Source organism: Neovison vison, chromosome 3 (genome assembly GCF_020171115.1).
Source record: "Neovison vison isolate M4711 chromosome 3, ASM_NN_V1, whole genome shotgun sequence".
NCBI lineage: Eukaryota > Metazoa > Chordata > Mammalia > Carnivora > Mustelidae > Neogale > Neogale vison.
Window position 1 is genome coordinate 45507289 of NC_058093.1, and position 70859 is coordinate 45578147.

General features: G+C 52.6%; 1 protein-coding gene and 1 pseudogene across 2 annotated transcripts; one reads left to right on the forward strand and one right to left on the reverse strand.

The window, feature by feature from the left end:
* Positions 1-8087: 8087 nt before the first annotated feature.
* Positions 8088-9538, reverse strand: LOC122903492 (annotated as a pseudogene).
* Positions 9360-59653, forward strand: TWIST2 (twist family bHLH transcription factor 2). 2 transcript variants are annotated; one of them, XR_006383809.1, is made up of 3 exons: positions 9360-10054; positions 25673-25846; positions 58946-59653. XR_006383809.1 is itself a non-coding variant. In XM_044241963.1 (2 exons), exon 1 carries the CDS (start codon positions 9537-9539, stop codon positions 10017-10019), a length of 483 nt encoding a protein of 160 aa, XP_044097898.1. In that variant the 5' UTR covers positions 9360-9536; the 3' UTR covers positions 10020-10054; positions 58946-59653. The 2 variants fall into 2 exon arrangements, 1 of the variants encoding a protein (XP_044097898.1); XM_044241963.1 differs by lacking the exon at positions 25673-25846.
* The last annotated feature ends 11206 nt before the right edge of the window (positions 59654-70859 follow it).

Consider the following 70859-nt stretch of genomic DNA (forward strand, 5'->3'; position numbering starts at 1 on the left):
TTGTCTCACCTCATATCCCCACGTAAACACACACACACACACACACACACACACATACACACACACACACAAGCATTTTCTTCTTTAAACAAGGACATCCCGTTGCTATCTGCCCTGATCACTTGGGAGAGCTCTGCACCCCAGCTCCCCACTGCTCTGGTGACCGCCACAAAAGAGAAACTTGCCACACATCCAGAAGTGATTTCCCCACAGGACTTCTTCGAGGTGTTTTAATATTTAAGATATCATCTGAGCTTTAACACAAAATTTTGATTCCAGGTTTATTCCTTCAAATATTGAAGGTCAAACCTATGTGTTTATTTTAGGTAAGCATTCAGGAACCCAAGTTGAAATTTCAACCAAGGAGTTGAAAGTCTTCTGACGAACATTTTAAAACATTTATATAGTCTTAATTTAAGATCTGCTAGAGCTCAAAAGTGTCATGTGGCAGACAGACCATAATTTCTAATTATAAAGTATTGGGAACGATAAATTCACATGACCTTTGCAAGAAAGTTTATGACCAGGTCACAACGGGGCAGGGACTTTATGAGGGGTTGGGGCCTGTGTGGTCACCAAAGGCTCCCCTGCACATTACTTAGACAGATTAAAGAGAATCACACTCCCCATGCCTTGGCAGCATCCCCCACCCTTTCTAAAACGCCACTGAACGTCGAAGTGTGACATGAAGCTTAAGTGCCCAGACAGGGATTTTAGTTGCAGAAAAGAGAACCTAGACATTGTTACATTAAGGAAACCTTAGGGGTCATTCACCCAACTCATTTTTTTCACAAGAGGGGAAAGTGAGTCCCACAGAGGGAAAGGGGTGTCATCCCCTAATCATTGACAGAACACAGAATCCTAACTCATCACCACCCTGCCCTGTTTCTGTCCTTCTGCACAGCCTGGTTGGGGTTGGCTTATAACTTTTTTTTCCTTATATGATAAAGCAGTATTTAAATGGCATGGGTTCCCATTCTCAGCTAGTCTATCTCAAAGTGGAAACATAATTATATACGGCAAGAGGAGAAATGGGTGTATGTCACCTCCCTAGTTAATTCCAAGCCTAACTTTGGGGGATTCACTGTCACACTGAGAAAAATAAAATCCTGCATCTTCTCCCTCTTAAATCCCCCCTGTCCCGTCTCCACCTCATCTCAGTACTGACATTCCTTGGTTCCCTGGTTCCATAGTTCCATAGTTCTCTAGTTCTGTGATTTCCTAGTTCCATGGTTCCCTGGTTCTGTGGTTCCTTAGTACCCTGGTCCCACGGTTCTGTGGCTCCTTGGTTCTATGTTTCCATTATTCTTTATTTCCCTGATTCCTTGGTTCCTTAGTTCCCTGGTTCCCTAGTACAGTGGTTCCTTGGTTCTGTGATTCCCTGGTTCTGTAGATCCCTAGTTCTGTGGTTCCTTGTTTCCCTAGTTCTCTGGTTTCTTGGTTCTATGGTTCCTTTGTTCCTTGGTTCCCTGGTTCTGTGGTTGCTTAGTTCTGTGGGTCCTTGGTTCTCCCTTGTTCCCCAGTTCCCTAGTTCCCTGATTTCCTAGTTCCATGGTTCCCTGGTTCTAAGGCTCCTTGGTTCCAAGGCTCTGTGTCTCCTTGGTTCCCTAGTTCCCTAGTTCTGTGGTTCCCTAGTTCCATGGTTCTGTGTTTCCTTGGTTCCTCAGTTCCCTGGTAGGTTTTTGCAACAGGCTCCTAGTTGGCTGTCCTTTTCAAACTGCTCTCAAAGCCAGAGTCAGCCGTCACCTCTTTCCTCAGAACTCTGCTTTGGTTCCCATTGCCTCCTTGAGGACATCTGAACTCAGTAACTTGTCCTATAAGACCCTTGAGAGTCTGGCCTCAACCTTCCTCTGTGGTACCTCCACACATCACAGCAGGCACTCCTTGCTCATCTGGCATATCTTCCAGTGGGAACTCCCCCACCTCCAGGGCCCGAGCTTGCCCTTCCGGTCACACCCATCGTGAGAGCAACCATATAACCCGGCTGGTTAAATAGGGTTCTCGGGCCCCAGGACACATAGAAAAGTCTAGCCAGTCAGGGTCCTATGCCTGATGTCTCTGCTGGAGCTGGAGGAGAGTACTCCATTTAATCAGCATTGCTGTCCCTGGTGGATACGACCCTGCAGTGCCTGTCACCTTCAGGCACAAAGGGCGTCCTTATACAGAGAGAGCAAGCTTCACACACAGAGGGAAGCAGAGCTGAAGGATGGAGAAGGAGAAAAGAGACACAACAACATTGAAACTCTTGGATCCAACTAAGCCTGAAGCTAGCCTAAGCCTGAGCTTCCTAAGTAGTGAACAAACAGATTCCTTTTTTTTTAATTTTCTTTTCTTTTTTTGGGGGGGGGGTCAAGCAGGTTTGGGTGTATTTTTGTCACCTGCAGCTCAGAGAGTGCTGGCCACTGAGCTCTGGAGCTCCCAGCCACAGGGATGTCCCTGCTGCAGGGACACCATTGCATGTCACCCTTGTGGGTCTTGACACATTTTCCTCTCTTTGTCTGAATGCTCTTCTCTCTCTGATGGTAAATTTACTCCTCTTTGCCGATGTGTTTCCTAACACCTCACACCCACCAGCCTCTGTCCCCAGGCTTCTCCGCAGTCTGGCTTATACTCTTCCATATCCCTCGAGTGGCCCCACTATGGACTATCTGTTGATGTGTCTCCTACTCTACTCCACTCCCTAGCCCTGTATTAGACACACAGGGATAATTAATTAAAAAGCTCTGTATTACTAATCTCCCATCTTCAGTTACTTTCTCCCCACAGTGCACAATGTGCGCCCTTACTAGGGTCGACCCAGACTAGGAGACCAGGCCAGGAGAGACAACCACCAAGAGCCCCGTTCCCTTTCCTGCCATCAGCCAACAGCATCTGCTGCTCTCCATTTGAACATGTGACGTTTGACAAGCAGAGGCTGGAGGTGGGGGGTGGGAGAGGAGAGGAGAGGGCAGAAGATGTGAGCAACAAATTTGAAGATTAGAAACGAACAGGGTGGGGCAGCAAGAACTTAAACTATTTGAGCGAACTTCTATTCAAAATATATTAAACAATGGAAATGAGGTTTCCATTTGGGAGATCAGGACTTGCATATATGTGTTGAATTTCTTGCAGGGGCCTTGGGGGGCGGGGGCAAAAGCATGCCTTTCTGACTTGTGAATTGAAGTTAAGGTCAATTAAATCCAGCCACCGCGAGGGCAGCGTCGGATGATAACCTTGCAATTCGGGCAGCTGTGAGGTTCCTGGTGGAGGAGGACAGGAAGACACGGTTGTGGGGACCCAGCACCCCTGGGCACACGAGTGCCTGTCAGTGAACTAGAAGCTTCCTAGGTCACTAGGTGGGGTTTTACTTCTGGCCCTAGCCCTCTGTGGGCCACTGGGTGTCCTACCCTGAGGGATCAGCAGAGAACACTTACCCACCAGAGCTGCAGAGACGGAGGGGGGCACAGGGCTTCCCAGCCACTGAATCTCCCTGGAGCCCTGTGAGGTACGCAGGAAGAGGGCTGAGCTGCCTCCCGCTCTCTGTACTTGCATTCAGCTTCTAAACACTGTTCTCCAGCAATTTCCAACTGAAAATGATGGCTGGCACATATGCGTTTATTTCTGCTCTCTCTTAAATCCACTGAAACTGGGCTAAAAGAATGGGAAAGGCGGGGGTGCCTGGGTGGCTCAGTGGGTTAAAGCCTCTGCCTTTGGCTCGGGTCATGATCTCAGGGTCCTGGGATCGAACCCCGCGTCGGGCTCTCTGCTCGGTGGGGAGCCTGCTTCTTCCCTCTCTCTTTGCCTGCCTCTCTGCCTACTTGTGATCTCTCTCTATCAAATAAATAAATAAAATATTAAAAAAAAGAATGGGAAAGGCAAAAACCCAGATCTCAGAGGAAACAGGAGAGCAGTTCATAGCGGCATACTTGGGCAGGTGGAAGGAGGCTGAAGGCGTGGTGTCTGACTCAGTGCACAGTGGAGGACTGGAGGCGGGAGCACAGGTCAGGGACATGGCCATGACAGCAAGCTGGCGGAGTCCCATGCAGAAGTACCCCACCTCTTAGCCAATGTCAAGAGCAGATGTATGCCTGGATCCCCTCCCCCATTGCTAAGAGGCCTGGTGCAACCCTGGAGGGAGCTGGGTGTTCCCTTGGAGAATTTGAGCCAGAGAAGCTTCAGATGGGGGTACCAGGCAGTGCTGAGACAAGAGGAAATGGGAAAGCCTGTATTGAAAACAGGGAATGTGTGGAAATCCACATTCTGAATGGTGAGAGCTCCTTTTAGGCCTCTTCCCTCCCTGGGTTCCAGGACTCTGGAACCCAGGCTGATGTTCCAGAGCAGGAGGTCAAAAACTCCTCTCTGGAGATAGGGCCAGTCACAAAGAAAACACTAGCAAACAGTGGGGGTCCCCCCAAATATGACCGGGGCCCCAACTGATCATCCTAAAGTAAGTCTACGAGCAACAAGAGGTCCTCTTACCAGCGTACACACACACATGCACACACATACACACAACTACGCAGATCTTACCTACATGCACATACACGCAAACACACACACACACACACATCCACAATACTGGTATGTGCACACACACACACATCTCTGCACACACAGAGCTGCCAATCCACTTTTTAATGTCAAACTCTTGAATCTGGGCTTGGCCTTGTGATTTGCATTAGCTCAGGGGAGATCAGCAAATTCCCTCCAGGCAAAGGCTTGAGAGCACTGTGGTCAGAGTCCTGAGTCCACAGCGAGAAGGAGCCTTCTGGATGGAGAAGTCACATGGAAGAGGGCTGAGGCGTGCTCCCTGAGAGCCTCCCTACCAGATCTGTTACTGAGACCGTCTTAAGCTAGAGCTGCATGGGAGGAGTGACAGAAACCCACCCAGCCCAACACCGCACAATCTGTCAGCCTGCTTGATTGGGAGAAGACGAAAACGGAAGGTGTTTTACATTGCTAAGACTGTGAGCCGTTAGGGGACAACAGAAATGAAACCAATGTGCAGCCTTCGAGAAGGTCAACCCTGTGGTTGTCCCAGGACAATTTCAGGTAGGCTCCTGCATGAGTCCCTGCACCGTGGCGGGAGGGACTACCAGCAGCCCGAGGGATGCGGGGATGGTGGGGAGAGTGAGCCCAAGCCCCAGGACAGGGGGTCAGATCAGTGACAGGGCATTCTGATTGCCAGCCTGGACAGCCTTCCAGAACATGGTTAAGACAAGCTTTTACAAAAAATGAAATGAGCCCTTTGGGGGTTCTGAGAACAGGAGAGCCAGACTTGATTGCACCCGCATGGCACCATTTAACTTGTCCGAGTACTATGTGCTGGATTTCCTGGGACTGGCTGCCAAGCCCAGCGGCCGGTGATGTGGTCGGAATCCCTCATGTTAGTTAGCACGGATGAGGTCTGCAGAATGGTGACGTAATCCCACCAGTCCGCCCTCATTTCTATCTGGAGTCCATCTGGGGAGCAGGACATTTCCTCAACTCTTCTGTTACTTTGAAGTATAATTTGGTAAGAAAGACTGGTTCTGTGCTTGACTCTTTCCCTTTACTTACCAATTTTCAGAATCAAGACTCAATTTCCCGTCCGCAGCCTAAGACGACCAGGAAGTTTTTATTCAATTAACGTTAGAAACTCACGAATTTTTACCATCTGATGTGTTCCCATCCATTGTAGTTTTGTTCTGGTTGATGCTTACCTGGCACCCTCTCTGGCCCATGGAGGCATCTTTTAGAACATTCTAGAGTCTGGCTATGACTCATCAGGCTGCCGGCTGTTTTCTTGCTTTCTGACCCAGGAAGACACTCCAGGCTTCTCGTGTACATGTTTTCCCCGGACCTGAAGTCGGCCATTCCTTCCAGGAGAGAACACAATCCGAACCCTGGTGGTTCTCCTTGCCACTGCATCCATCAACATTTCTAGATCTTTCCAGGGGCCAGGGCCAGGAAATAACACTGCTTGAGAGAAAACACATCACGAGTTTAGACTGATATTTCCAACAACTTTAGAATGACCCAGCCCTGCCTAATTTCTTTTCTTTCATATTTGTATCTCTTTTCTTTGGGGCTAGAAATCTTGATTCTTGAAGACAGCGACATAATAACTGACTGGCCTTAGCTCACAGTTTCAGAATGACAACAGCAACATTGTTACTAGAAACATGAATGTTGAGAACCTCTAAATTTTTTTTTTCAGTTCCCTTTGCCTTCCCAGTATGCAGAGTCCAATTACAGTGTTTATGGCTCTCTCCAGTGATTCCTGTGTGCTGAGCAGGCCACGGAAATGATACAAAATTAGGCATATTGTCCCATTCTGCTTTTGACTTTTAAGGTTTTTTTTTTTAAATTTAATTTTTAAATAGCTATGGAAAACATTTGTATGATTCCAAAGTCAAACCTATAAAACAAAGTTTATGCAGAAGAGCCTGGCTTGTGTCCCAGACCCCTACACCCTGTTCTCTCTCTCCCACCATATTTATGCCACGGTTGTTCTTCCCACTGTTGTTTTAACTGAAATTTGGTACATATTCCAAGTTAAAAAGCATCGTAATATGAGTTTGTTGCAAGAGCAACTTCGATGTGATCTTAAAGGCATCGAACTGTGTCAAAGGCCAGCGCTCGTCCACACTGCAAGGGAATGGCGTTAGTGATGTCAAGAAGAGGCACTCCCCGGGGAGAGCCCTAGTGTGCACCCTCTGGACCCCAGTCCAGAGGTGGGGTCTTAGGTGGGGTTCCTTTGTAGAGAACAGCCCACACTGGTCACTGCACTCAGGAAGCAACTTATTAGACGACAGGATAAAATTTCCTAGAGCTGAGTAAACAGGCTCCAGTCAGAGCTCACTTCCAGAACGTACAGCAGCCCTCGAGCTTCTGCTTTGCTTGCTGCACCAGGAACACAGCAGTTCCAGAAGCATCCTGAAATGGAGAAGCTGTTGCCGTGCCTGCTTGCAAAACTGGTACTCCTGCCCTAACTCTACAGACATCCAGGGACCATGGACTGTGCTGCCCAGCCAAACCAAAGACGTCCCCCAGCCCCAGACTAAAGAACAGGGCAGAGTGGATGGCCCCATTTCCCTACACAGCCCCTGAGAGTGGTCTTACCGACCAGGGCTGCCACAGTCTGAGAAAGGTCATCCTGGTTTTACAGTTCCAGAAGGAACAGAAAAAAGATGGGAAAAAGTATGGACACCCACCCACCCATGCACAGAGAGGAACTGTTTTGCAAATATTAGGTGTGCAATGGTAGAACCGTTACCATCATATGCCCTCCCGAGCAATTTTTCAGGGGGAAAATTTTAAGGGCATTTTTTCGAGGAGACTCTTGCATGTATGAGATGTGTAGCTCAAACATTGGATTCCAGCCTTTTGTCTGTATGCCTTTACCCTGCCTGTGTTTGTGCTGTAATTTAGGCAAATGATGGGTTTTTAGACCTGACTTCCAGAAAGTGTTCTGCTGTCCATCATCAGTAGGAGAGACAAAGCTGGGGTGGGTGTATGGGGGAGTGTGTGTGTGCAGCAGGCCCTCGCAGGAGGGGCACCTCCCCTCCAGCTTCTAGGAGGGAGACGTTCCCTGACTGCACTCATTTAAGCTGGGCCAAAACGGGGTCCGGGTCTTCAGACTCCCCACGCTAAAGGACACACTGAGTTGGTAAAAGAGCAGCAAATCGCTGCTGTCCTGCGGCGAGCCAGACGTGGCATCCGGGCCCAGTCTGGAAGGGAGCAGGCCCTTCCAACGGAGGAAGCCCAGGAAAGGCTGCGACCCAGGCCGGCAGGACGGCAGGGAAGCAGGCTTCCCTCGCGGTCTCCATCCTTCCTTACATTTATTTTTGAAGTTTGGAGAAAGCTGTAGGGAGCAGGATAAACCCCAAGCCTTCTCAGAGCAGGGGAAGAGGCGGTTGGGCGGGGTGGGGCTGGGCGCGGTGACTCGGCAGGACCCTTTAGTCACAGGATCTTGAAGCCTGCGGGTGGGTTAGAAACTGCAAACAGCGTTGTTACGTGGCCACCTCCGTGTGAGGGCCTGTTCTTCCCAGACCTCTGCTCGGCTCGCTGCTGGGGCAATGTCCCCCTTGAGCAGCCGTGGCCGCTCACCACCGCCCGCGGGGTTCCTAACGCGGTGGTCGCGGCCCGCCTGGCGGCGGAGGAGCAGCGGAGGCCGAGCGCTCCGCGGGCCCCGAGTTCAACTTCAATAAAAGGACCCACCCGCCCTTGATCACGCGGCTTGCCTGACAGCCGGGCTCAGGCCCCGGCCTAATTGAGCCCGGGTCACCTGGGAATAGGTTCAAAGGCATCAAAGCCGTAAACCACCTCCAGGCCCCGAGCCAGAGCGGCCTGGCGAACAAAGAGCCCCCCCGAACCACTTCAAACGCGCCCGCGCTCGGCGTCCAGATGGCGCGGAGCCGGGGTCCGCGGTGTCGCCCGCCGAGGCCAGGCCCCGGCTCCCGCCGCCCTGCGCCCTCCTGCCTGCAGGCGCCCAGCACAGGGGAGGCTGTGCAGCTCCCCAGACTGCCCTCCGGGCCACTGGTGACTGGCGAAGCAGAGGAAGAACGCAGAGGCTGGGGCCTTGCACAGGGGGTCTGGCGGTTGCCCCCGCCCCGTACCCGGCATCCCAGGCAGGGCCAAGCAGGTGGGCGCAGTGGGCACCGGCGCTCCCGCAGAGGCTCGCTGTGGTGTTCAAGTTTGAAAGTACTTAGAAGCAAGGTCTGCAAAGGGCGTCGGTGCCGGGATCCCCAGAAAGCTGGGGTGAGAAAGGCCACCCAACACGAAGCCTGGGCAGAGACGGTGCATGTGCACTGATCCCTGAACCACGTGCGTGGGCAAAGGCGTCTCGGAGGGCACTCAAGCGTCCGCACGCCTGTGGTCCGGTTGCCGGGACCCCCTGCCCGCGCGCGTCTTCCGCCCCAGACTGAGTGTGCGGGCCTCGGCGCGGACTCGCGGCGCTCCCGGGGGGCAGCCAAGGAGCGCAGAGGCCGGAGCACCCCCGGGGCTCCCCGCCTCTTCCTCACCTCCTGGGAGCGCACCTAGGGTAGGACTCCGCTCCCGCGCCCTCGCGCCCCTCGCGCCCCGGGGAGATCCCGCAGCCTGGCGGGGCCCGACCTCTACATTAAGGAGCAGACAAAGCAGGTCGGTAATGCCCAGAGCGCCGGGCGGCCAGGGAGCGGTCGGATGCCGGCTGGGGGCTCCGGCGGCGCGCTAGGGCTGGGCCTCCCGGGTGCCCGCCGCGGCCAGGGCCGAAAGGGGAGGCAAAACTGAAAGTGCCGCGCCGGGGGGCGGGGGCGGCGGGCGAAGGCCCCAAAACTCGTCCAGCCCCCGGCCGCCGCGGCCAATCAGCGCGCCGCCCTTGCTCCTGACAACTATTTAGCAACCCAGCCCGGCTAGAGTTTCCAAAAAAGTTAGAATAACTTCCTCTCGCGGAGACCTCGGTTTTGCACAAGCCGGCCTTGAAATCAGAGCCTCTCGAGCAACTCGGAGAGCGTGTGCTCGGCGACCGCGGGCTTGGGCAGCGGCGCGCGCTCGGCGCCCGGCGCCCCTAGCCCCAAGCGCGCCGGGCGGGCGCCATGGAGGAGGGCTCCAGCTCGCCCGTGTCCCCCGTGGACAGCCTGGGCACCAGCGAGGAGGAGCTCGAGAGGCAGCCCAAGCGCTTCGGCCGGAAGCGGCGCTACAGCAAGAAGTCGAGTGAAGATGGCAGCCCGACCCCAGGCAAGCGCGGCAAGAAGGGCAGCCCGAGCGCGCAGTCCTTCGAGGAGCTGCAGAGCCAGCGCATCCTGGCCAACGTGCGCGAGCGCCAGCGCACCCAGTCGCTCAACGAGGCCTTCGCCGCGCTGCGCAAGATCATCCCCACGCTGCCCTCGGACAAGCTCAGCAAGATCCAGACGCTCAAGCTGGCCGCCAGGTACATAGACTTCCTCTACCAGGTCCTGCAGAGCGACGAGATGGACAATAAGATGACCAGCTGCAGCTACGTGGCCCACGAGCGCCTCAGCTACGCCTTCTCCGTGTGGCGCATGGAGGGCGCGTGGTCCATGTCCGCCTCCCACTAGCGCCGCGCCACCCACGTCTGGACCCGAGCGCCAGGGTAGGTGCTGCGCGCGCGACTGGCGCCCTCCACAGCTGGGGGCGGGCGGCCCGGCCAGCGCATCCCTCCTCATGGAGGCCCTGCGGGCCAGGGCGGCGCGGTTGGGGTGCGTTTTTCCTCGCAGCAACAGAAGGGGGTCGGTTGGGAAGCTCCCGAGTCCCAGGGGCACCCTTGGGGCCTTTTGCAAGCTTCCCTGCTGGGTGTCAGTCCGGGAGCTGGGGAGAGGGGGGTGCGCACCGGTGACAGCGGTACTTGCTACCCTTGCTGCTTCTGCCACTGGCGCCTGCGGGTGAGTGTCGGGAGAGTGGGCATCGGAAGAACGGCCGGCAGCCCACACGGGCAGAGAGGTGGAAAGCCACTGCCCTCGGCGCCCTCCAGAATCGAGGCCTCCCGAGAGGCTGCCCGAGCCGGGTTGTGCCCGGCTGCGGCTTCGCCCTCTTCCCGGGAAGCACGTTCATGGTGCGGACACTCAGTTTTCGCGGAAAGCCGAGCGGTCCGCGCCCTGGTGAGCCCGGTGGGCACAAGGGAGCGGGCCGGCGGCCAGGTTTACCTTGGGGAGAGCGGAAGGACACGGCCCTGCGTTGGTGGCTCCGGGGCCACTGCAGCGGGAGAGCCTTGGCACGCCCTGCTCTGGGAGCGCGGGAGACAGGGCCCGGGCTGAGCCGCGGAGACCAGAGCGCCTAGGCCGGGAGGGCACCCCGGGTTCGGAAACCCTCTGCCCGCAGGCAGGTGGGCGGATCTCGAGCTGGGAGCCTCTGGTTCCAGCCTTGAACCTGGAGGGTTTGGGAGTGGGGTCTGTCCGCGCCGCGTCCCGGCGCCCGGCCCCGGCAGGAGAGCGCGAGGGGTCCAGGCTGGGAAACAGGTTTGCGGGAACCGGAGGGAGTGCGGGCCAGGCCCTGCACGGGAGAAGGCGAAGGGGACACAGCTGCTGAGAGCATTTGGAAACTCTGGTTTGCTCTGGAAGAGCGCTCAGGGCGCCCTGCACCAGCTCCCTTTGACCAGACACCTTGGAACTCCGTTTAGAGGAAATCTAACTCCCGAGGCGCCTTCCCTTCCAGAAGGCTCTTTGAGGCCGATGGGCATCTTCCTTCGGAGGGCTCTCTAGGGCAATGGGAAGGGGCAAGATAAGTTGTGGGCCAAGGGGGTGGTAAAGATCCTTACTACTTAGTGCGCTTTAGTTTCCTGCTCATCTTGCAGTGTTTTTATAAGTCTCTACTTCACACAGAAGGAATTTAGATTAATCCAGAGTGTGCCCCCACCCGTTCTCCCAAACGTATCTATTTCTTTTCTTTTCTTTCTTTCTTTTTTTTAAAATACGGTTTTCTAATATCTGCACATGTTTTTGCTGTGGTCACAAAAGGCTGATCTGGCACAGGTGAATCTTCTTTGTTAAGCTTTTATTTCTGTGCCTCTGAAAATTCTTTTGATGAAATTGCCCCCCCCTTAAGATAATGATCGTTTTTTAAAGAAAGATATTTTAGCAGAAATAACTTTTGGGAATCTTCTCCTATCTTTGTCAAAACAGATGGAAAGTATCGCAATCACGTATTTCTCTAAGAAAGAAAGTTTGGATTGGCTGAGTAGTAAAATGCTACAGGGGGATAATACATTAATTCTGGGTTTTGCTGCCTAAATTATGAGCTTCCATTAGTTAATTCCATTTACCCTTTATACCATGGATAGTTTACAGCACATCTGAAGGAAGGATAAACAAATGAGGGATGTCATCTTTGTAAAACATACATGTATAGCTTTGTTTAAGGAAAATGTCAACAGAATTATCGTTAAGACTTCCCTCCAGAAAATTACTGAAAACAAATACCAGGAGATATGACCTTAATGCAAAATTTAGTAGGATCATTTAAAATTCATTTTAAAATCATTGCATTCCTCAAACTTAGAGAATCAGACCTAGATCACAAATAAAGATTATATAAAAATAAAAAGTGACACTTTATTTATTGTAAGTGATGAGAGTTTTTTGGGAAAAATCCTTAAAACATAACACAGCACATTTAGCTGGAGGAAAAAAATGGTCTATATGGTTGCCTATTTATTTTTTTTATATATTTGAATATAACTGATTAATTCCAGGAAGCCAGTTTCTTTAGGTAGAAAGATACCCACTCTCTGCAAGACGAGGAGAGAAATGGGGACATTTTTGATAACACCAATAATTCTGGACACACCTTGGCTTTACTTGTTTTTACTTTGCACATTGGGCAAACTATTTTTGTTTGTTTGTTTGTTTTTTGTGTTTTTTGCATGTTTGTTTTTATCATATTACTGTCTGTGAATGTAAGTACAATCATGATTGGTTTGATTTCCTGAAAATGTTGCTAAATGACATTTGCTATTTGTAATATTTTTAAGAAGTGTTAGTTATACATACCAGCAAAGAATTTCTAGAACTTTCAGTAAGTGTTGTGTGAGTTTAATGTTCTCAGTATACGAGATGTTTTCACATATATGAAAAAAGCTATGTCCAGAAGAATAGCAATAACCACAAAGAACCTGAATTGTCCCTTGGTACAAAGAGAATCACAGGAAATGGTGTTCGGCTGGTGGTAATATTTATCCTCACTTTCTTCCTTAGTCCCGTATTTAAGCATAAAAATATACAATAGATCAGGCGTCTTTGGACAGTCAGCTAGGTTCATCTCATTGGGAGAATCTCAAAAGAAGTTTTTAGTATTGTCGTTAAATGCTGAAGCTTTAGTAATAGGGTCAGGGGCACCTGGCTTTGAGGAAGGTGATGATTATCAAACATTTTTCCTATTTTCCACTTTGTCATTAAAGAAAATGTCTTCCCTGACTCCCGCCATAGGCACAGATTTTCAGTAGGTTACTGTACTCAACAAATGACTTTTTTTTTTTTCCCTTTGAGAATTTTTAGTTTGGAACTTTGGAGAACAGAGTATGACCCTTTCACCTCCTAAAAAGTGTGTAAGCCTGTTTCTCCCTCCTGAATATTGATTTCTTGGAGGTGTTTGTTAACTGTTTGGAATGCTAGCGGGTCTCCAAAGCAAATGAATTCCCCATGGGGAATGTACATGCAGAATCCCCAGGACAGGTTTTGATGGATCGGAAGAAGTGGAATGAAAGCCTGAGCTACCTAGAACACAAGTATTGTTTTGTTATAAAATACCCGTCAATAAGATCCAATAGAGGTAGCTGACCTCTGTGATGTGGGTATATTGTTCTGTAATGTCTGTGTTATTCTTTCAACCTTGAACGAAGAAGTCTTGCTACAGCATCTGGCCAGCGTGGGGGCTGGAGGGATGGGACTTTGAAAGTGGCTGTTTGAGGTCATTTGAAATATAGTACTTGATTGAGGTTTTCTGAAAGAAAAAAAAAAAAAGGTACTATTTTCAGACAAGTCTTGAGCCTGAAAGAATTGAGTTTCCATCATCCTTGTTTCAATCTATCCCGGACTGACGGCACAGATGTCAGATTCCTCTTGCCTGGCAAAAAAAAAAAAAAAAAAAAAGTCCACAAAGTAAACTCTTTCGGAGCAGAGCACTATAACTCATAACATCAGTTTAAATCTGGGCTTAAAAAAAAAACAAATATTTTAATAAGCCAATTTTAAAGGCTGAACTTTTATGACAGTTTTTAAGCTTAGTATTTATATTAATCTATTCTCACTGGTGTCTTTAAAAACGCTGTGAATGTGTGCTGGAATGTCTGTTTATGTTTGTGTCTTTTCCTGGGAAAGGATAAATGTGCTGCAAGAAACAGACCAAATACAAAGTCTCCACCAGCAAAGAGTTCCCGAGCGAGGCAATAAAACTCAAAGAAAAGGTGAATAAGTTATGGAGGCCAAGAAGCAGCCATAAAGGAGAAGGAGACTAGGAGATATGGACAAGATAGAATACTAAGATCAGAAGCTGTTTAAAGGGATACTCCGCATGGTCACCTGAGTCTACAAGTATGTAACATTGTATAGAATGAAACACACATGCCCTTAAAACTGGTAAAATCTGCATAAGGTCTGGAGATTGTATCAGTGTTAATTTCCCAGCTGTGACCTTGCTCTATAGTTTTGCAAGATGTTGCCAGTGAGGGAAACTGAGTAAAGAGTATAAGAGACTCCCTGTGCATTATTTCTTACAAGTTCATATGAATCCACAGTTATCTCAATATAAAAAGGAAAGATATGCCACAAGAATTTAAACGTTTTTTCTGCATTCAAACAAACAAATTATATAAGGAATGATGATGCCTCATCTCGGAGTAATAAACGAGTGTGGTTTGAGCCCAAATCTATTTTTTTTTCTGATGTCATTTGCATTTTATACTTCTTTCCAAAATACGAGGAATCTCAAAGTATTTCCTCTGTGCAATTAAAGGTGGTTCCTTCTTATCCTTAGACAGAATAAAATTCTAGAAATCTGAAAGGAGAAATACCAATTAATACATTTTTCTCCTATACTAAGAAATAAAATATTTTTCAAAGAAATTTTAGGAAATATTTACCTGAAACTGACCCAACATTTACTTTTGAGATACAAAGCCTACACTAACGTGCATGAAACACACACAATTCTGAAACCCATGGTTTGTGAAAATTATTCACCAAGAGGGGTAGAGATTTACGTTTTAGTATTAAGAGACATACAGACAGGGAGAGGGGAGAGAGAGAGAGAGAGAGCTCAAACCCTAAGCTTTGTCATGGTTATTTGAAAGTAATATTTGTTTGTCCTAGGAACATGTTTTGTGTTTGGTTCAGTAGTAACTCTTTGAATGCAATTTAGTTATATTAAATGTGCCTTAATTTAATGTTTGTCTTGGAACGGGATATGGTGACATTAATGATGTGATTTTCATGCTGATGTCAAGTAGGTCACAATGGGATTTGTCTTCAGTGATTACTGGTGGTGGTCGTGCTCAAGGAGTCTTCAGTCAGGAACTAGAAAAGCCAGCATGTAACTTCATTCCAACATGAGAGAAATTTTTAGTGGTTAATTGAAAATAGAGTCATTTTGAAGCCAAACAGTGCTTCGAATGTCTGTATTGTTTTTCCTCCAGTTCGATTGTTCAGAATAACATGAGTCTGGGATTTGTACAGAAAATCAGCAGTTGAAAGCACTCAGTGCATGGAGTTTCGTGGAGTCTGTTGCTTAGTACCCGTGTTTCCCATCCCCACACGCTTTCCGCGGTGACCTGACCAGGGGAAAATTGAGATGACCCAGCTTCTCATGATGCCTCCTGTAGGACTGTAATTTTGTTTCTCAAATCCTCAGATCCATACCTTTAAAATGGGCACGCACACCTCCCTTTCTGTAGATCAGAATTTCCCCATCAGTTAAATGAAAGGGATAACCCAGGGAGTTTTACTTACCAAATTTAGCTCTTCTGGAAAATACCTTTTTCTTTTTAGCTCACTTCCAGCCTTTAAAAAAAAAAAAAAAAAAGTCACCTGCATCTTTTAGGGGTGAATTGCAAACTTAGTTATGCTGTCTGGCATTGGATTCTTATTTCCTCTGTTTTCATTTTGACAGAGAGCCCACACTTGGTTTTCTGAGTGTGCAGATCTGGTGCGTGACTGACAGGCAAGATTTGGGCAGAAACCTGGATTTTCATTAACCCTATGATGGTGACCAGACATCCAGTTCCAACCCCAGAGCTGAGGTCTGTGCTGTGGTCACAGCCAAAGCCCCAGGACCTCGGCCAGGGCCGCTCAGCACAGGAAAACCTGGGGCAGGTTTTTAGCTTTTTTGCTTTGAGAGAAGAGGAATAGGGATCTTTCTCTGACTTCCCCTTGGAGGAAAAAAAGGTCCACGCTTCTGTTGTTAATGCTGCTTTTCTGCCGCTATACAAATAAAATGCCACACGGACTTTTCTGGTAAATTCTCCAAGTGTGTCCCTCTTCTTAAGAGATTCAGGGCTTTTTTTTTTTTTTTTTTTTTGCCTGCTTCAGGGGCAAGTGGGGCTCTGGAAGGGACGGCTTGTAAAATAAATAAACTCCCTAAAAGAAAACACAGGCCAATAGTTTATAGTCTCTGACTCTATCTACTGCTGCGGTAGATTTCTTTGTGGGTTTGACTTCGGTTTAACATTCTGAAAGTCAAAATGCAAGCAGCCAGCGCCTTCCTTCAATCAAGAGCTCTAGAAATAAAGATTGAGTTGCTGTTTCCGTTCCTTAATTTCAGTTCTTAAAGTAGATCTGGCTAGCAGGGAGCTCCAAGGGATCAGAAGTCAAAAGCCATTCACCTTGTGTGATTGTTTGGACCTGGGGGTGCCTGTGAGCTGGAGGGGTCTGCTTCCGTGGAGGGTTCGAAGGCGAGCTAGCCTTCGGGTTTAGCAAGCTCTCCACTGACTTCCAGAAAGCTGTGTGAACTTAAAACCCCGCTCTTCATGAAACCGCCTTGATAAATACTACTGAGGGGCTTCTCGCTTCTTTGGGAATACCTGGATTATTGCAAATTGGAAAGGAAAGTGGGGCAAGGGGAGGCATGATTTTCTTTCTCCAATGGAGACCTGTCTCTTCCAGGAGATCAAGTTGCACGGATGAATAACGTCTTCACTGAAGACTGATTTTTCCCCAATTTAGATCATTGCAAATCATATACGACATATATATTGGTTCCTAACTAATCAAAATGGATTTTCCTCTGTTTTGCGATGGCTGTGTGCATGGGTGGGGCCTGAGAAAGAAAGATCTGATCCTTTTTTTTTTTTTTTTGCTGCCTGGTGAGCATTTTTCCTGCAGCCCTGCCCTCTGCCACCTCCTGCTCCCCACACCTGGCGTTCCCTCCTGTATTCCGTAGCTGAGAGCTCACCTGTATGTTCCCACTATTAGCGGAGGCCCATGTAGGTTTTCATATTATACTAAGTAATAAAGGATGAGCAAAAAGCCCACTATCAGGCTCTGCTCGGAGTTGAGGGCTTCCGGGTGTTTCGGAAGTGCCTGGACCCCCTGTCCCCCACCTCAGTGCTGGGTGACCCCCTCTCCTTAGCTGCCCATCATTACTACTTTCTAAGAAAGTTGTTGCATTGAGACTAGAGCAGAAGTGTCCCCAACAGATACCTGTACCCCAGGAAATCTGGTGTGTCCTGTTTTCGTTGATGTCTCTTGGGCGACATGAGCGGCTCCAGCCACCCAGAACAGTGTGGGTGGGGACCGTGTGGTGACACCCTGGGTGCGCCGGGGTTCTGTGGCACGTTTGCAGGCTGAGACAGGTCTGAGGGGTGACCAGGAGCCCACACCGTCAAACATCTTAAGGGCAGGGTGAACTTGAGGCTGTTTTGCTGGATGGTCAAGTGTGGCCACTTGCCCAGCTCTCTTTCAGACAGCTTTTTGAGGCTAGGGGTTATCTCTGAATTAAACGACACGCATCGGGTGAAGGCTGGGATCTATTTACGGGCTCATCTCAAATATGGTTACTACGCTTTCTTCGTTTTTGTTTTATGATGCTTCAAAAACAAACAGTTTCCTCTGATTTCATTGTTGAGCAGTTTCACCTCCTCGTTTGTCTCTGAAGACTCCCTAAACATTAACCTGGCAGCTTAAAATTTATACTGTGGAAGAGAAGTGACAGTCACTCTTTCAGGAGTGACAGAGTAAGAGAAAATGAGGATGTGGGCAGGAAGTGTGCTGTGTGGGGTCTCTTGCAAGGAAAGGGGCAACCGAGGGGATGGGGCTCCCTTAAGAAGAAGATGGAAGGATCCACGCTTGTCACCTTCCTGTGCCACCTGCTGCAGATGGGTCCCTCAGAAATGGAAAAGAAAACGCTTTATCAGAAGCGCGCTACCTGCCTTCCCAGAGAAAGGACCCTTCATAAGAACCCACAAGGTCCCGCCTCAATTCTTCTGCCTTAATGCCCCAGGTGGGAGGCCACCAGGGCCAAAACAGAGTCCCTGCAAGGCGGTCAGGGGTGGACATCTCCTCCCCGGTGGGGTGGGGACCCTAGGATCAGCCTGGGTTGGGTCTGCTGTCCTGGGTGGCTGGGTGCCCCTATGAGACTGGGAGGGACTCTCTCATGACAGAGGAGGGAAGAGAGAGGAAAGATGGAACAGACCAGTCCTGAAGGGTGTATGTTGGCCTCAGGCTTCCTGGGCATCCAGGTGCTGCAGGAGGGTCCAGCCTGTAGGTCGTGCTGATGACTGTCCCAGCATGAGCCCAGTGGGGCTCAGCCTTTGCCGGGACTGATGCAAGCAAGTGGTCACTTAGCCTTTGTTTCCTCCTCCTGGGTTTCATGCAGTAACCTTTCCCTATGGCCAAATCCGATGTGAAAAGCCCCTGCTCCTCCAAAGACACCTCCAGAGGAAAATCTCAGCCTCCCACCTCCCAGGTTTCCAAGGCTCATGGAACCCACCTGGCTTGGCTGCGAGAGGACCAACGACCGCATTGTCCCTCTCACAGACCATCGCTGTGCTGCAGGTGCAGAGCTGGGCTGTGCGGTAACACGTTACTTTTCCCAATGACAAGCTTCACCCTCCCAGCGGTGCCTCCCTTGGCCACGTGTCCACGCGTGGATCCTCCGGACCAATGTCTCGGGCAGGCAGCTTGTAGTGAATGATTTTGGAGAGATACAGCAAGTACCATTTTATATCAGTTACATAATTTCACCTTTTCTGGGCAGCACAAGGGGCGGGGAGGGTGGACAGAGCCGGAGCGGAACAGGCTTGCATTTCCGGCTCCTGATGCACACCCGTGTTTGCACGCAGGGAACAGAATTCCTTGCCATCCGAGGGCTTTTTGATACCTGGGCCGACTTGTAACCATGGTGACTCTCCACAGTGGGTTTTGCAGTTTATTGAAGTCATTATTTCTGGAATAAATCGTATGGCGTTCTTTTCCCTTAGTAAACTGGTATTTTTCTATTTGGGGGAAATTTTAATTAGACAGAAACCAAAGGCTGTTGTCTTTGTAGGAACAGGATCGGCTACCAAATGACTCTGTGGGGCCAACCCATTGTCTTGCGTCCAGAGGGGTCAACAGGACTTTCCTGAGGTTGAACTTGGTGGGGGAGAGGACTCCTGCTCTCAGCCCACGGTCGTGTGTGGCTTGGGCAAGTTGTAGCCTATCTGGGACTCAGTTTCCCTCTATATAAAGGGACAGAGGATGTTTCTAATACCCTGCAGCTGTCCGTCTTCCAGGAATCAGTGCGACCCAGCCCCTCCCCACTAACTGTACACCCTCATAGAACTGAAAGCAGGGTCTCCATGAAAATGTATGTGTGTTTGGGGCAGCACACCTCACAACGCCCCACAAGGTGAAAACACTCTGAATGTGTGCCCCTAAGGAAAGGTGGAAAACATGGGTGAGCCCTACAGTGGATGGCCGTTCAGCCAGAAGAAGGAGCTAAGGACAACTCCTGACGCAATGGGGAGGGACCTTGCAAATGTCATACTAAGTCAAAGGAGCCAGACAGGAGAGTAAATACCATGTGAGTCCATATGCATGGATAATCCAGAATAGGCAAAGGTGGATTCGTGGCTGCCAGGGCCTGGAGGAGGGGGATTAGGACAGGATTGCCTAATGGGTGTGGGATTTCTGTCTCTAGAATAGATAGTGAGGGTGTTTGCACAATGGTGGGAACGCTGTGCACTTACTTCCACTGGATTTAATGCTTCCAAGTGGTCGAAACGATACATTTCGCAGGATATGTATTTTACAACCCCCAAAAGATCCTGTGACTCAGGCCATGGGTGTTGCTGGTGACCAGCAGGACGTGGGGGCAAGGGGGTGCCATGCCTTCAGCCCCCCCCCCACTTTCCAGAGGGGTGGTCCCATTTCCCCACATGACTCTGTGTTTATCAGCTGGTTCTCCGCCTCAAGTTATCCCTGCCTGAAGACGCTTCTCTTTCTCTTTCGAAATCTATTTCCTAATGTGTCTCCCGTCCCAGAGAACCGCAGACAACTCTGATAACAGGCTGCTTTTGTCCCCCCATCTTCTGATTTGGGCGGCAGGTCAATTATCCTTCCGGAAGCCCCTCCTTGGGGACTGCGTTCTCGTGTTCTTGGGGTTGGTGGGCAAGGACGGGGTGGCCCCAGGTTCTGTGTGGTTTGCAGTCGGCCCAGCAGACAAGGGCAGGGGGCATGTCCCCATCTGTGGCGAGGGTGGCTTGTGAGCATTTTAACCCGCCCAGCCATGGGGTCCCCGAACCCAGGGCCTGTCAGAGGACCAGAATATTTCAGGCTCAGAGAGACACCCAAGCTGATGCTGCTGCTGATTCCTGAAAAGTGGGGCTTCTGGCGTGGAGCTGCTTTTCGAAGCGAATCCCTCTTTTTCTGTAAATACCACTTTCCCCAGGGCTGGGAATGGAGCAAAGTGCACTGTAAGAGCAGTCCCCAGAGATAGGACGAAGGCTGGACTCTGGCAGGAGCTCATTCAGGGCCAATTGGGCGGGTTTTCTCTCCCGAGTGCTTTTCTTCCTCTCCTTGCTCTCCTGATCTGTTAACCCTTGGTGTGCCTGCTGAGCCCTCTGTGCCCTGGGGACCCATGCAGGAGGGGGAAGGGGCAGAAGAGAGGCTCTCCTGGGGCTTCCCCAGTGGGGGTCCAGATCTGTTTCTTTTTTAAACACTATCCCCTCCCTGGTGTTACACAATCTGCGTATTAAGACACTCACAGAAACCCCGGAGATCATGCTGGGCTCACCGATTGTTCATGTCTCTAGAATCCAGGCAGTAGGGCTCAGGGCTGGGAGCGGATCCCAAAGAATCTTAGTCAAGACCGTCAGGTTGCCCAAGGCCAAGGGTGCTGCCGTCCCTCAGTTCCTGGTCCTCTGCCCCTCGAAAGGGGAAACCAGCAGGGAGGGAGACAGCGATTGCCCAAACGGTGAGAAAGAGGACTCCAGGGAGAGCGAGAGAGATAGCAGGGTGGGATCTGGACGTCCACACCCCTAGTTGTGCACCCGGCCTCACAGGAGCCTGGGTCACCTCTCAAGCCAGGCACATCTTATGTTGGGGACCCCATCAGTTGACACCATGTGGGTTCCTGGCGGCTGAATGGACACGCTTTGTTCTATCAGTGTGGTTCTCACATTTACAGCAGGGCACACTTTTTGTGCCCGGGCACACTTGGATCCTCTCTCTCTCTCTCTCTCTCTCTCCCTCTGAGGACCTGAAGAGGGGGCATGGGCATGCCCACCTGTGGACTGGAAGCCATGGGAAACTGCAGCCAGCAAGGAAGTCAAGACAGGGCACAAGGAGTGGATCTCTGTCCCTTGACTGTGCAGGTGGTTTTCAGAAATACCATTGGATGACATGAATGAAGTTTGGCACCCTGGGTGTGCTATACAGAGGGTGCCACCTCCCGCCCAGCCCCCTGCCCCTGTGCTTACTGTTCCCAGAGCAGGCCAGGCCTTGATCTCACAATGTCCACCCACTCAGCTTCTCTCTAAGTTCATCTGCTGGTAACACTAATAGAAAATCAGGCTTCCGGGTGGGTCCAAGGGTATGTGTTCATATTGCTTCATCAACGCCCTGTGGTTCTGTGTGACATGTGGCTCGGCCATAGATGGCACGCAGTGTGGACACCCAAGTCACTGTCCCACACCACAGAACCCATCGGTCAGCACTGAGGGAACTTAAGTGATATTAACTAATGGGGACCCCTCCCATCCTCTGCTTCCTAAAACTGGTCTTTCCTAGTAGAGCAAACATGAGTTATGAAGGAAAAAAAAGTAACTCTGATTAAATTAAAATATGAAACTCACCTGTACCAAAAACCTGTGAACCAAAATCTTTAAATGAGTCAGGAAGGAAGTATTTACAGTGTACTCTACTGTGAATCACTATTCCTACTAGACAAAAAACCCTTAAAAGTCCAAAGGAAAACAAATAACCACCCAGTAGAAAGTAAGGGTGAAAATATGAATTTACAGAAGAACTTTGGTTGTCCAATGAACAGAGGAAAAGTGTTCTACTTCCACAATAACCCAAGACATTAAAAATAAGCAGGAGGATACTATTTTTTTTCTATTAATTCAGAAAAAAGATAATGATAACCCTCAGTATCGAGGAAACCGTGAGGAACCGGGCCACCTTGTCTCTGACATGAGAAGATCAATTATAAAACCTTGGTGAAGAGATTTTGAGGATAGATAAGGAAAGATTTTAAGAATGGGAAATCCCATTTGAGCAAGCAAGTGAGCTTTTAGTCACTGTCCGGAGTGAATAATGGTGGGGTTGCCTAGCAACAGGGAGATTCCTATCAGCTTTGCTAATATTAGCGAGAGGCTTCCAATGTCTCTGGAGGTTGGTTGAGAGTGAGCTGGGGCTTGTGCATGTGCTGGAACACTATACAGTCAGCAGATTTCGTGTTGCAAACACACATCTGATAACTCGGAAATGGCCCCACAACGGCACAGATCACAAGACCTGGGGCTGAAAATTCCAAGCGTGTACGCTGACGTGGGTGCATTAGTCCCAGGAGTGAACACCCTGAGACAAACATGTGAGTCAAAAATCTGCCTTTCCTTCTTTGTATTCGTATTGTTTGCCTTTCTTTTCCAAGTGTTCTGCAAATGCCGCGTCTTCCTTCGGCAGCTGGGAGAAAACTGCGCTTCGTAAAGATAGAGAAACCGTGATCATTATTTTAATGCTGTGCCTCAGATTAATTTGATCTGTTTTTCCAGAATGTTATCAACACGGCCCACTCTGGGTCCCTGGTAGGTGGCAGCTTGGGGCAGCAGGGCTGTGTACCACCTTCCTGCAATGCCAGCAATTAGCAATTAGCTCGTCCTTATCCCCTAGTGGGCTCCCACCCTCTGGGTCCTTTCAGCATCTTTGCTTGTCTTTAGTTTGTGAACTCTTCTCTGTGCATGTGGGGATAAGTGTTCTTAATCAGAAAGTACTCCAGGGGCGCCTGGGTGACTCCGTGGGTTAAGCCGCTGCCTTCAGCTCAGGTCATGATCTCGGGGTCCTGGGATTGAGTCCCACATTGGGCTTTCTGCTCAGCAAGGGGCCTGCTTCCCTTCCTCTCTCTCTGCCTACTTCTCTGCCTACTTGTAATCTCTGTCTGTCAAATAAATAAATAAAATCTTTAAAAAAAAATCAGAAAGAACTCCAGATTGGTGCAAGTAAGTGGAGAAAAATCTCAGTAATTATTCTCCTAACCCAAACTGAGAGGAGGAGGAGGAGGAGGAGGAGGAAGGGACCCCTCCTCACCTTCTGGAGGCATTGGAATTCACTGATTATTGGAATGAGAAAATAAAATCACTCATGCTAGCTCCCGGCCTTGTGTGATGACCAGCCCCCGAGCGCTCAGGCCTGGAGGGGAACATGGGCATGCCAGGGGAGTCTCCCCCATCCTTGCAGGCCAGCTTCCCCAGAGCCCCGGCCCCCAGTGCTTTCCAGCCTTCTCTGAAGCCTGCATCCCACCTGCACCTTCCTGGGAGCCCAGAGTAGCCCCCATCCCCAGGCAAAGCCCCAGGCTCCCAGTCTCACATTTCCTTTCAAATTCTCAGCCCTAATCTAATTTGCACCAGGCCTGCCTTCTTTCACCCCTGGGCTGCATTTGATGCATACTTCTGGCAAATTCTGGGACCACACTTGCCAGATGACCAAATCCTTTTCAGAAAGATGACTGAAATACTTGTAAGTTTCCATCGCGGCCGGGCGGAGTGGCCCAGGGTTTCGGGAGGGAGAGACTGGGGCACGCGTGCTCTAGGTCGTGCCTGGTCTGCGTTGTGGCCGTCCACACCGAGAAGCCTCCTGGGCTTTAATCCTGAGTCTGAAACCACAGATACCTTTTGCTGTCAAGACATTAAGAAACCAAGAGACTAACGGCCGGGTGAGTCCCCGCCACGGGCCTCCCGCGTGAATCAGAGCCTGACTGGAGCAGAGCGGGTGACTCACAGGGATGGCTTTTTGTCTTCTGGCTGTGCAAATAAACAGCAGGAAGGCCTGAATGGGAGGCCAGGAGTGCAGGGCAGAAGGTGGCTCCCAGCTCCTGCAGGCGGGCCTGGGCAGAGGGGAGCGTAGGCTCAGGCACTGGGGACCAAGACCAGGGAGAGACAGCAGAGAAGCTGGTGCCCACGGGGCACAGCGGGGGCCTGGAGGGGGCATGGGGAGGCGAGGGCCAGCCTTGGATGTTCTGCAGAGATGCTGGGCCAGGGTCCACCCTGCCCTGGGGCCCACATTGCCCTCCCCCCCCTCAGAAACGCCTGTTGGGGACACACCTGTGAGCGGTTGTCCTTCTCTGAGCTCCTGTGCATTAAGGAAGGTGGTCCTTGGGGTATCCCTTCCTTTGGGACCCTCTGAGAGGTCCAGAGTGTAAGGCATAGGCTGGGGTCTAGCCTCGGGATCCATGGCGGGGGCGGCTGGGGGCTGTGGAGGGCCCTCGGGGTGCAGCTGGGGTGACACCAGGATTCAGCAGGGCCTCGGGGGTCTCCCCGACCAGACCTGGCCATGGAGCAGTGTGAGGAGTCTCTTCTTCTCCTGCTCTAAACTGGGCGAGATGAGGGGAGACGTCACCCGAGAGCAAAGATGCTGAGGGCTAACCCATGGGGCTCTGGCGAGTCTTGTTCACAATGGACCACAGCACATGGCCGGCCCAGTCATTTCAATGCTGGAGACAGTCCAGTGAACTTGGCACTCATTCCCATTCCCCAGATGGGAAAACTGAGGGGACCCGGTGGCTCAGCGGAGGGTATCCAGCCAGCAGTGGGCAGAGCCAGCAATTGAAGCGGGGCAGTCTATGCCTTTAGCCAACAGTCTAAAGTGAGATTTCCCTTCTGCCTCAAATACAGCCCAGCTTCTGTTCCTGGAATGTGCTGTTCCACGGGACGACTCTGGTTCTGACAAGATAGTGGCCTCGAATGCCACAGGGCAGTCCTTGGAGAGAGAGGGGGAGGCCTGGGCCTGGATCCCAGCTGAGCACATGTGCCATTTCCTACGCCCTTGGCCCTTGCTTATGGACGGCCACCCAGTGCACTGCCAGGCCAAGGCTGCCCTGGCTTCCCCCCCAGCCCCGCACACCTGTGCGTTTGGTGTAAGGATTCAGCGAGGCAGGCTGAGCACCGTTCCGCCTGGACACAGGGGCCCCTGGGTCCAGAAATGGGCAGATTGCACCTCTCCCCTCCTGGGCATCTCTTGGCTCTTAATGCCCACAGAGTAAGCCTTTGAATTGACAGGGTCCAGGGAATAAGGTGAACCTCAGGTTGCGCAGCATTTAGAGTTTGCTGGTTTGGAGCTTATTTTCCTACTGTGATAGAAGAAACACATTCCCTCCAACCCAGAGGAGGTGGTGGGAATAAATAAGCATGGCTAGTGCTCTTGGTCAGCAGGGAGCCCTCCCCACTGTCTGTACAACGCGGATGTGGGATCCCGTGATTTCCAATAATAGAACATTTCCCATCCCTCAGTGCAGCACCCAGCATGGGACAGGTGGGCCCTTCTCCCTGACCCTCTGTAGTATCTTCCCTCCAGGTCATTCTTTTAAAAATTTCAGTTTATGTGGAGCGCCTCGGTGGCTCAGTTGGTTAATCGTCTGCCTGTGGCTCCGGTCCTGACCAAGCCCCACATCAGGCTCCCCGCTCCAGCTCTCCCATGCTTGTGTTCCCTCTCTCGCTATTTTTCTCTGTCATAAATAAATGACAATCTTAAAAAAATTTTTTTAGTTTATTTAACTTATTGTATTTTTTTATTATGATGATTTTTTTCAGAGCAGTGTAATCTTGGTCACAGCAAAATTGAGGAAAAGTAGAATGATTTCCTGTGTACCCCCCCACCTCCGCACGTGCACAGCCTCCCTTGTCGTCAGCGTCCTCCACCAGAGGGTGCATCTGTCACAGTTGATGAACCTACCCAGACACGGCCTCATCACCCCAAAACCAGAGGTGCGCACTATGCAGGTTTGCACAAATGTACAAGGTCATGTGTTCTTTACTGTGGTGTCATACGGAGTATGAGAATCCTCCGGGGCCCTACCTGTTCATCCCCTTCCCCCGACCCCCCCATTCCCATCGACCCCTGGCGACCAGTAATGTTCTTACTATCTCTGTAGTTTTGCCTTTTCCGGCAGGTCCTACAGTTGGAATCATACAATATGTAGGTTTTTCTGATTGGCTTCTAATAATACACATTTGAAGTTCCTCCCTGGCCTTCTGGGCTCAGTAGCTCATTTTGTTCTGGGGCTGAGGGACATGGCCATGCCTGCAAACCGCAGTCTGTCCATCCACCTACCAGGGGACATCTGGGTTGCTTCCAGGTGCTGGCAATTACGCATAAAGCTGCTGTCAGCATCTGTGTGCAGGTTTGGTGTGGCTCTCAGTTTCCAGCTCCTTTGGGTAAATAGCCAAGCATGCAGGGGCTGGCATGTACTTTGAAGAGCAGGCTTAGTTTTGTAAGACATGTCCCGCTGACTTTCGGGGGGGGCCGCCCCATATGCGTCCCCACCAGGTCCTGTGGCCCCTGTCTCCCCTACCCCCGCGGTGGGTGTTGTCAGCCTCCCGGGTTTGGCTCCTCTGGTAGCTACTGTGTGGTGTCTCACTGCACTTCAGGCCATTCTGCACATGGTCGGCCAGGGAACTTTCCAGGTCACCAGTATGGTCTAATGAGGTCAATGTTGATGGACTTGTGGGCACCACCGACCTCTCTGTGGTACTGTCCTGGTGGGGCTGTGGGCCCTGCTCACTCTGGTGCTTGAGCTGCCCCTCTGAGCGCCTCCAGATGGGTTCTGCGCAGCCCTCCGTCTGCCCACAGACCTGCACCTCCACTCCTGCCACCACCCCAGCCCAGCAGCCCCTCCTCGGGGGCCTGCCATGCATCACATGAACCCAGGGCCCGGGACGCCCCAGCAGGAGCAGCAGTGGTCCCGTTGTGGTCAGTTGTGACTGACCCCAGGCCCTCTGTCCACCTGTCAGAGGGGAGTGGCTGAGGGACCACGTCCTGGTCATCTTGGCCGTGAGTATTCCTGGTCGGGTCCACGGCCACACACCAGGTCAGTGCAGGGCATGTGTTCACACGATGCAAAAAGGCTGGGTGGTGCCGGTGACGCTGCGTCCGTGATACGAAACCACATTTTCCCCGTGACAGGGGAGAGTATTTGTGATGGATAATTCTCCAGCTGCCTTTGGAAGAGAACATGCCTGGCAACGTGGGGGTCTGAGTTTGCCACTGAGAACGGCCAGCCTTGTCGTGTAAGGGCCTTTTCCATCCTGTGAACCAGTGGCTGTTTGCAGGATGGGGCTCTGATACTGGACGGGCCACGTCCCCTAAACTGCTGTTGCAGAAGGGGAGAGAGAGAGAGAGAGAGAGAGAGAGAGAGAAAACCACTACAGCTCATCCTAGTGGTGGAAATATCAGGAGAGGGGGTGCCTATGGAGCTGGGGTGGGGGTCTGTGACTTGGGGAGTGAAATACCATACCGATGTTCTCTCCTCTGCCCTCAGAACACACACACACACACACACACACACACACACTCTTCCCAGGAAGTACCCATTCTCACCAGGCTCTATGCAGTGGCTTTGGGACTGGGGGGACGGTAAGAACCCAGCCTAGTTCCTGGAGTGCATGGGCCCTGGTGGGATAGTCGTGGCCGGGTGCCTGTCAGTACAACAGCAGAGAGCACTGTCCCCTGGCCTGCCGGCTGTGGGTGCCTCCCGTGTCACAGATGCCGTGCCTGAAGACCAGACGCAGAGATGAGATACCACCCTCATCAAATGAAGCTGATGGGTGGGCTGGGAGGCCGGTGGGGGCGAGGGCTCTAGGGGCACCCCCACGGCTGGGTGATGGAGGAAGGAGGACCAGCGGGGAAGCAGAAGGTGGAGGCATGCATATCTGGGGGGTAGTGCGTGGGGGAAGGACGCCCGAGGGAGGCTGTCCCATCAGCAGGGGCCAGCCGTGAACAGTGGGGGTGGGGGGGTTGAGTGGAGGGAAGAAGCTATGGGAGCTCCAAGGAGCACTGCGATCTGGGGAAGGCAGAGGCTGGGTCCCTCCCACCTGAACTCCAGCCACTGGGGATCTAGCCCCTGGGTGCACCAGACCGTGGGTCCCAGAGGACTGGACCCCCTCCAGGCTCCTGGAGGTCCCCTGGGACAGCTGTTTTAGACGAAGCTCTGTAGGGCCCCGAGGCCTTTTCTGCATTGGGGCTGAAGCTGGTGGGCCCCAAGCCTTGAACTGACCATCTGCCCAGATCTGCTCCCTCATTCTGGTGCCCGTGGTGCTTCTGGTGATTCTGCAGCTGTGCAAGACCTAGGTAACCCATGGCTGTGCGCTTTGGCTCAGAGGAGGGGTGAGGAGGCTGTCGAAGGTATGCAGCATGGAGGGGCATGGCTGGCCCAGGCCCCAGCCCCCACTGTGTCACTCTGCCACACTGTTATGTCACTCAGGGGGTCCGCATGAGAGAAAGTCTGTTTTGGGGGTCGGCTGCTGAGCAGCCTTGGCTGTGACCATCAAATCACCACGGTCTGAGCTGGGACTCTCTGGGACCAGGGCCCCCACACTGTCCAGTGTGGCCCACTCACGTGGATGCAGTGACTGGGCTCAGTGTGGCCATCAGCACCGTGTGAATGGGACATGTCCTAAAGGCTCAGCGAGAATTGAGGAAGCCCTGCATGTTAGGCCTTGTGCCTACCCCCAGGATGGTCCAGCAACTGGGGTGGGGGTCATTCACTGCATTTTCTAGACCTGGGTGTGGGTCTCGGAGGGGTCATGAGCCATCAGGCCCCATTCACATGCTAGCTGATGGCCAGGATTGGGATTGAATTTATGCCCTCCGACCCCATGATGGTGCCTTTTTCCGTCTTCAGGGTTCTACAATCATGAAGAGAGAATGGTTTCCTGTCCTGTACTCTCAGGGGGCTCTGATGTCTGCAGGTTTCAGGTTGGTCTGGAGATGTGGAGGGTAAGGAAGGAACAGATGTGAGGGTCATGGCTAGATGTTTGCACAGGGGTCCTGCTGGCTGGGAGCAGCAGCTGCAGGGACCGATACCAGTGACCGGGGGAATGCCGAGCAACAAGAAGTGATGGACGAGTTGTCAGATCACGTCAGAGGGGAGAGTGGGGTGCAAACATATGATCGTTCCAGCTGTTTCCTGCAAAGGGCATGGCCAGGGAGGACTCCGTGGAATGAGATCAGTGCGTACAAAGCTCACTTGAAAGCGAGCGACGTGGGTTTGTTTGCTGGGGAATCACGTCAAGTGTGGTGAGAAGCACTTTTCAAGAAACGATTTCACAAGAAGGCCTGGCACAGGCTATGGCTGTGGCTTGTTTACCATCATGGAGATGGAACTTCATCCTTTCGGAAAGAGCAATCTGGGCTTCTTGGGAAAATCTTCAGAGGGCAGGCAGCAGAAGCGAAAGTAGATAAATGGGACTCTATCAGACTTATTGAGCAGGGTGAATAAGGCCACCTATGGAGTGCTAGAACACATTTGCCCATCCCATATCTGAGAAGGCATTAATATCCAGAACATGTGAAGAATGTCTGCAGTTTAACAACAACAGCAGCAAAACCCAGATGATCGGATTTTTAAAAAAGGCAAAGCGTGGCGTAGACATTTCTGCAAAGATGATAACGAATGGCGAATAAGGTCATGAAGAGACGCTCTGCATTACTCCTCATAGGACAAATGCACATAAAAACTACAGTGAGCCCTCACGTCACGCCCATCGGAACAGCCAGTGCCGCAGAAGGGAGAGGTGAGGGCGGTCGAGGACGCAGAGAAAGGGACCCCTCGCACCCCATCGCTGGGGGCGTGAGATGGTACAGGTGTCATGGAAGCAAGTTCTTTCTGCAAGAAGTTAAATATGCACTTACCTTAGGACCCAGCGATCCTCCTTCAGGGTATGTCCCCAGGAGAACTGAGGGCAGGGTCCTTCTGGAAAGATCTGCACTCCTGTGTTCATAGCCATATCATTTACATTTTTTTTTAAGGTAGGAAGATACATTGATTTTCAGTCCAGGTACCTTAAATACTTCATCTCCTTTGACTTTGACAACTTTCAGATTTAAGTTTTTGTTCTTTTTTGTTGCGATATCCTCAACATAGAACACTGTATCGGTTTTAGGCAGACAACACAGATTTGATATTTGCGTTTGTTGTGAAATGGTTGCCACAGTGGATCTAGCTAACATCAGTCACTGCAATAGTTACAAAGCCTTTTTCTTCTTGTGATGAAAATTTTTAGGATCTTCTCTCTTCGCAACTGTCAAATTTGCCGTGTTATTAGCTGTAGGCGCCATGCTGTGTGCAGTACCCGCCCCTGGCCCCCAGGACCCATGTGTCTTGTCATGGGACGTTTGTACCTTTGGACTGACTTCACCCCATCCGCATCCTGACTAATGGCAGGATGTCATTCTTTTTAGGGCCAAATAGTATTCCACTGTGTTTCTTTCTTCATTTATTGCTGGGCACCTAGGTTGCTTCTGTTTCCTAGTGATCGCAAAGAAAGCCCCGCACATGTGTTTTTTATTACAATTAAAACAAAACTCTGAGGAGGTGTTGCTTCCATAGTAACTGGAAGAGGAACAACTCTTGGGCAGGGCAGTCCCACGGCAGGTCTGCTCTGGCCCCACTCCCTGAACCAGCTGGCCAACTTGGTTTGGGGGGGGGTTGACTGGTCAGAGGAGTGGTCTCAGGAGATCAGCCCTGGGTATGTCAGGGCTTCCAGCATCTCCCAAGTGGAAGGGATACTCTCCAATTTCAAAGGGAAGATTGAATCCAAACTCTTACAGAAATCAGAGCCCCCGTGTGGCTTTTTGTTTGTTTGTATTTCAACTTAGTAACGTTTTGGCCAGTATGGGGAGGGAAGAGTGATGGTCTCTCTTTTCTAAGAGTTGAATTACATGTCTATTAATTTGATTAGAGATGTGTCTTCAAGGTCATGCAAACAAAGCTTCCAGATGCTCTAGGAAATGTGAATTAGGAAATAACACCTGCCTGGGGGAGAGGCGGGCCTTACCAGGGATGTGGCCACGTCAGCCCCGGAAGATGCCCATTGAGCCTTAGGCACCTGGGCTCTCGGTGGGCAGATGACCGGTGTTTCCCCCTTTTGCAGGTGGAAAATCCGAAGGTCATGGACACACCGCCAGAAGCATATACTCAGCAGAGTAGTTTACAATAGCTGGTATGATGGGATGGATGTATTCTTTCTGAGCATTTTCTGTATGTAGTACACACATTTATTGAGCACTGGCTGTTTGTAGTCTTCCTGCTTGGTGCTGGAGACATGAAGGTGAGGTTGATTTGGTTTGTCCTACGGAAGAATTGCCTTCCAGCCAGGGACACAGGTAGGTAAGCAACTAGTTATGATCCCACCTGTCAGTGTTGGTTATTGGTGGTTTGAGAATAAGGAAGGGATGGATTGTCCCCTGGACACCATGGGGTGGAACTAGGCATGGCACTCTGGTGGATTTGCTCAGTCATTCAACAAGTATTTGTTCTGGGACTGGGTGAGGGGAAGGATGGGCCCAGGGCCACGGAGCTCATCCTGGCAGGGAGTGGACATCAGACACAGGTGCTATGAAGGAACGTTAAGAGGAGAGCATGGTGGGGAACTGGGGTTGTGGCTGTCGCTTACAGCTTCTCTCGAGCAGAACCGAAAGCAGTGAGGGTCCTGCCCTGCAAGGGTGTGCATGGGATTGGGGTGGGCAGGGCGTCTGGAGGGAGTGGGGGAGACAGGAGCTCTAAAGACACTTGGATGTCCATACATGCACATTCCTGAACACAACTCAGGGTCTTGATAAACCACCCTGCCAGGGGAGGACGGAAGCAAAACTTGACCAAATGTCACATTGTCTGGAAAGACTTGATAAGTGAGCCTGTAAGGAATGTTCTGGAACATCTCAGCTCCAAAAACAAAATAATAAAATGTGTTTGTTCAGGTCTTGCTCAAGAGAAGCTGGAAGCCTGTGATTCATCTCTCCCTCTACTGTCCCTGTCCCCTAGCCTGTCCTCAGAATGGGACTCTGGTGTGCATTGACTTAAAACAGTGTTGGTGTCTCGCTCTACACTGACTGACCAATATTTCCTCAAGAAAAAAAAAAAATTCACTTGTAGTTCTACCTCTTGCTGAGACAATCTCCGTGTCTTGGAGATCCTAGCAAACTCTCTGAGAGACTCTGGGCATGACACAGGCAGAGCCACGGCTCAAGGATGCTGATGGGTGAGGGGAGCCATCATCCCAAGTGATGAGGTCCCTGGGAATCGCAGACCAATGTTGGCAGCTCAGGATTGGCGGCCACCGTCTGTCACGGGGAACAACAGCTTCGAGAACACAACTGCCTAGAGGCTTAGTGGGTGACTAAGTCCGGAATATGGAAACCAAATTTGCTTAAGAACCTCGACTTGCCTGCTGGGTTTATCTTAATCACACACGCAGGCTTCAAATGTTCAATGTCGCTGTTTAATACCTTTCTTTCACAAAAGAATGGGAAAGTGTAAGGATTTAGGGCAGATGAGACACTGCAAAGCTCCAGGGCTGCTCTGAGATGTCACTTAGGTTTGGGGTTAATTCGTGTCCTGCACGGACAGCAGCCCGCAGACTCACTCCCTGTCGGGCTCTGTGCTATGCCCACCTGGCCCCGCCCACCTCCGGCTGCCAGCAGGTTATTCTCTAAAGACATAGATTTTGGCCCTTTCCTCTTCTTCTGGAGCAGAGGCTTCTCTCCCCAAAGATGGAGGTGAGCACTCCGGGGGTGCTGGCTGTGATTCAGGTAGAAGAGATGCCTGCCTGAGGCTCCTCCTGGCTCCCGAGCCTCCCCGACGCAAGTAGGGTTACACAAGGGGGGTTCTGGGTTCTGGTGTCTCTCTCTCCTCTCTGCATCATGCTGGAGTCCCTCCCCCACCATGGGCACCTGCAGTCCACTGGGCTGTCAGTGACTTGGTGTAGAATGCATGAAGGAAAAAAAATAAATCAAGTCAATCAAGCAAGAAGCTGGTTGGAGGATTTGGAAGGACCACTCAGCAGACATAGCCCAGACGGATTTTCCTTTCCCTCCTGCCAGAAGATGCAGGAAACAAGGCAGAGAATATGGACTACACTTGCTGGCTTTACCACCTCTCGAAGGCTTTGACCTAAGTGAGCAAACCCTGGCCAGGGAGAGGGGACATCTGGAGGCCGTCTGTCTCAGGCCACAGTGGACAGATTGTAGAGGGGGACATGGCGGACGCTTGGCCGTTCAAAGAGCCCTCATGGCAGATGAGAGGGAAGGCCCGGCTACAGGTCCCTGCCAAGGATGAGAAGGCCACTTTAGTGCGACCCACGGGGACAGCCTCCTTGCCGTTCTTCCAGAAGCTTCTCCCATGGAGGGAACTGAATTTTGTCAAAAGATGAAAGAAGAGCAGATGAAACGTATGGGACAGCAGCTAAGCATCATAACAAAGGGTTCCTCCCCGATGCTTTATTTTTCATGGGGCTGGCATTTGTTGTGCCGGAGGAAACCATAGAGTTCACGTCACCTTGCAACACAGTTTGGCTTTCACTGAGCTGGACATTTAGGACTAGATGGGGGCCAAGAAAATGCTGTGAGCCTCAGCTCCCCGACAGGGGTCACAGGAATGCTATCAGTCAGGGCAGACAGATTCCCATGATGCCGGCCGAGCTGCTGGGGGTCATGGGTTTTGTGCATTTTTCCCCTGTCCCCAAGCACCCAAACCATAAATAAACAGATGGGAAGGCTACCTCACAGATCCTTGACAAAGACCTCTGGAATAGTGAAGCTTAGGCTCAAGAGAAAGTTTACTTCAGAAGATCCTGATGCAATCGAGAAAAAATAAATAAAAGACAAAAACTGTTTCTCATGGGACTCCCCGATCCGGCAGGGCTGGAGGGTGGGGGCCCCTGAGGCCTGCAGGGGAGGGCTCAAGTCCTCACCAGCTAACCGGCTGGGAGCCTGAGGTCCTGACTGGCCTTGCCCCTGCCCCGTGGGTGAGTGTGTGAGGGTGACCAGGGTTTTCAGGGACAGGCAGCAGCCGCCAGGCCCTCCGGAGGGAAGGAGATGGAGGGCCCTCAGTGGCTCATCACTTTCCTTTAGTCCTAAGAATTTCGACATCGGGAAGAGCAAAGCCTAGGGAGAGAAGACTGTCGAATGTTCTATGAACAACCTCTCTAAGTGGTGTCAGCCCAAAAGGTGCTCTGTCTGGTTGACTCCCTTCTTCTGTCCAGGATCATTCAGCCTGTAATGGGGGACCCCTGGTGTGTCAGCTCCACCTGGGGACTGGGAAAACCATCCTTTGGGGACAGTCCCCAGTGCACAGAAACAAGCTCAGAAGAGGAACACCTCTCAGGACATTTGTCAAACAGCGACACCTAAACTCATCCAACACAAAAAACAAAAAGGAGAAAAAATAAGGAGGCAGACCCATCTCATTAGGAACTTAGATAAAATTTTAGGTAAAGTGTAAGAATTATGAATTCTGTAATATTTCTTTTTTTTTGTTATGTCCAGTTAGCCTCTGTATAGTACATCATTGGTTTCAGATGTAGTGTTCAATGATTCATTAGTTGCATATAACACCCAGTGCCCATCACTTCACATGCCCTCCTTTGTACTTTCTCAAGCTCAACACCCCAAAAAGCAAATAATCCAATCAAGAAATGGGCAGAAGACATGAACAGACACTTCTCCAAAGAAGACATCCAAATGGCCAATGGACACATGAAAAAATGTTCAACATCACTTGCCATCAGGGAAATACAAATCAAAACCACAATGAGATACCTACCACCTTACACCAGTTAAAATTCTGTAACGTTTCAAAAGAATAAGGCCCGTGACATGGAGGTTTGACTGATGGATGGAGCAATTTAAGGTACTTTCCCAGGGGTTTGACACACTCTGGCAGGATGAGTCCCCAGAGAAATTATTCCTAATCTTTACCTCAGTTATGCAACTTGACACATCCACTGTCGAAAGGAGAGACAGTCATCTCAATAAATACTAAAATTGCCTTTGACGAGATTTCAGTGTATTTCTGATACACTGAACTCCTTTTTCATATTTAAAATTTTCAGAAGCTAATGTAGAAAGAATCTTCCTTCCCTTCATGGAGTATCAATCCCAAAACTGATGTGACACTGGAGTCATTAGTATGAATGTCAAGAGCGTTCTCACCAACATAGTACTGGGCCCTAACATTGCCTTGAAATTTTTAAATGGTTCTGTAGGATAGGAAAAAGAAATAGAGGTAAGGTCTACTGGAAAGCAGAGCAGTAAAGAATACTGTCTTCCAGGAACCCAGCCTCTCATCCCATTCCCCCTACCCCAGAAAAATCCATTCAAAACCAATACAAGGACGAGACAGTTTAGAATGGAGGCCAGTTACTACTACATGAAGATACTTTTTAAAAACACCTTCGTACACGCTAGCAATAAGCCATTAGCTCAGGTGATGAAACCCTAAGATGTCATAAAACAGACAATATATAATACCTCCTAAATACTATGAGAAACGGGGAGGGCCTTAAGAAGAACAATTTCTTAGCTGGGGAATCCAGCCGAGTGTTTGTGTGAACGAGGAGCTCTGTCTCCTGTGAGGCTGTTTGAAAGAACTTACTATTGTGACCATGACATTTATTCTCCCGGTTAATTCAAATATTTAATGTAATTTTTAATTCAACAAAATTCTTCTTGGGTACAAGTGGAAGATGAAGGCAGCCGCCGTGTCCAAGAGTGTCTGACAAAGGACCTTGGGGAGGAAGGACTATGACTGGCAGGCGTGGGGTCGCAGGGCCCTGGTGTTGGGGGGGGGGCACTGGAAAGGGTGCAGGTGGAGAAGTGGAAGGAAGCGGGATGAAATCGAGCCATGGAGAGCTCTGGAAGGACCTGGACATCGGTCAGGTCCGAGTCAAGGGGATAGTTCCCGTGAGTGGGGCTGAGTCCCAAAAGTCCAGGATCAGGCAGGTTTACGCAAGAAGAGCCCTAGAGGTTGTAAAGATGCCCGGCACTTGGGGTGTCCTCCTGCCGGACAGCACCCTCTGTCTCCACGAGCCAGCACGTGGGTGGTTAGTGCCGGTGCCTCCTGCCCCACAACCTGGCCTCGTGCCTCTCTCTATCAGTGTCCACGTGGACACCTGTCCATGGGGGGATGGTCTTCTGTGGTCTTCTAATCTGGAGTTACATGACAACCGAAGACCACCAACCCTGCAGCAGCTTTAAGAGGGACGGGGAGTCCCTGCCTAGGCGCAGTGGCCTCGAGGCTGTTTACGGTCCCAGGGATGTGCCAAGAGTGGTTGCAGGGGGTGCGGGCCATCCGTCCAGCTTGCTCTCGGTCACGGCCACAACCACATAGCTGAGCTGGCTGGAGAGTTTTCCGGGTGAGCTTGCCACCCCCACTTTAATGTGGAGTCTGTTCCTCCAGGAGGTAACATGGACTGAAGACGTTTTCTTTCTGACTGCGCAGGCTGAGTCTTCCTGGGCCCACAAGCTGTCTATGGCGGACGAATGTCGTGGCAGAAGTGGGGGGCCGTGCTTCCAGGTGGGGAGTCGATGAGCTCCCATTCCAGCTGACCACCTCTAAGAGCCGGCTTTCTTTTTAATGTTTCATTAAATGTTGGTGTTGGAGGCTGCGGTAAGAATTCGTCTATTAAACATACCAACCGGAGGCATGTAATCGTAGAGAAAGGCGGATGCCCAGGTCATGAAAAGCGAGACCATAATTTCAAAAGCATTCTGAGTGTATCGTATCAAGTTGCACCATGTGCTTGGTACAGAGAAGGACTCCAGCAGGCTCCAGAACGGCAGGAAGGGCTGCTGTCACCAGGGCGGGTGGACACACACTCTTTTCCAGCTCTGTCCCTGCTGAGCCTGGGCGTCCCTCATGGTGGGGGTCTGTCCTTGTTTTACCTGGACGCACACATCTAGGGGGAGATGTGGGATTGGTGGCCTCCCAAGGAGATCAGTAATCCGGGCTCTGTTGGAGCAAGTGGGGGCGGAGGGCCAAGTGTCCCAAGGGGATGCCCTGTCAGTGAGGTGACCGTCCCTGCCCCTCTTCCTGGGACTGTCCTGGTTTATCTTTGTTTCTGAGTCTAACAGTGCCTCTTTTGCTCTCGTGGTCCACTTCTGCTGGTGCATTGTATGGTCCTTCTGTGCAGGGCACACGCATGCACACTCTCCAGGGCTGTTCTGCTAAGCTCTGCGGCTACTCAGGGGAAGGTGTGCGGTAGAACGGCTCATGGATTTTTCCTCTGCCTTGCTACCCCTTCCCCACTCCGCACGTCCAGCCAGGGAGGTGTGTGCTGAAAATCCCTCCCCCGTGATTCTGATGCCCTGCCCCCACCTGCTAAACCAGGGGCCTGGGGACTGTCTGGACATCATCATCATTATTATTTTTAAAGGAACATGGGCACCACTGTCCAGACAAATGACCTCTATGGCCTGTGCCTCCTTCAGCGAGCTCTGGCTGAGCACACTCACGGCATCTGACAGGGTCGCAGAGAGCAGGGACAAGGGCCTCTGCATGTCTGTGCTCCTCCCGGCCCACCCATGCCCTCCGCCTGCAGGGAGGACTCCTACCCGGGCTGGGTTCATATGTGTGGGCACGGCCCCCAGACCTGCCAGCTCACCATCCTGGCTCAGCTCCATTCAGCAGCCCGCTCTTGAGCATTGCTGGAGTCAGCACACAGCACATTCACCCTCATGCACACACACACACACCACACATGCATAAGCACGTACTCACGTGCACACACACACCATATACACCCACATGTGCGCACAGCACATTCACACTCATGCATACACACTACACAATACTCAGATGCACACACTTACATACACACTCATGAACACACCACATGCACACAAACGTGTGTGTGCACACACTCACACACACACCATATACACACTTGTGCATGCGCACACACACGGCCACGCCCATAGGTCAGGATTGCATGGGGATTCAGGCTTTCAGGCCTGGCCCTTCTGGCTCCGAGTCTTCTGTCCTGGGAGACTCCTTCCCCATTCTCAGCAGGAATCTGGGCTCCCAGGTGTGAGGCCCTGTGGGAGCCAGGCCGCGGGTTCAAATTCTCCCGCACACCCTGTCTCCCTGCTGCACCGGTTCTGATCTCAGGCCGCTGTAAAGAAGACAGGGCCTGGGAAATGCATCAGTGCTTTGCTCCCCTCTGTGCTGCAGCCCTGACAGGCAGAAGCCGGGCGTCCTTGGCCTTGCCCGTGTGCCCTGCTTGGCAGAGCAGACCGCACTCTCGAAGCATGTGTAAATTTAATTTGGGTTCGCGTTGACTCATGCAACTCTAATTCCAGAGCCTCTTTGCCTCTGCTCAGGTCGGCCTTCCGAGGCACAGCCACCAATGTGCAGCCCGCCTCCTCCCTGGCCTGGCCGTGCCCCCAGGAGTTAACGATCTGTAGAAATACTTGGCTGCGGGAGCAGAGCTCCTCACCCGTCCTGAGCTGTGAACTGCTCACGGATATGCGTTGCCCCTGGGAAGGGGGCTCCCCAGGAGTGGAGCTGCCGTGATCGCCTGCTCCTGAGCATTTGCTGAGCACAGAGATTGTTTTTACAAAAAGGAAGGGCGTTCTCTGCGTGCTGCAGAGACCTGGGCAGTCCCGGCTGCTCAGAGCAGCTGAGAGACAGGCGGCCTCGGGCCAGGACGGGCAGGCCTCAGGGGACAGCCGGGCTCCAGGGAGGGTCTGGGCCCCACGGCTTTGCAGACACCTGCCATCCCACCCTGGTGTGCTACTGGCCCATGCTGTGGGTAGCTTGTCTGCTGTGGCCCAGGGGATGGAACTGGAGAAGGCATGAGGGCAGGTCTGCCGGACAGCACTGTCCCGAGTGCAGATGTTGCCCCAGCCTGAGACCTTGAGCCCAAGAGCGTTCAGACAGGCCTAGAAAGCAGCTGGGGTCTGTGTGTTCCTGGAGGGACTTGGGGCCTCCACTTTCTGCCTGTGGCACTTCAGTGACCCTGGAGGAGTGTCGCAGCGTCCCCTAGGCCATTGTAAGGATGGGTAGAGGACGTCTCCTGCCCACAGGGACTGTTCTGGTGGCCCTCTTGTCCTTGTTGTCCTGAGAGCACAAGTGGGGGCCAGAGCAGCCCCATGCAAGTGTGGATGGTGTTTTGCCACATTACTTGTCGCAAACATTCTCTGCTGATTTGAAATCCACTCGTGCTCGCTTCTGCAGCTGCTGTTCCTGAGGAACTAGGCACTTGACATTAAACAGGACAAATAAGGAGGGAAAAACAGTGGAGGGGGAGGGGTGGGAGACACCAGAGAAGGGACGGAGGTGGGCTGACCCAGACTGCACGGTCCTTTAGTTCCAGTGGGAGGGAAGGATTGGGACTTTGGAGACAGAGCAGGGGAAACATTTGGTGTGGGAGTGCAGGAGTTTTCTAGAAGCCTGGCCTGGGAAGAATCCCGGGAACATGGAGGGGGTCAAATTAGGTGGACCCCAGCTCCAGGGGCATTCAGAAGGGATGCGGATGACATGCTGGCTCTGCCTTGTGGAGAGGGAGGTGGCCCTCGGGAACAAGAAGGTGAAAGAGGCCGTGTTTTCACTGCTTCCCAGATGTATGGTGCTCAGAGCTGTGGCTTTGTCTCCTTGAGTGTCTGCAACACATCAGTAAAGATGGCAGAGGAGCGGCAGTCTGCAAAGCCCCGGGGGCAGGGGCACTGGGTCTGGTTTCAGTTCGTCCTTCCCCCAGCATCCTGCCTGTGTATCTCTTCTTCCTTTCAGAAATCCTTCTGTTAACACCAGCCCCTCCCCAAGAAGGTACTGGGAGGACCCTCCTCCCTGAACATCTGGGAAAACGTGGCATCGCATGCCTTCGCCCAGTTCCTCTGAACCATGTTTGTGAGATGCCGGCTGTGCCCCAGGGAGAACATGGGAGCCCATACTCCAGTCTCCTTGAGATTCTAAAAAACCATGAGACCCCTGGGGACCATGGAGACTCCTGGACCAGGTCCCCCCACTGCTACCTGGGAGAAGGGAGGTCTAGCTCGGAGACAATAGGTGACCAAGTTCTCTCCGACAGCAGGAGACGGGGGAGCAGGAGGGCTTAGCCTGACCTGATGCAAGCTTCTTTGGAAAGCAGCCTCATGCCCCATGGCAGGTTCTGCTACTGGAGTTCTGAAGCCCCTCTTGATGTGGGGTGACCCCCACTGTCTGCCAGCCACACCGCAGGGGTCCAGGTGCCGGTCTTGGAAGAGCTTCCCAGGCCAAGCGCTGATTAGTTAACAGGCCGCAGGGGTGTGGTGACCCTGCAGGTGCCCCCAGACAGGACAGGGTGAGATGAGAATGCCCTTTCCCCCTCCTGGGTGCAGACGTGAGACCTGTGTGAGGCTGGTCCAAGGTCACCTTTGTCACAGATGAAGGCTGAGATGAAGATGGAGGGTCCAGGGTCAGGCAGACTCACCTTCAGTGCCCAGGAGAGCCGGACCAAGATAGGCTTCCCCTTGGGGTCAGGCGGGTGGGTGGTCTGCTCGAGGGGTGGATGGGAAACACCTTCTCTTTGCTGCCAACTCCGGCTCCTGGAGGAAGGTTCCAGAGCCTGAGCTCAACACACTGTTTTTTCTTCCCAAATCAGTGATTGACCACTCCAACTCCCCAAGGGTGACGAGGAGGCAGAGGGAGGCCAAGGGTTTCCTCAACAGAACTTGCTCTCCGTGGAGGAGAACGTGGCAGGGAAGGACGCCCAGGAAGCTCAGAGCAGGAGGGGGTCGGTCCAGCTCACTGGAGCCTCCTCCGTCCTCAGGTCCCTCCCTAACAGCACAGATGCAAGGAGCCAGGACACTGGGCCTTCCTCCTTCGTGTCGGGTCCCCTGCTGCCTGGGCTCAGGGCAGCCTGCCCCGTGGTCGGGCCATCAGAGGTCATGCCGCAGGGCCCCAGGGTCCCCTGCTCACCCCAATCTTCTCCCGCCCGGTGCCCACACGGTGCCCCACTGAGGCCCTGGTTCAGTCAGTGGTGTTTAGTCTAGGCCAAGAGATGGAAAATGAAAAGCTGACCTCTCAAGGGTTTGTTATACACATTTGACCAAAGGAAGAATAGTAGTCCATTTGGAACGGCCCCTCCCGGCAGCCTGGTGTTCTCCCCACCCGCCTCACCTGCCCTGTGGCCCAGCAGAACGTGCTGGAGTCTCGGCTCCATCCCTCCCTGGGGTCCTGAGGGCTGGTGTCGGCAGAACAGGTGGGACTCCGTGTAAGGATTGGAGCGATGGTGAGAATTTCCCCTCGAGAGCTCTGGGAATCCCACAAACCGCATTGTAACTGCTCTGCACCACCCTGGGGGGGAACGAGGGGGATATTGGAATATGTTAGGATCATTGTCGAAAGGCAGCCAAGGTGGTTTTTACATTCTTCAAGTATGTTGGTAATCTTAGCTTACAATCATATTGCTAATGACTTTCCCACCAAGACATAAAACGTGTAGCGAACTTGATTCCGCAGACCAGCAGACCGGCGCCCAGGCTGAGCGCCTGCCAAGACCCTCTCCTGGGGACTGAATCCCCTGCGGCCAGAAACAATATGAAACCCAGAACCCCTGTAACAATCCCAGGTCATACAGCTTTGCCCAATGTTAATTATGTCTTTGACTCAACAATTAATATCTGAAACTCAAGCTAGACTCTATCTCAGGGAAAGTGGTTTCTGTCCACATCCTTTCACTAAAACATTCTCATTTATGCTTCTTGAGACCATAAGCTATGCAGGAGAATTCAGGTTTCTTCTCAAAGGGTGTCCAGGGGTGGCTGGTGTTGTAAAGACGGACACAACGTGCGTGAAAATCCCTCGTCCAGCTCTGAGGTCACCTTGCTCACAATTTGGGAAAGCACACTTCTGGGCCATGTCTTGGCTCCGCGGGGATGCTGGATACGCACAGACTCCCAGGCCTCCATCTTGGGATGTGGTGACTCTTTGACAGCCCGTGAGCTGAACAGGACAAGTGGCGTCCAGAAGGAAGGCAGGGAGGCGTGTGACGTTGAAGGGGTTGTGTATTTGGTCAACAGGCGCTCTGTTCTCTGCATGGATGCCCAGCAGCAAGAGAAGCTTCTCCACAAGGGGGGTTTCAAGTGACCTCCCGTTGCCAAACCTTCCTGTCAGGGTGGAAGTGAAGTTACCAGGAAAGAGCTGGGAAAAGGAGGGAGAAACGTTTTGTTCCAGGCATCCCTGGAAGATGGAACTTGGGTAAATACATTAACAACATCCAAGAATATGCTTGAGCACAGCAACCGGGCACAGAGGCCAAGAGGACCCCCTGGAAGTCCGGTCCACTCAGGCAGCTTGGAGCTTTCTTCCGCGGACAACACAGGAGCCTCCTCAGGAGCCGGGTTCCTTCAGACGGCGACACTGCAGCTCATTCCACCGTAGCGAGCCTCTTGGAGTCTCGGGTCCCTGTGGGACTTTCACACCAAGGACACTGTGCGCTGTGGTCCTGGGGACCAGGTAGCCCATCACTTGGAGGAGGTGGAGGAGACTGGAGGTGTTTTCCAGTAACAACCCACCTTCCCTCAGCACCCCACATCTCCTCAATCAAACAAGGATGCCAGTTGGTGGCCAGGACCCCAATCCCATGAATTCGAGATAGAATAATGTCACCATATTCATCTTAGTGTTTGCCTGTGTGTTGCTTTTAAGGATTATTTATCAAAGTTAAGTCCTTTAGCTGGTCCCCTTCCCCGCCATCATTCCCTAGCCATTATTTTGGCTACTGGTGAATTTTCAAGGGTCTGGTAGAGGTTAGTGAGATTAACTTATCAGTTTCTTGAGGGACTGTCTGCAAATTATTTTGTGTTTTTGATCAGCCTTTATGAAAAAACAAAATCAACAACAACAACAACAACAACAACAAAAAACCTTGCTTTGGCTCTTAAGGTGGACAGGGTCAGGGCCCCAAACGTTGACCATCTCTGTCGTGTTCCTCAGGACCCTGCAACGGGGCAAGGCCATGTGACTAGTTGCAGTCAATGTGCTTGGGGAGCAGGGGACGCTAGCCTCTCCAGGCCGAAGTGCAGAAGAATGGGTGTGCAGTCTCCCTCCTGCTGCCCCCAGGGGACCGGGAGACCATGTGTCGCAAACAATGCATCCACAAGATGATGATGACCCTGCCAGCCTACATCCCTGGTGGCTGTGCGGAGAGGAGCCCCCATCATGCTGACCAAGCAGGAAGAACGGACAGGACGTAGAGGACAGGACTGTTGTGTTGCCCCAGTGAGATGCGGGGACGTGTTGTCGCAGTCGATTCTCTCGTGCCCCGACGGAAACACCCTGAGAGGAGAAGGAAGACAGTCTCCTAAGGCCCGGGTCTCTCTCGTGTCACCCTGGAGCCGTAGTCAGGTGCGTTCGGCTTTGTAAAATGGGTATTTGCTCAGAAAAATGGTCTGAAGTGAATCCTTTCAGATTTCTTTCTCAGAGGAGCTCAGTTTCGAAAGGCACTTTTCACTAAAGCTTTTTTTTTTTTTTTTTAATAAATCATAGAACTTTTCCAGGGTGTAACCATGGCTTCTTGTATTTGTTTACTAAATGTGGGTCTCTCTATACCGGCTTGCCTTAGAGGAACTCGCATTCAATGTGGAGAATGTGCAGTCATGCTGCGTTGTCCCCAGGCTTCGGTTGACTTCTTACCTTTGGCTCAAGGTGTGCTGGCTTCTTTTCAAGGCCTTGCCTCCACTCTGGGTTTTGTTGGCGGTTTCTTCTGCCTACTGACCTTCTTCCTCTGTATGTGCTTACTGGGTAGTATTTTATTTTAAAGTGGATTCAACCTGAATTCTTTTTTTTTTTTAAGATTTTATTTATTTTTATTTATTTGACAGAGATCACAAGTAGGCAGAGAGAGAGAGAGGAGGAAGCAGGCTCTCTGCCGAGCAGAGAGCCTGATGTGGGGCTCGATCCCAGGACCCTGGGATCATGACCCAAGCCAGAGGCAGAGGCCTGAACCCACTGAGCCATTCAGGCGCCCCCCAACCGGAATTCTTGAAGGCGACGCAGAACAACCGCATTGCATCTCTTTATTGACAAGGTTGCTAATGGGCGTCTAGAAGGGAAGGCAGGTTTCTGGTGGTAGGATTGAAAGTGAAGACTATTTCCCCTTATAAACATGGGCGTTGACACGGCTCTCCTAATTCATGGGGCCTTTCCTAGCTTAAGAATCTGTATGGGATGTTAAGCTGGAGTCCAAGTGGTAATTAAATGCACTAAAAATGTGCAGATAGGGGAAGGGGGATTCTCACGGAAAGGGCCGTAGCCCTGGGTTTAGCTGAGAAATACCCAGGAAATATCTGGACCCTTCAGCTACTCAGCTCGGAGAGTAGTTGCGAGGTATTGTTTTCTGTCTCTGGATCTTAGCTCTGCTCTCTTCCAAATAGAAGTAGTCACTTCTGGCTTCAAACTCACGAATTTTTTGCAATCAGTGGAAAAAAAAATGGTTCTACAACCCACAGGCATACCTGTGACCCCCAGCCTGTCATCCCACGATGATGCTGCCTGAATGGAAGAAGCCAGGACTGTTCTTGGACACACAAAGGATCAGAAATGTTCTTTTAGGAAGAAGGATTCCAGTGCCCCCCTCGGGTACATCCAAGCTGCCCCCTTCCCAGCGGGGGAGGTGCTGCAGCACGTGCAAAGGGCAAAGAGGGTTCTGGAGCTCCTGGATTCCGCAGAGGGTTGTGGGGGCAAATGGAAGCCAAGCCTACTGACCCAACGGTCCTTCGAGGCCCTCACTGGACACTGGCTCCTGGGTGATGGACCAGTTAGAAGCAACAGGAGTGTTTAATCTCTACCCCCAAATGTGACATCTGTAATGACCAGAGCTCGCTTGGGACCCAGGTGACCCTTCTCAGAGAAGAGTGGGTGAAGGTGTGAGTATGTGTTTATTCGTGGTATGCGTGTATACATGGTGAATACGTTTGCAGCCCATACATGTATGTGTGTGTGTGGTGTGATAGCACTGAGTATACCCACACACCTGTATATTGTACATATGCACCAGGTACAGAAGTCACTGCTAACCCACTGTGCCTTGTCTGTCCCTGGGTTTCCCACGTCTAGACAGAGCTCCATGCCCACTCTACATTCAAAGAAAATTCTATTTATATTTAGACCATAAAATCAGGCCACTTGATTTACTTCTGCAGTACAGGGACACCTCAAATAAAGTCAGTCCCCATGACATGGAGCAAGATTTTGTCCCTCCACGCCGCCGACCTCCTCTGTTGACAGCTCTGGACCTGAGTGCCTTCAGTGCAGATCTCTTAACACTACATGAACTCCTGCTATGTGCCAGGTGGTCACTACCCCTTGCAGACCCCAGAGTGTGAGAGCATCTGGTCTAGGCCACATCAGCTGCGGCAGGGCTTGCAAAAGTCAGGGGTCCTTCCTCATGATGTGCAGGGAATGCTTTGCTTCCAAAGTCCCCTTGGGGAAGGGGTCGTTAAGAGCCAGCGATTTCACGCATATACTGTGCAATCGAAGAGATGGTGTCTCACTTCGGCTTTTTTTTTTTTCCCCCAGAAATGTGTGCTCATGCACATCATTTCTCGTTTTTTTTTTCTTATTCAGAAATATTTTGAAAACAGTAAGTTCTGCAGATTGATGAGTATAATTTATAAATGCAGAGTTTCGATCCAGGAATCCTGCATTTTTTAAAGAAATTGAGCAATAAAGAGCATGTTACTGTAGCTTGTGACGTGAGTCCGGGGGCGGGGAACCGTCTGGGACCAGGCAGTAACACTCTTTAAACACTTGCATCGAGGGCAAAGCCAAGACGGCTCTGGGGAGTATCTGTTCCCCCGGGTGTGCTCTCCCAGATTGGTCATCGCTGTCTGAGATGCCCCAGGATGTGTGACTCCTTTTCAGACACCACAACACCACCCCGCCCAAGCCAGGGGATAGCGGATTACCTGCAGGCTGATAGGGGTCTGCACCTGCATCTGCACTTGCAGATTCTCCGGGGTTCGTGCAAAGGGAGATCTTGCACTGGCGGGTCGTGATATTCGAGGTATAAGCCTCAGAAACAAAATGCTGGGAATCACACCTCTTTGAAAATCCTTTTGGGAAGAGAACATCGAACACACCTTCCAGAGGCAGGGCCGATGCCAAGTGCTTCAAGAGCAGCGGAGTAAACTTGACTGTGTCCGGAGTGCTGGACACACTCCAGCCAAGGTTGCCCTCCTTGGCCAACAGCAGAGCCCCCCGTTAGCACCACGGGCTGTGCTCCCTGACATGGAGGTCCTGGCCGCCGGGAGACGCAGCACGCACTGGGTCTCTTCCCAGACCTCACCCAGGGCTTTCAGTGTTCACATGGTGGCTGCGGCCTCTTTGCTGAGCCAGCATGGCTCTGGGCCTTGACTTCCACCTGTGTATCTGCTGCCCCTGAGGCCCTCGGGCTCCCAGGTATGTGAACTCCCAGGTGGTGAGCTCAGCTGTGGGGGGAACCAGAGGGTGAGCGGGCCCATCTGTCAGTTGTCCTGCCCCTGGCGGACACAGGACAGGGACCACTTCACCTGCAACAGGAGGGGAGGAGGTGAAAAGCTTGCAGACCCACAGATAAGAAAAGGTGAAGTTCAGAGGTCTGGGGTCACCCTCTGCCGGCTGACTGCTCTGTCGATCTGGGAGCTGGGAGGTCAAAGACATGCACATTTTCCAGGTGGAATGGCCTGTCTGATAAAACCCACTGTTCTCGGGTCTTTGCTGCCTCTCTTGCCTTCTAGTTTGTCCCTAGAGAGACCCGAGTGTTCCCAGGGCATCAGTGTGAATTAGCAACCACTTGCTGAGTGCTGGTAACGCATTATCTAGTGTGCGGGTGACAGGTGACCCCGCAGGGAGGTTTGTTGGGGGACGTGTACCCATTCTTCTGGCGTCTGTCCATTGACTTTTTATTCATTCTCCAGCTCTGGCTGGCTGCTAACCTGTGCACATCTGGGCACTTTTGTTTCCTTTCGTTCCATGGTGGGGTGGCACCTGGCTTCCGAGCCACTGTCCTGCAGCAGCCGGGCATCCCTTCCTGTGAGGTCCCTGAGCTCGGGCACCACAGGCTGGCAGAGCCATCTCTTCTGTGGCCTCAGTGTTGGTTGCCCACAGCCACGTGGCCCATGTGGCCCAGGGAGGCTCTCTCTTGTCTCCTGTCTACTTCTGCAGACAAGCCGACTTTACCTGAACTCAAGGGTGTGCTCGTTCGTTTCTAAATGTGGTGCGTTTCCCAGCGGAGGTCAGTCAGTTTTTTCCCCGCAGTGCTCAAGTTTGAGAATGTGAAATAGACCAAAAGTCACTGAGTTCAGAGTTTGGGAAGCGAAAGGCCTTGTCCCTGTTGCTGAAGGGCTGGTCTGGCCAAAGCCACGTCCGCGCTCCTGGGGCGTCTGCAGTGCCTGCGTGTCTGTGCTTCCCCCCAGGCCCCGTCCTGTGCTGTTGTTTTTTCCAGAGGAATCCCACCTCTCGAGTGTCTGCTAAAGCCAGGGTTCCCAGAGGTGGGAAGGACTGAGGACTGGAGCCTTGTAGGATTCTTCCCCCTCATGCCAGAAGGACTTTGCATTCTTCTGAATAAGTCTGAATGTATGCATCATCTTCCTAAAGTCGCGTGTTCTCTCCGGGTTGTTCAAGAAAACAGATTTAGGTGTAGTTACTCCTGTAAAGAGTTGTCCATTTGGAAAATTGCCTCCTTTTCTGAGATGAAATTTGGGAACTAAATGCTGGTGGTGGGAGGTAGGGAGGGCTCGTCGTCAGACCGATTCATTTCTGGAAACCGTTTTCTATCCCCGTGTATCCCTGCTCAAGGGAAATGGTCTCAGAAATGTTCTTTTGTGGTTAAAATTAGAGCTACCCTATGACCCAGCAATTGCACTTTAAGGTATTTACCCAAAGAATACAAAAATACAGATGCGAAGGGGCACATGTCCCCTGGTGTTTATAGTAACGTTATCAACTAATAGCTAAACGAGGGAAGCCATCCAGATGCCCACAGGCTGATGAACAGATGAAGACGTGGTGTGTACACACACACACACACACACACACACACTCAGCCCTCAAAAAGCATGAAATCTTGTCATTTGAAACAACATGGATGGAACTAGAGGGTATAAAGCTGAGCAAAGTAGGTCAGTCAAAGAAAGACAGGTACCATACAGTTTCACTCACATGTGGAATTTAGGAAAGAAAACATGAACATAGGGGAAGGGAAAAGAAAAAAGGGAGAGAGGGAAAGAAACCATGAGAGACTATTACCCACAGAGAACAGACTGAGGGTTGCTGGAGGGACGTGGGTGGGGGATGGGCTCGGTGGGGAGTGGGCCCCACCCATAGGAATGTACGCGATGAATCCCTGAATTGTGCTCCAGAAGTCAGGACAGCACTGTATGCAGGCTACTTAAAATTTAAATTTATAAAAGAGAGAAAACCACTCCTAAGGAGCCCTCCCTGCCATCTGACCTGGCCTTCCCGGGTCTCTTGGTGACCCCTGCCTGCCCGGTCAGGTCCTGCTTCCCCTGGCAGAGGGCAGGCTCCCTCCAGCAGGGGGCGCTGCCAGCCAGTGCCACGTGTGGCCTCCTCAGGGACCACCTCCCCTCCCTCTGCTGCCCCAGGTGTCCGCATCTGGGCCTGTCATGGACAGGAAGCACCGAGCTGGAGGATGAGCCCGGGTTTGGGTTCGAATCCAGCCGACGCTAGTTAACTGCTATCTCGTGCCTTTGTCATCCTCGCTCAGAAGCTGCATGTGAAGTCCCCAGCCCCCTCCGGGGGTCGGAGCTCTACATCCCACTGGGTGAACCTGACCTCTGGCATGTCCCACAAACACCTGCAGCTCAGTTCCATCACCTTTGCTCCTGCCATTTCTCCCCAAAGCAATTTTCTCCTCTTCCCTCTTCTGCTCCTGGGGTCCTGACCCCTCCTGGTACCCAAGCCAGACCACTGGTCACCATGCTCTGCCCAGGGCCTCACTGTTGGGGAATCACGAGTCACCTTGCCCTGAAAGCCCCCTATCCCCCCACTCCCACCTAAAATATGCCCTGAGACACTTTCAGTCCTCCCTCCCCCCAGGACGAGTCGTCCTCAAATTCCCAACTTCAAGTCCCAATTCTGTGAAGAGCGCCCCAGAGCCCTCACCTGCCCAGAGACTTCATCGTTGTCTTCTCTGAGCCTTTCGTATGTACCTTTTCATAGCTTTTTTTCTTTAAAGATTTTATTTATTTGACAGAGAGAGAAAGCACAAGTAGGGGGAGAGGGAGAGGGAGCAGGGAATCCCAGGAGCCTGGAATCATGCCCTGCGCTGAAGGCAGATGCTTAACCAACTGAGCCCCCCAGGTGCCCCCTACCTTTACTTTAATGTGTACTATATTTTGCTACAATCATTTACATCTGTAATATATGTTTATATTGTAGAGCAACATAGTTGTAGACCTTGTGTACTTTCACGATGCCTTTACTGGAACATGTATTATGTATTTGTTATAATAACTCATTTTGTTGTCTGACCTCAAGGGAACTGGTGTAGGACAGAAACCAAGTGGTACCATGACGTGCATCTGAGTGCCTGACATCAGCGAACCTTTGCTTAATGTTCTCTTGGGCCACCGCTGCTGCTCTGGGGAGGGTAGTGTCCTCCAATCCTCGTTTGTCAAGTGTGCAAAGACATTTACTAAGTCAGTGTTCCTGGGTCTGGACCCATGTGACAAGTGTAGGAACAAGGTCAGACACATGAGAAGGATGTCGGCCTTGGGGCGTAGCTGACCTGTGTTCTGGGGGCAATTCTGCACCTGTCTGGTCACTTGGCCTAAGTCCCCTCTAGCCCCAGGCCCCATCTCGTCATCTCTGACGTGACGTCCCTGGATGGGTCACTCCCACCACAGGCACAGCCTGCGCCCCCAGCCTGAAATAGGACTCCACAGGGTAAGTTTTTACACAGCCTTCCTTTGCTAGTGGGTTTCATTTGGAAGCTAAATGTATTGACATCTAGAGCAATCGTAATTCACTGGTCGAGGTAGTTCCTGGACCTGGAGGTCCCGAGTCCCAGAGGAGGCTGCATCTTCCTGTTACTGGTTGTCCGGGACTGCTATCCCTCACGGCCTCTAAGCTTGGGGAGACCCTTTGCAGTGTCCCGTGACTCGGGAAGGAGAGATGGGACGGCCTCCCTCAGAGGAAGGCTGGATAGGCTAACTGGTGGGATTCACTGGCGCGGACCCTGTGCCTTCCTGCCTCAGCTCCCTTGGGAACTGAGAGCGCTGGCCTGGACGGTCCTGGGGCCACATTGATCCGAGGCCCGGAGGCTGGGAGGCACCACGCAGAGAGGGGTTCTGGAAGCAGAGCCAAGCCTGCCTTCTCCCCAGGCTGCTGGCAGGCCGGCGTCTCCTGGTTCAGGAGGGCCATTCCAGACACCGTCCGGTCCAATTCCCAACGCCAAGCCCGAGGAGAGCAACAGAGATGGAGACGGAGACAGAGAGAGACAGCTTTGCTTCCGAGCTGGTGTGAAACTCTTACTCCCCTGAGGGACCAGGGCCAACAGCCCTGCCTCCAGCCACCAGGGAGCCGTGGGTGACTGGTGTGGGCGTCTTAAATACAGTTGTTCATGACAGAATTCGCTTTCTCATGCACGGCAGGCAAGCCGGGAATCAGACTTCTGAGCAGGTGCCCCACACAGTGGAGCATGGGGCTTGCCTCGGAAGCAGAGAAGGACCCGGGGGCACAGGAGCACACAGCCTGTGCTGGCCTCCAAGAAGCCTTCCTGGACATCTCACCATCCCCGGGACGCATGGGAGCTACGTGGCCTGGGAACCCAGAAGGTCCCTCCAGGGCTGTGCTGGGTGCAGGGTCTCAGCCTTCTCCCAGGCCCAGCAGCAGAAGCCCATCAGCCCACTGTTGTCCTGGGATCCCCGTGGGGCTGGCAGGGGCACGCTCTCCACCCAACCATTCCTGGGAAAGCAGACTCTCCAGAGGGGAATGGGCCAGGCCCCAGCCAGTAGAGAAACTCTGGATCTTGACTCTGGCCTGCTTTGCAGAGTGCTGTAGCCCCACAGCGGTGGCCTCCATTTGACTCTGGGAGAGGGCTTGGCGGCCAGCAGAGAGCGAGCAGAGTGTCCTGCCTGTCAGAGCCGCTGCTTGGCCTAGGGACAATGCACAGGCCACCTGTATGGCAGGGACCCCAGAGGGGCTGGGGCGGGGAGGAGGGCTGTGCAGAAGGGCATAGGCGGCCAGAAGAACCTTGTAAAAATCTTACATGTCTGACAGCTTCTTGATTTGTGTTTGCTGGGGTTATCCGTCCTCTCCTAGGGCCTCTGTCATCCTGTAGGAATGTCCCCTGACACTCTGTAGAGGGTCCAACTTCAAGTGGTAGAGTCTGACCTATGGGAGGACAGCTGGCCCCTCCTGCCCTCTGATTTGGAAAGTGGATTCTTACAATCCCTGGGATGGGGTGGGGTGGGGTGGGGTGGGGGTGTGTTTCGTTTTTGGCCTTTGAGACAGCTCTGGGGAAGGTGTACAGAAGTCGGCAGGGAGGGGAGGGGGACTGAACCATGAGGATGTCCCCCCCCCGCCCCGCTGGGGACCCCCATGTATGCTCCCCCCGCCCCAGCGGCCAGTAGGGGCGGCTGGATCTCTACCTTTCTGATCGGCCAGGTGAGCCTGGCACGGCTCCTATAGGTGTTGGCCCCGGGTGCTAGGGGTGGTCTGTTTGTGGCCTGGAGCTGCCTGCGGGTCCCACCTGGAAGGAAGTTGCAGATTCTGTCCTCTGAGAGCAAAACCTCTTATTTCCACTGTCTCTGGAGAAGGCATTTGTCCTGGAGATAGCCCCAGGGGCAAAGCGGCTCTGGGAAAGTGCCAAAAAGCCTTCAGCAAGAGGGAAGGGGCAACCCCTCTCCGCTGGGCATGGTGACCTTCTCAGAGCCTCCAGGGCCTGTCGCTGGCACCCTGGCTGCCTTTCCCTTAGGGTAATTGTGGAAGTTGCCGGCTGGCTGCACAGCTGTGTCCACTTCGTGTTCCACCTACCCCGGCCCGTGTGTCTGGGCTGTCAGGCAGAAGGGCAGCTGGTGGGTGTGGTAGGGATGGCTGCTGTGTGGATGGCCCCCAAGGGAGACTCAGGATGCCCCAATCCTCTTCCAGCCTTGTCTCTAACCAGCTGTGTCTCTGGCAAGTCACGGCCAGTCTCAGGTGCAGCCGACCTGGCTGACCAGGGACGTGCAGGATGTGGACGGGGCTGACTTAGCTGTTCTGGATCCTCTAGGGGCATCTTCTGAAGAGCTGGACATATGGCAGAGTGTGGCCATTGATTCCAGGGTTCAGGGCGAAGCCTGCTGCAGCATTTCTCCTGAGCTCCGGTGTGAGGCTGATGCTGCTGGCTGGGCCAGAGACTGAGAAGGCTTGAATGGGAGCTAGCACAGTAGAGAGAGGGTTTCTAGAAGGAGGCCAGAGCTTCACTCCCATGCCAGCTTTGCGCTGGAGTCCACGCGATCTCCTCATTGTAGGCCTCTTTCCACAGGAGTTTATCGAGCACCTACTATGTGCCAGGGCTTTGTTTAAACCCTGGGGATCCATCTGGGGAAGAAACCCCAACCTAGCGCGACAAGGATGTTGGGTCCTGAGCCTCTTGTGTGCTGTGGCTTGGATCTCTGTAAGCCCTGAGCTGGTGATCTCAGGATGCCCTCGGTGGGTGTTTTTACAGATGCCCAAGCCGAGGCCTGGAGAGCTGAAGCTGCCTTCCCAAGGTGGCAGTGACCACAGTGGCAGCACCAGGATTCAGCTCGAGGCCTGAGCTCTCAGTTCCTGACTTCCAGGAGCTTCCAGAATGCTCGAGTCCTAGCACTGCTGCCTCAGTATGTGCTGAGCTACTGGTTCATGACCCTTCTAGCACTAGAATTCTGAATGTTAGCTGCTCGGCTTTCCTGGAGCAAAGCCTTCTGGGAGGCATGGAAGGGGTTCTTCAAACCCGTGACTAGACTTGGTTTGCCGATGTCTTACTCAGCGTCTCTGCATTCAGGGTCCCGGGGGCATGACCTGGCCTTTGGTTCTTCTGCTATTTGGACAGAAGTCAGAGTCATGTCTCATTGGCATTTTATGGGGGAGACTGTGCATGGTGGGGGGCTGGGTGTACATGGACTATTTCTTTACCCACCTCACAATTTTGCTGTGAAACTGCTCTAAAAAAAATAGTCTTCGGCAAAATAAACACATAAGAAAAATAAATAAGATAAAATGGGAAGTGTTTCCTCATCTGTAAACACTGGAACAGCTTAAGTAATACAGATAGGAATGACCAGGTTCTGGGAGATTCTGTGTAATGCTCTTGTAAAACAGTCTGGTTCCAGAGTCTTCGTAACCTGGTCGGCTTATCTCACAAATACTGAGACATTCAGATTTCCCCCTTTCCTTGAGTGAGTTTGGAAAAGAGTGCAAAATCGCAGGCGTGGTGATCACGGGTAGATGGGGCTGCCTGGCGTGGGGTCCTGAGGCCTGTGGGGCAGGCGGGAGCTTGGGGTGCCTGGGGACCCGCAGATTTCTTCGGCCTCCGAGGCTCTTCCTACCAGCGTTCTTATTGGCCTGTTTGTCTTGCCATGGGATGATTGTTCCACAACTGGTGGCCATACTTGCAGAGATTGAGACCCTAAGTACTTTCCTCTGGGTGGAAGACATTGCCAAGTAGTGTTTCCTCAGAAGTGACCCACGGGGGTGCATTTTCTGAAGCTGTATATGACTAGCTTTGTCACTCCTCCTCCCCCAGCTTCGTGGCAGACCTTTTCCAGGTTCATGGACCCTTTTCCAGAGAAACCCCAGGTGTCCTGGGATCGCCTGTCCACGGGCACCAGCAGGAAGCTCTCCTGGTCCGGTTCTTTTCTGCCTCTTTTTATGTCTGGAAGCCAGTGGGACGTTTTCTGAACTCTTAAGAGTCCAGAACTTTCCTTGTGATGTGGCACGGCTGCCCGTGTTGTCCGTCGCTCTTTCCAGAACTTTGTGTTCCTTTTAATCTGGGACCGACAGTCTCCCCTAAGCACAGGGACATTTCCCTCTGCATCTTGCTTGGGGCTGTGTCTCCTCCCTCCGTCCACATTCTTTGTCTTTTGCTCAGATGCTGGAGACCTCCGTGAGTCAGTCTCTGATTTACTGGTCATTTTTCATCAGTGTCCTTTTGCTATTCTGCTCCCATTTCTTGCAAAATATGCCGTTTCCATACTTTTCTGTGATTTCCAAGAGCGTGTTCCTTGTTTCCTGGCTGTGTTTCCCTTTGAAAACGGAGTATCCTCATTTTATCCACCCAGACTCTCCTGGCTTCTCTCCAAATGACGAATTCCACCATTCTGAAAGTTTGGTCCCTGTGCTCTGGGCCATCCATGAAGTGCTCAGCTCGCCGGTTTCCCCACCGTGGTCCTGATGTGAACCATTCCTTGTTTTCTACTCGTATTTACGGGCCCGTCAGAATGACATGGGTGGGTGGGATCTGGGCCTCCAGCCCGCCCTGGGGTCGGGGTGGGGGGTGTCTTCAAACTGTCAGGAGGCTGTGTCTGGGCTCAGCCAGGGGACAGAGGGCCACAGCTGAAGAACAGTGGCCAAAGAATGCTGGGGTAGTTGGGGATGCTGTGCCCTGTGGGTTGGGCAAGACCCATGAGGGCAGGTGGTCAGCTACCAATGAACGTTCACCTCCAGATGGCATATTCCCCCAAGCCCAGGGCACCTGGGAGCCCAAGAGTTGGGGGGGGATGTTTTCAGTGTAGTGACTGGAAGGAGAGAGAGAGACACAGGTGGCTACAGGTGACGGCTGGCAGGGGGTAGCCCCTTTTGGTGACCTGGACAATGTCAGGGTCCTGTGGAGGTAGAGTCCTCTACTTTCCTGCCTAAAGGGGCAGTGAGGGCCAGAGCAAGGCCCTCTGTGGCCATGACCCTAGGTTTGTGTGGGCAGGGCCTGGCTCCCTGAACCTCAAGTTCTGCCCCTCCAGCCTCCACTGGCAAAATCCCAGGGTGTGTGTGTGTGTGTGTGTGTGTGTGTGTGTGTGCTGTAGTGACCAGAGGTAACATATCTGTACCCTTATTATTTCCCTCCTTATGCCCTACCCTGCTTTTTTTCAGCAGTCCAGCCAAGTTCAAGGTGCTTTGTCCCTTTCCTTTCTGGCTGCAGAGTCTTCACGCCATTTCCATTAAAAACGTTGTCCCTGTCTACTCTGTGTTCTACTTGTTTCCAAACATGTTTCTTCCCCCCCTCTTAGATTTCTCGGATTCTTTTCTGGGCTTTTTAGAATATTTCTGGCACACGATAGAAGCTCCATCCATGTTAGGAAGATGGACGAAAGGATGGGTAGAGGGAAGAACGGTGGATGGTGGATAGATGTTGGAAGGGTGGGTGGGCGCAGAGATGCATAGACGGTGGTTGGATGGAAGGAAGGAGGGGCGGGTGAATGGACAAACGGAAGGATGGGTGGATAGATGGTAGGTGGAATGATGGATGGACGGATGGGTAGAAGGTAGGAGGGAAGGGTGGGTCGTGTGTGGATGGGTGGTGGGTGCATGGGTAGATGGACAGAAGACCTTATAATAAATGTCCCCTTAATCACCCTGTCTCCCTTTTTGGAGAATTCGTGTTGGTGTTTCACCTATTGGATTAGGTCCTGGAAATAAGAATCAGTGAAGACCCTTTACTGTGCACTGGTGCCCAAGGTCCCGGTGTGGGAGAGAGAAGCAAAGCTGCTCTCTCAGCGTAGCCACGGCCCTGCCGCTCTGGCTGCTACTGCCCTTCCCTGCAGGGCAGACAGAAGCAGAGCGTGAACCCCAGACAGGGCATACGCATAGGGTTTCAGGTGGCTGTTCTATGCGGGAGGCAGCCCTGGGCCCCAGATGTTTTGTGTTTGTTGCCGAGAACGCTGCCCGTGTCAGCAGACAGACATGGTTGGGGTCAGGGTGACATCAAGGGGCCCAGGCCCCCAGCTTCTCTGTCAAGAAGACTAATGAAGCTGCTCCCTGCGGGCACATGCAGCAAAGTCCAAAGCTTACCACTGCTGGGGGATGGCCGCTGTCATTTTTGGCTTTTCACGGATGATCCTGTATTTCCCCTCGAAGGGTTGGCACAGCTCATATATCAAAAATGGTTGTAATTATTCCCTCTCTGAGGAAGGCTTCCATTCAGCTTTCTCTAGCTGCCCCCCTGATTAATTATCTAATTACAACCACATTCTCCAAGAGAGAGCAGCCTTTGACTCTCTGCCCGGGACCACTTAGCAAGGCAGATGGATTTGGAGTGTTCAGGGCTTGAAGGAAAAGTAGTGTGTATGTGTGTGTTTGTGTGTATGAAAACACCCGAGTTTCGGGGACAGTGTGTCTTCTCAGACCTTTGTCTTGGCTTGGCAGGAGTTTCTGGAGTTCTCTGGGGGATCTGTCAGGAAAGAGCTGGGAGTATGGAGACAGGAGGAAGCTTCCTGCTGCCCAGTGCCCAGTAGGATCAGGGACACACACACACACACACACACACACACACACACACACCCCTTGCTGAAGAAGTCACCTGTCACTGTATCAGAGATCCTTCTGTGTTTTCATACCTTTCCACATCATCGTCCCAGAGCCTGGGGTTGACTGTCCTTGACCTCTTGTCCTGGAGGGAAATTCCTCATGGTGACCCTTCTCCCAACCTCCTCTTTGGTCAAGCCATTCCTGACTCCTCCCCACCCACAGGCCCCTGCCAGCCTCCCATCTCGGCATCAGTTTACCCCCCACCCCCACCCAGGGCAGCCATCAAGGGCTCTCAGTGAATGGACTTGTCTGCTTGGGTTATGAAGTTTCTCTGGTTATTTCTGTGTTTGTTCTCCAGACGTAGAAGTGCGCACACCATGTGCATCAGGCTGTGGGCTAGGCACTAAAGACCACGTGCGACCAAAGGGCTCACCAGTCAGTCTTAAGGAATCACTAATGAAGCTCGGGGTTTTCCTGGGAAGGATGCTATCGGTTCCTGGCTGGTTGCAAACTGGCCACGGGCTCTGTAGGACTGGGGTCCCGCAGGACTAGGTGATCAGCCACCCACTGCCCTCCGGAACAGCTGGTGACAGGTGGGAAGTTGTCTTAGCCACGAGTTGCCACCTTGGAGCAAGGTGTGGGGCCCACCTGTCCTGACCCTCAGTCCCTTCAGCACCCAGGTGCATGAACTTTCCAGAAGGTGTCGCAGTCCTTGACCATACACTCGTGCCCAGCAATCTTATCCCCTTCCCTCCACCAGAACTCATGAGCTTGGGCTTACAAAAGCCACAAGTCTCTCAGATCTGGGCATCACACACTTGAGCTTCTTCCCAGCACATCTTCTCCAGCAAGCCCCGTGGCACACACGGTAGCCGGTGCGGTCTGGGGACCCCACCGCTGGGTCTCTCTCTCTGCCACTCCATCTGGCCTTCGGTCTGAACCCCCACCCTGTTTCCAGGCTGCAGGGTCAACCAGAAAGACAGACCCTCCTTACAGGAAGACGGGAGGCTTCGTGGGGAGCATGGCCTGGTCAGTGGTTGGGCACCCCACCTGGTAGCTCGCTGGCCAGTCCCACGGTGCAGGGTGGGGTAGGAGGGGATGCCCCTGCGCCCCTGGAGAGACTCGGCAAGACGCACTGTGCAGGTTTCACTGCATGCCACGGGCAGGCACGACTGCCCTTGCGCTCCTGTGACCCTTACACCCCCTTGTGGGGCCTTTGGATGTGGGACAGTTGTGTATCCTGATCACAAAGGCAGGTGCTAGAATCGCCGTGTGATGAGCTGGCCTAGGACTGCACATACACCCCACACATACACACCACAGCACAAACACATCACACCACACACACAACCATGCAAACCACACACACTACACACAAACACACATCACACCACACACACACACAGCACACGTACAACCACACACACCACACACACACATACACAGCACACGTACAACCACACACACCACACACACATACACAGCACACGTACAACCACACACACCACACACACATACACAGCACACGTACAACCACATACACCACACACACATACACAGCACACATACAACCACGCACATGCACACCACCCACAAAATCACACACACATACACACCACACACTACACACAAACACATAAAAACACATTACACCATACACACAACCACATACACCACACACACACAACACGTACAATCACACACACCACACACACAACCATGCATACCACACACACAATCACACACATACACACACATCACACCACACACACCCATGCACACCACACACACACCACATACATGACCACATACACCATACACACATAACCATACACACACATATACCACATACATATGCACAACACCACATATACACCACACACAACCACACACACATACACACAAAAACACACAGCCACACATACACACACATAGTACACTACGCACAAACACACACAAACACATCACACCACACATACAACCACACACAACCATACACATACATATGCCACACACAATACACACACACACCACATATATACAGCCACACACACATAACCACACAGACACCCAACTCATACACATAACCACACATACACACAACTATACTACACACACCACACCACACACATACACAACCACACATACCACACATACCACATACATACAAACAACACCACATACATACATAACACAAAAAAATACACATAGCAACACACAAACAACACACAACCACTACATATAACACCCACAACCCCATATACTACATAAAAAACCACGCATACCCAAACACACACCACACATACTGCCCACACATACACAACGCAGACACGTAAAACACACCTAACCATACACACACACATAAAAATACACACCAGACACACCACACAGAAAACCACACATGCACACTACACACATATACAACTACACAGACAACTGCACACACACATACCACAACAGATAGCCACATACTCACCAAACACATACACACACCACACTCCACACACATACACCACCACACACATAACTGCACACATACAACCACACATACCACACACATGTACACACAACCACACAGGCACACCCCGCGTGCGGTGGTGTCTCACCCTCCCTCTTGTGTGTCTTCCAGGCTGTCCTGTGGGGCTGAGGCTCAAGTGGAACTGGGACGCCTCCACATCTGTCACTTCTGAAACCTGAACAACCTCAAGGAAGCCTCCCCATCTGCGGTCCAGCACAGCGTGTGGACGAGGGGACAGCAGCGGCACCGAGTGGGAGAGCCCGGACTGCTCAGCTCCTGCCCCAGAGATGGTCCCCACAGAGGACGCGGCACTCACGGTCCTTCTTGCCGGTGACATTTCCTTGTCATCCTGGCCACTGTTCGGATATTTCTTCTCGGTTTTATTTTTTTTTTTTAGGGGGGGGATTTATTCTTTCCGAAAATCTCTAGATTCAGGAACATATTTACAAGGATTGAAATTTTGGATTTGTATTTCCCTCTAAGTGCCTTTTTTTAATGTATATTTTTTTAATAAAACAGAAATGCATTCCTGTACCTTCTGTTTAAACTGGACCAAGGCTCTCAGAAAAAGAACCTCGTGTTCCCTGACCCCCAGCCTCTGCATGACTGTTCCACGAAAGCCTGGGACCCTCCTCACTCCTCGCCTCTTCTCTTTCTCATGATTTGCTCAGCTAACCATTTTTAAAATATTTTCTGTTTCAGTGTATATGTTGCTTATTTGTTTTATTTATTGAGATATTTTTAACAAGCTCGGTGACTGCAACGTGGCTGTGTACCCCGCTCCCCTCCCAGGAATAATAAAGATGTCGGTGCAGCGCGTCTCCCCTCTCCTCTTCTGTACCGCGCAGCACTGAATCGGCCTGTCAGAGTCGGAGCGGCTTGCGGTAGTGACAGTCGGTTCCCTTTAGAAGGGACAAGAAAGGATGCGAAGCAGTTTATGTCCTAGGTCGTTGTTAGTCATTCTAGAAGCTACCAACCCTAACACGGTGCGAGGGCAACAGACCCAGGCCTGGGACAGCGGGTGAGGCCGGCCTCGGCCCCTCTGGGCGTCCGGCTTTTCAGCGGCTATGCCCCCCGAGGCCCCCGCTGTCAGAGCTGCTCTCCGGACCACTTCCCATTGCCAGGCTGTGTCCATCCCATGTCCGTCCCTCTGTCCGAGGCCAACGCTCCCCTGCGGGCCCTGAGGAGCCTTGCCCACCACCTTTCACCCGCACACACGTCCCCTGCTCCTTCAAAGTCTCAGATTGGGTTGAACCCCTGTGTTCACTGTGGGCTCCACAGGCCACGGTCCTGTCCCTCGGAGCCTTGTACACACTGCAGGGGGAGGTTGAGGAAGGAGCACCTGTGTGTACATGTAAGGTACTGGGGTACAGGAACCCCAGAAGGGCCACGGTCTGCAGCTAAGAAGGAGAATCTGGCTGGGGTCTGGTCTGGTGTAGACACAACTCCCTGGGGGCCAGGAGTCCAGCACCTCCAGGCTGCTGGCTTTGGAGCCCTTTACCATGTCCACGGGCACTGCTAGGAGTGTGGGGAGCCTCTAGGCTAAGGGCTGGGGGATCACAAGTCACCAGGCCACCACCCTGAACCACCGGTGGCCTGTCTCCTGGGGATGGCAGATACTAGGTCTGTTGGGCAGAGCTGTCCGCGGGCAAGAGGCCACACAGAGCCCCCTCACCCCCGGCTCCCAGACAGGATTCTAGGGCCCAGGACTGTGGTGGCCTGTGAAGCTTCCTTGTCCACTGAAACTACCGCCTGCTGTCACAGGGAGGGCAGGAGCTCTGGGAACGCCAGCCACACCTTCACTTTCATCAGCTGGCTGGCTCCTTGAAATGACCTTGAGGTAGCATGGCTTCCCTCCAGGCTGGCACCCTCTAGAGGGCTCCGTACACCCATGTGGGGGCCTGGTCCCTGCAGCACAAGTCCCAGCATTGACGACACCCAGGAAGGCACACATGCACACCCCTCGCAGAGGCCTCGGGAACACAGAGCTGGGCAGCTGTGGTCTTGGCAGAGTCCAGAGCTGCCCTGGGCTGTACCTGGGTCCTGCAGGGGCTGTTAGACACACGGGAACCTCTAATCGAACGTGCGGGTGGGAGGGCTGGGAAGAGCTCTTTCCGGACTCCCGAATTGCAAAAGCCATGCTTCCCCCTCCCAGAGTCGGGGCGGATGCTTGGTCTGCCTGTGTCATGGCCAGCCCTGGGCCTCCACTGCGGGTGACCAGGCCCAGACCTAGGGTGGATGTCTTGGCCAGGCATGAACACAGGACGTGCTGGGGATGAGGGATGCCAGGGATGAGGAGAGTCAGGGGTGGGGAGAGTCAGGGATGCCTGAGAGTCAGGGGTAGGGCTCAGGGCCTCCAGCAGGGGACCCCAGGGCTAGAGTCCATGGAAAAAACTGAGGTCATATCCTAGGACATGGGACACCCCACTCTGCTGCTGGATTCCATTCCCCACTGAACACAAACACACTTGGAGGGGTTCTCGCTGCCTGCGGGCCCGGCCCTTAGCAAGAAAACGGTCAGCCCCAGCCCGGGGTTCCAGCCCAGCTTTTGACACCCGGTCTAACAGCCCTCACCTGTGTCTTCCTTCCTCTACCAAATCAGGTGCTTCCTGATAGGAGAGCCGCAGTCCCAAAAGGACATGCAAAGATGGGAAAAGGTAGTAATTTGTAAGTCATTGGAAGCATTTTCCAGAAGGCACAACCAAGTCTCTCTGGGTCTGTGGGACTGACCAGGCCAAGATTACCATCTCGGGAAATGAACTGATCCCACGTCCCAGGAGGGGCACCGAACCGGCATCTTCATGTCCCGGTTTCGTGTAGAAATGAGTGGCCTGCGGCGTGTGGACAACTCTTCCTCCCACAACTGCCTCTTGCCTTCTGGAAGGAGTAGAGCACGTTGGAATAACTCTTCCCCTGCTGAACAGAAGCATCAGTCCTAATATTTAAGGAACAGTGTGGCCAATGATTTTTATTCCAACTAACAAGTTCACCTTTGCTTTTTATGCATTTAGTTTGGTGGTAGCACGTTGCTTGCTTTCATGTTCTAGTCATTGACCCTGGGCTCTGGGCCACCTGCTTAAATACTCCTTTTGATGACATGCCCTCTACTTCGGACTGCAACCCAGGAGAATCAGAAACTCTGCCAGAAGGTGAACCATGAGAGACTATGGACTCTGAAAAACAATCTGAGGGTTTTGAAGGGGCGGGGGGGGGGGTGGGAGGTTGGGAGAACCAGGTGGTGGGTATTAGAGAGGGCACGGATTGCATGGAGCACTAGGTGTGGTGCAAAAACAATGAATACTGTTACACTGAAAAGAAATTAAAAAAAAAAAAAAAAAAAAAGAAAGAAAGAAAAAAAAAGAAACCCTGCTGGATCCTCTCCTTCCCAGCCCGAGGGTGAACAGGACGCCCGATTTGGAGTCTTGAGAACCTCAGGCTGTCTTGACTCCCTGTCCCACTGCTGCCCAAGCTTTGGAAGAGCAATGGAACCCCTTTGTTTCCTTGTCTGGGACCTAGGAATGTGTGGAGGGCAAGCTCTGGGTATTGTCAGTGTCTGGATGTCAGTGACACAGAGGGTGGGGAGACACAGCTGGGGGTGGAGGGGTGAGGAAGGGGGCGTGAGTTCGGAACAGCAGTGGCAGCCATTGCCAAGAATACTGAACATGGCCGGGGACAGAGACGTGTCCGGATTCTTGCCACACATTAAGGACACAGCTTCCTCCCACAATTTCCCGGAATCCCACCAGCGATCTGGGTTATCTTGGCAGGAAGTGGTTTCATTATGAAGTGGTAACTCTCGGATCACAGGGAAATCCTGGAGGCTGGGGCAGGTGCCAGGCTGGAGGCATGCCGGGGGCAGGACAGACGCATGCCTTGTGGCTCCGGGGTGCAGAGGAGAAGTTCAGGCCAGGCTGGGACCTAGAGAAAGCTTCAGGGAGCTATCACTCCACAGAAAACTTCACCAAATGAGGAGACAAGTCAGTGATGAGCACCTACATCCCAAGACTATTTCTTTTCCCCACCCTTCTTGCTGCAGGTGTCCCCATCAGCATCACGGGACACAGCGTCCCTGCCTCCAGGGTGGGCGTCAGGCTGAGCTGGAGCCACACACGGACTCCACTCAATGCAGTTCCCGGCACCCAGTGAGTGTCTGGAATGGGAGCTGCTGCTGCTGCTGGCCATTTTCCTACTCCCTGCCTCAGTTTCCCTTTCTGTAAGCTACGGTGGTGGGCTAAGTGCGCTATGAAAGCCTTTCAGGTTGGTTATGGGTTGAATTATGTCCCTCCATAACCCTAGGTTGGAGTCTTAGCCCCGGTACTTCAGAAGGTGACCTTACTCGGAGCTGGGGTTTTTGCAGAGGTAAAAGTGAGGCCCTTAGGGCATTAGAGAGGAGAAGGGAATTTGGGTAAATTGGAAGGGGAGGTGAACCATGAGAGACTATGGACTCTGAAAAACAATCTGAGGGGTTTGAAGTGGCGGGGGGGTGGGAGGTTGGGGTACCAGGTGGTGGGTATTATAGAGGGCACGGCTTGCATGGAGCACTGGGTGTGGTGAAAAAATAATGAATACTGTTTTTCTGAAAATAAATAAATTGGAAAAAAAAAAGTGAGGCCCTTAGGATGAGCTCATCCCATGTGACAGATGTCCTTATAAGGAAAGGAGACGAGGACTCAGGCACGGGATGGCAGCCGTCAGTAAGCCAAGGAGAGGGGACAGAAACAGGTTCTTCCTTGGGGCCCGGGAAGGAACAACCCTGCTCCACACCTTGGTCTCAGATGTCCCCGTGCAGCACGGAGAGAGAGAGAGAGAGAACACATGTTTTATGTAAGCTGCCTCATGCCTGGTGCTGTGTTCGGACTGCCCTCGACCAAGCTGTAAAGCCCCCTGCTCATGCCGTTTGCTTTGTTAAGATTAAAAGGAGAAAGGGAAACGAGATCAGACGTGCATAAAACCAGTGGGGTTGGCCTCACTTCCCAAGCTTACAAATGCAGGGTGGGCAGAGCTATGGTCCCTACCAGAGGCAGTCAGTGACTGGACTTCTCCTTGGGAGGGAAGGGGACAACAGTGCCGACGAGAACACGGATGGCACCGTGATGTCAGCGATGATCACGGACGATGGGAAGTGTGGTTTCCTGGTTTCTCTGATGGTGCTGACCATGGAGCAGAATTCCCCGTGGACACAGGGGTGAGTGGCCCCTCCTTCCCCTCCCCACCTGTGGGAAGGAGAGGGAAGGCCTTGCAGACCCCCTCAAAGCCCTCCTCTTGCAGACGGCCATCCCCCACTTGATGAAAGAGGAAGAGGGCTCTTGGCTAATTGCCAAATTACGGCCCACAGGAGAGGCTTCCCGTCTGTGTTTCTGCTCCCCTTGGGGCATTGCATAGCCTGGGCAAGCTGCCAGCCGAGGGGTCTCTCCCCTCCTGTAGAAGCAAGATGCCCGGCTTAGAGCCAAACCACCAACCCTTCACAAGCAGGGTTTCTGCTTAAAAATGCACGACCAGATGCCATGGTCCTGCCCCCGCCCAGGAGGGTTCCTACGTCTCAAGTCTTCTGGAAAGTTCACTGCACTTTGGGAGTTCCTTTCTGGGGATGGCAGGTGGGATGGGCCATCGGACGGTGGCCTGCCATGCGTCCAGAGCCGCTCTTAAAGACTCCTGCCCTTTTGAGTGCTCTGTTGGCCCCTTCAGGGTGATTAAATATACTTGTCTTGAGGGTTCACCATCAAGGTTTGATGTTGGGGGGCCACAGAAACTCAGTGTTCCCTGAAGGACCGGGTGGCAGGGAGGTGATGGCCTGCTTTACCTGTGGTCCCCTTAGCATCAAACCTGAGATGGCCCTTGGGTCTTTTCACACTGGAGATGCTTCTTTGGGAATGAGGTGAATGAGGTCCATCTCCTCAGAGGCGTCCAGACAGCAGCTTGTCCCAATCTGTGGTCCCACGTCCGAGGAGGGAGGGACTGTAGTCCTCCCGTCCTGTTGCCATGTCCCATCGTCCGTGAACCCTGTGCTCTTGGACAGGAATCCTCTCTTCTTAGTGCGTGAACTTTCTAAGTTTTGCTGGAAGGGAGATGAAGTGTCAGCATCATGAACCTTCTCTCCGAACTGTTTGTTGGAGGCAGATTCCCCTTTTGGGGTCAATTCTAAGAGGTCTCTGGACATAATTCCCAGAAACAGAGGCTCAGAATGGTGTGTAGGATGGATGTAGGCTGGAACCCCCCTAAGTGGGCCTGGCTGAGGCCCCCAGTGTCAGAGCGGAAAATGTCAGCAGGTGTCCCTGGAGGAGGGGGTGGGCTGGTCCGGGCCCCCCTAACCCCCGCCGGCTGTTCCAAACCTAGCCCCGGGCCCTCCATCAGCCCGGGCTGGCCTCAGTGCCCGGTGGAGGGGTTCTCTTGCAGCAGGCACATGGCTGGGCACGGAGACAGCATCCACCGTGGAGTACAGGGACCATTCCAGCAGCTCCTTGCTGGCCCCTGGGCACCTGGAGCTTTGCACAATGCTGGCAGACTGTGCCAGGCCACACTTCTCCCGTGCTCGAGGATGGCATGCGTGTGGGGCCCTCCCCTGGCATCACCCTGCAGCCCGTGTGAGCAGTTGGGGCGGGGTCTGCAGGGTGACCCGAGCCCGTGAGAGGCACTGCGGCAGGCAGCAGGGGACCCCTCGGGGCTCCCCAGGAGGGAGGCAGCTCCCTCTGCACATCCATTACATGCCACAGCCAGTCAGGGCAAGGAAGCTGGGCTTCCTGGGTCCCGGAGCATCTCAGGCCCGTCTCCAGGGCCCAGCTTCACTCACCAGGGTGGCCAGAGGGCATAGGGAGGAAGTAGGACCAACATCATGAGTACTCAGTCTGGCCGATCTCACAAAGGACTTCCCTCTGAGCATCAGAAATTTTCACCTGCTGCACCCCAAGGGCCCCCAGGAGGTTTGGGCCTGAAAGACACCTGGCTGGTTTCGCTTCTGTGTTCACTGTTTCTCTCTGCTCTTCTGGCTGCTTGGTAACTATCATTTGTGGTGTGTGTCACACCGTGTTCCTGGGACCAGAAGGGCAGAGGCCTTGTTAGAAACTGGATTTGTGGTCTGAATTTCTTCAGAATGGGGTAGAATCCCCGTCTGACCTTTCTCATAGGGCTTGGCAGCAATACGATGATGTGCGCAGACACGTTTTCCTGCAGTCTCCTTGTGACCTGACTCCTAATAGGGTCATCTCCTGGTAGGGTCCTCTGTGACTGCTAGCTGCACGCAGAGGCGGGTCTCCCGAGAGCATCATGCAGCCTCTGGGTGGCCCTCAAGGATGGTGTGACCTGCCACTCCAATGACACCTGCTGAGTGCTCCCTGGGGCTGATTTTAGGGTTAAACCTCCCTGTACAAGCCTACCCACCCATGAGGCAAGGAGATCCAGGGAGGCATCCCAGCTCCCAAATGGTCTTTGGATTTTGTTGGAAAACAGTGAGGGTGCTGTGAGCAGAAGCTGAGCGGAGCCAAACGTCCTCGGCCCTCAAAGGGGACCGTGGTTCCAGGTGAGGAAAGGAAGGGCCAGCAGAGGCCCCTCTGCTTCTCACGCCCCTCAGCTGCCCCCGAGGCCCCCTCCTTCTTCCTTACCTTTTCTGGACTCCCCACATTCAGGGCAACAGCCCGGCAAGCCTCCCCAAGGGTGCCTTCACTACTGGGAGCAGGCAGGGCTGTAGGGGGATGAGGCCCTCAGCTCAGACAAACGTCTAAACGGGGCCAGGCTCAAAGGAGGTGCTTTGGAAGAGGGACGTCCGATGCTCTTGGACTTTCCCAGGGGCGCCCCAGATAAGCTCCTGATCAAAGAACAGCAGAAGAATGACTCCAACATTGCCTTGTGCTCAGGGAGGGCCGGGTCCTTGTGGTGGTAGGGACAGGAAGGGGCTCAGGGGAGGGCAGTGCCTGGACCTTTGCCTTACTGAGTTCTGAGTGGCTGGTGACCACAGCAGCAGGGGCTCGGGGGCAGGGAGAGCAGCTGGAATGTGGACAGTGGGTGGGGTGGAGGGGGCCGGCGAGGTGGTCTAGCTCTAGTAGGAAGCACCTTGGGGGCTGGGGTAGTGGCAGGGGGTCCATGAGTGGTCAGTGATGGGGAGCGCTGGGAGCCTCTGCTGTGCCTTGTGGTGCAGGAGAGTGGGTAGCCTGCAAGGGAAGGGGTGGAGGAAGACAGACAGTAAGGGGAGGGGAGGGCAGAGAGTTCTGCCAAGAGGAGCAGGGGAGGGCCCTGGAAACCCTTGTCTGTGCCTGAGGTGCTCAGAGGGTGCATAGAAAGACGGAGAAGCAGTGGTGGGCATAGCCACGAGGGGTGTGGGCAGCTGAGCTGGCCCCGGATGGGAGCCCAGCATCTCAAGGTTGGGGTCCGCAGGCCCATGGGGCTGGATGCAGCGGCTGACTGGTGCAGAGGGGCTGCTGAGCCCCTGCTGGGGATTCTCTGAGCGCTTTCCAGGCCTGGGGGGGAAAGGGCTTACAGGAGGACCCTTCGGAGCCAGGCCATCCCATGGCTTTGTGAGCCTCGGACTTCTCAGGGAGCCCTTCTGCAAGTGGCTTCCAATGAATGATCCCCGCTATAACCCATCACCCAGGAGCCCAGGGGCACAAAGAAAATAGCTCTGGGTGGAAGAAGATGCAGAAGTGGCTCAGTGAGCCTCAGGAATCCAGTAGTGGACGACTCCCTTCCTTCAGGGCGGGGTGTGGTCAGCCTGCAGGGCTGCCAACAATGCAGGTGGAGTGGGGCTGAGGGATCTCCCTCCCACGGCATCACAGAGCTGCTGGATCGAACTTCTCCTGAAGGTCCCTGAATCCTCCACCAAGGGCACAGCCCTAGCCACTTACACCCATTTGAACTGGATTTCCTGTCTGTTTATGATGTAAAAAAGTCCTGAGACAATCCACCCAAACAGAACTTAGATCCTTGCTAACAGTTGTCACAAGTGCAGAATTTTAGGAGGGAAAAGGAAAAACCCGTTTGGATCTACTGGCATCATAACAATCCACATCCAAATAGTAACCTTTACAATGATATTGAGGAAAATAGGAACTGCCAGGTGTAAGGTTCTGGGCGTCCAGGCAAGCACGAGGGCCACCATCTCAGCCGCCTAGGCTGGAAAGGCCTGACCGCGCTTCTATTCCCACCATCAGCAGGAGGAAGAAGAGAGAGAAACACAGCACAACCCATGACCTGTTCTTCCTCTGCTTCCCCGTCTGTGAGGGAGGGGTCGCAGAGGCCTGGGACAACTCACAGGGCTCTCGGGAGGAGAGCAAGTGAGCCAGCCCAGACTGTGGCTGTCATTCCGGGGCTCTTGCGGGTGTGAAAAAGGCTCAGGAATGGGAGGAAACATCTGATGGGTGTTGGAAGCCCGGTCCAGCAGGCTCCGTGCTCCTGGAGTCACAGGTCGTCCCTGCTTAATGCATCTGATGCAGCGTCGCCTGACGGGCAGGTGGGCTGCCCTTCCACTTGTGACGGACACACTAAAAATAAACATTCTCTCTGGGTCAAGGTCCCCGAAAGCCGTTCTCACGCTCTTCTTGGTCTGTGGGTGTCACTGCCCGACAACAGCCCTCTGCCGGGGGGTGGGAAGTGTAGGGTTCCAGACGAGGTGAACACACACGAGCCAAACCCTTGGATGAGGCATCCGTCTGGAAACCCCACCTTCCCATGCTTGGTTCAGCGCGTGCTCCTGACCCTCCCACAGCGTGCGCTTAGACATTTGCTTAGCGCAGCATAGTGTTTTTCCCCCATTTATTTTTTATTTTTATTTTTTTTTTAGCAGACTCCCCACAAAACAGTATGTTACTTCTTTAGGCTTCCTCCTCTCACTTGTTACTTCTTTGGTTTGGTTCAGATTTTAAAGCACATCATTTCAACGCCAAGATTAACAAAAGCTGGCTCTTTATGATGTTGGAATTGACCCAACAATTCACAGATTTAAAAAAAAAATGCAGAACCAATCGAGTTGGAAAAAGCTGCACATTCTGTCCGCTGGATGGTCCCGCTGACCCAGGTCCTCCCACTGTCCATTTGGGGAGTTGTAAGAATTCATAAGAAACACAAGGAAAATCTCCCTGCCTTCATTTTTATGTCTTCTGTGTTGATACTATCTTCCTGCCCACAGCTCTTCTGAGAAAACAGCCTCCTCTCTGCACGGCCACCCCCTTGCCCTCCCCCGCTGGCTGGAGCAGGGTGGACGCCAGACCCAACGTGGCCAGCCCCTGAGCTGCCACGGCCATGGCCTGGGTGGCCCGGGGAGCCTGGTCAAAATGAGGAGCCGGGTCGAGTAGAGTCCTCTTGGGAGCTGGGGTGCATAGAGACTGCTGTCACTGGGGTGGGAGCTGAAGCCAAGAGGGTGTGGGTCTGGAGCTATGGTGGGGGCTCTGGTGGGTAGGGAGGCCAGGAGCCCTGAGCAAGTGGGAGAGAGGCTGACACAGGCAAGCTTGAGTGCCTTATATGTGATCTCAGCTGTACCTTTCAAAAGGGTCCTGGCCATTATCTATTTTGTTCCCTGCTTAGCACAGAGGATCCGCTCATAAGTCGTTCATCAGTTGACCTGCAAGCAAGTCTGACTTGCTCCAGGGTGCCGGCCAGCACTGCAAACACATGTAAAGGGCTCAACTGCTCCCGGGAGAGCTGACAGCCTAAAGGGCCCCCGGGGGTGCATTTGCTCTACCTTAACACACAGCCAGATCTGCTCTGTCATGCTCATGCCCCCTTGTGAATATGGGGGAATGAGGCAGACGCACTAGAGTCCCATCGGCTCCTCTCTCGTTTCTCCCAGCACACCAGTCTTGCACCAACAAGCTACCAGCTGAATGCAGGACGCTCGGGCACAGGTGCACACAGCAAGTCCTGGAGGAGGTCAAGCCCTTGCTCCCTACAGTCCCCGTCTCGACCCAGTGTCCACAGGTGCCGCCTTAGCACTCTTTCCTGTGCGGTCTCCGTCTCCGTCCCTTGTCCCCATAACTCAGTCGTGTCAGCATCTCTCAGATCCTTCCCACTAAGCTGACTTCCCCTTTTAAAGCTCAGGTCCTATATTGACCATAGTACTTCTGCGCTAGGGCTCTCCAGAGAAACAGAACCAATAGGATACATGCAGATACATCCTTGCGGGAATCGGCTCCCATGAAGGCTGAGACCCGCATGATCCACCGTCTGTGACCTGGAGTCCCAAGGAAGCGGGGGGTATCAGCGCTAATCTAGGCAAGAGACCCAGGGGCATCCATGTCCGTGGATGGGAGGGGACGGAGGTCCCAGCTCGAGCAGAGAGAGGGAACTCACCCCTCCTCTGTCTACATGGATGGAACAATGTCCACCAAGAGGCCCCGGTGAGGGCCCTCTTGACTCAGTCTGCCGACCCCAGAGCTGCTCTCTTGAGGAAACACTGCCAAACACACCCAGAATCCTGTGTTGCTGGGTAGCCATGCATCCCTTACCCCAGAAGCTGACACATGACATCAATGATCGAAACTTCTTTATAGGCTAGGCATTCAAGATGTCTTTGTGACTTTGCGAGCGTTTTTTGTTACAATTTCTATTCCCGGGTCGGGGCTTTGCTTACAAACTGGAAAAGGCTTCTGAATTTGGAACATGCACCCCTGGGGCCTCTTGTGCCCCATCCGATGCGGAGCTGGCCACCCCCAGCCATCCCCATGGTGGTGGCTGCGTCCCATCATCCTGACAACACACCATGGCACGACGATTCTAGCCTCCCCACGGGCTGTGCCTCTGCAGCATTTCCTGCTGTGGCTCCTGTGTCCCCTGAGCCAGGGTCTCTCACCCTCTCTTCCTCTCGCTGCCCACACAGATTATGGTACCAGCTTCGGAGTTGTATGGCGGCAGGAGAGGCAGTCAGAGTTCTTGCCCTTGACCCTTGTTCTTCCTGGCTCTGTAACACACACACACACACACACACACACGCACACACACCCTGCAGCTGGGAAAGGTGCATCCACCATCTGGTCCTTCCCAGGTTTGGGAAGACTCTTATCTCTGAATGGCAAGCTGGCTCTTATCTATACTAGAATGTTCCACA

Excerpts from the sequence above, each read along its gene's own strand:
- TWIST2 (XM_044241963.1), top strand. The coding sequence starts at position 9,537 with ATGGAGGAGGGCTCCAGCTCGCCCGTGTCCCCCGTGGACAGCCTGGGC.